This window comes from Nicotiana sylvestris, chromosome 6 (genome assembly GCF_000393655.2).
Source record: "Nicotiana sylvestris chromosome 6, ASM39365v2, whole genome shotgun sequence".
Classification (NCBI taxonomy): Eukaryota; Viridiplantae; Streptophyta; class Magnoliopsida; order Solanales; family Solanaceae; genus Nicotiana; species Nicotiana sylvestris.
Window position 1 is genome coordinate 50,424,177 of NC_091062.1, and position 72,089 is coordinate 50,496,265.

A 72,089-nucleotide genomic window follows, 5' to 3' on the forward strand; every position below is an offset into this window, starting at 1 on the left:
TCAAAGCTAAACCTTTAGGTTTCAGAAACTGATACCATTTTGATGTTGATTGCCTAGGATTCTGTTTAAAGAATTGTTTGTCACGTTTATAAGAATTCAGAACATTAGGGGGTAATAACAGGGGGTTTTTTGGGAGGTAATTTGGGAAATTGGATTAGGAAGTTTGTCAATAATTAAGATAGGGGGCTGCTAACCGGTGATAGGGTCTAGGAAATGCACTACTGAATTAATTAAAAGCACTAAGTTAGTGGAGTTAATTAAAAATGGGAAAGGGAACTTGGTAATGGTGAATGGACTAACTGATATGTCTATTTAAGGGCTGAAAATCAGAGGACAAAAAAAAAGACAGAGACATAGAGTCTAAGAGAGAAGAAAGATAGAGATAAAATAGAAAAAACAGGGAGACAGAACTAAATAGAGAGAATTCAGAGGACAGACAGCATTGATAGAGAGATACACAGAGACTGATATACATGGAGTCCAGGACAGAACAGAGATAGGGAGCTTAGAGATAGAAAATTCTAAAAAAAAAAAAAAAGCAAAAACCAAACGGCTAAAAATTTGAGAGATTTTATTGTTCCATTGGTGATGATCCTTGAGTTTTTCTATTTTTTTGTTCTCTCTGAAGTTATCCACGATTTCACTTGGGGTTAAAATGGCCTAATTTTGGTTTTTTTTTTTCAAAAAAATGACCCTGAGTTGAATTTGTGGTTGGAGTTTTATTTCAATTCGAGTTTGGGTCTTATAAATCGGATTCGAGCTTGTTTGAAAGTTTGGTTTAAAGATGCTTGGTTTCGGTTTACTGTTTTATCGGACTTAAGGCTGATTTCTGCTATCTCTCTACTGCTACTCGACCTCTGATTATTTTGCTTTGTTTCTTCTCATTTTCCAGGTACTTTTCTTTAGCCTATGAGTACAATATGACTGCTGGACATGTAATTCTAGCGAAATTCTGGTTGAATGAAAGCTGCATTTGAATTTGACCTCCCATGTTTCTCTTGCTGTTTCAATATTACGTAGTTAGACTTTGAACTACAAATGTCTGTTAGGTTTCTGAATTCGTGTGTGAAGAGTAGTCTGCAGTAGTAAAGTTTGCATTTGTATTGATGTATGAACTATGAACTCTATTTACTTAGTTTTCTTTTAACAAATCTAAGTGAGTGCTAGTTAAAGGATTTATTAAGGTTTTGTATAAAGGTTTAGTGTAATGCTTTGGGTTGTAGACCCTTGTTTAGCTTATACTGAAGACCAATGTTGTCTTACCTTGGGTAGCCATTTGATTTCAGTGAATTGCTAAATATTGGTTTGTATCGATTCACTCATATTCTGCCTTGTAAACATGCCCATTGGTGAAGTCAAAGTTCAGAGTCATGTTTAAAATTAGTAAAAGTTGAATCAAGCATGTTTACCAGATTGTTTAATGTTGAGTTGTATTATTCATGTCAGGATGGGATAATTAAAATTGGAAGGCTAAGTAGGTAGGAAATGGGATAATTTCCTTTTTCCTGATGGTATCAGTTAAAAGGCGTTCAGAACTGGTATCATAATTTGGGGCCTAGTTTCCAAGTTAAATATGTTTGGGCTCCGCAAGGATTCGACCTTGAGCCCCTGTTTTACAATTGCATCATGAATGGGGCTTTCTTTTGGGTCATTTTAATCCATCAATGGTTTCAGCAGCTTTTGGGTTCTGAAAAGTTATTAGGCTCGTTGGCTCAAGCTTGAAAGCAGTTGTGAATTAGATTTTTGAATTAAATATTTCCTTAATTCAATTTTTTTCTAATTAGTCAGTAGGTTCTCCAATTTTCTTTCTTTAGTTAATTAATTGGATTTCTTTTTAAAGTAGATTGGGGGTGAACCGTAGTAGATAATAAATAGTCCATGGCCCTCCAAATATAATTTGAAAACCCTTTTAAATTAGAATCAAGGTGCGCCATTCCAAACAAAAATGACAATTGCATGGCCCTTGTTTTAATTAGTTTTGTTTTATCCTTAGAACTCGAGGCGCGCCATTTAGCAAAATTACCACGGCCCTCGCAAAGCTGCAAACGCGTAGTTGCTTTAGGCGCGTTACTTTAATAATGTTACCTTCCTAAACTCGGGTGTGCATTTCATGTGACCCAAATCCAAATCTCAACAACGTTGAATAAAATGTGTTTCAGATTGCAGGTGTATTTCATGTAGCGCGATCCAAAGACATGTTTTAGACGACGTTAAATCTTCTTTAAAATGAATAAAAACGGTTAAAAGTTAAAATTTGCACATAAGTCTAAAATATTTTTAAATCAGATAATTATGCCAATAATAGCAGTTGAGCGACCGTGCTAGAACCATGGAACTCGGGAATGCCTAACACCTTCTCCCGGGTTAGCAGAATTCCTTACCCGAATTTCTAGTTCGCGGACTGTAATATAGAGTCAACCCTTTCCTCGATTCGGGATTTAAACCGGTGACTTGGGACACCATAAATCTCCCAAGTGGCGACTCTGAATCTTTTAATAAATAATCCCGTTTCGATTGTCCTTTAATTGGAAAAACTCCCTACCCCTTGTATACCCTTCCCGGGTGTAGGTAAAAATGAGGTGTGACATTGATGACAATCCTCGGTCCTGTGGTCGTGCGTGTTATGAAACTCGCATACTAAGTTGTAATTCCTTTGAAAAGGATCTGACTATATCGGTTTAGGCCATTTAGCATCTCTGATCTTGCTGATGGCAAACACGATGTCTAACACATCAACGTTGAAGTTGTATTCTGACAGGTGGGGTGCGCCTGTTGGTACTACATTTCGATCGATCCTGGCTATATTGATGAGCCTCGAGGGTCCTGTCCTTGATCTACCCTCCGATCATTGCGGGGTAGGTTGCGCCTCGGGGCGTTCCTCCTATCCTCGAGGTATGGTTCATATCTTTCTTTGTTTGGCTCTGGTTCCTTTGCCAGGAGCCTGTTTAGGTATACTGAGCCCGAAGGGGCTCCCAACTGCTCCTCCTCAGCTCTGAGTTTTGACTGGTACCGGTTGTGGAAGTCCAGGCCTTGGGTGAAAGCCTGTACTACCGAGTCATCGGAGACTGGCGGTAGCTCCATCTGTTCCATCTGAAAGCGGGATACGAATTCCCGCAGCATCTAGTTCTCTCTTTGTTTGATTTTGAAGATGTCAGACTTTCTTTTCGCTACCTTGGTGGCTCCGGCATGCGCCTTTATGAAGGAATCTGCTAGCATGGAGAATGAATATATGGAATTAGGAGCCAAGTTATGGTACCACATCATGGCTCCCTTCGAGAGCGTTTCCCCGATTTTTTTCAGTAGGACTGACTCGATCTCATCATTTTTTATGTCGTTGCCCTTCATCGCGCATGTGTAGGCGGTGACGTGCTCGTTGGGATCCGAGGTCCCGTTGTATTTTTGGGAGTTCTGGCATTCTGAACTTCTTCGGAATGGGTTTCGGAGTCGCTTCCTCTTGGAACGGCCGTTGCACGAACTTCCTCGAGTCTACGCCTTTCAGGACCGAGGGTGCACCCGGGATTTGGTCAACTCTGAAGTTATAGGTCTCGACCTTCTTATCGTTGGCTGCTATTATTTTCTCACTGGACTCGATCCTTTTGGTGAGGTCCTCGAGCATCTTTATTATGGCGGGGTTGGCTAGAAATCCGTTATTGCTTGATCCCTCGGGTACTTGTTCGGCGGGGGGAGTTGTTTCCGGTGCCTCTGTGCTGGAAGTCTTTAGATGGATTTGTAACTGAGCGATGGCCAACTGTTATGCCTGCTACATTTCAAAAATAACATGAAGACTAACTTCCTGTTTTTCCCGGGCTGGGGTTCTCTAGTCTTCCTGCCGGTCCCTATGTCGTACGCTCATGTCGGTGTGTGAGGTCTCGTCGACCTGTTGTGCGTCCTGTGAATCTGCGTCCACTGGAATTGGCCCGGGTGCTTTATTGGGGTTCTGTGGTTGCGTTTTGGCAGTCAGAATAGGCACGCCGTTTTCCCTGTGGTTTTCGAGGTTGTTATTCTCGATTCTATTTACCGAGCTAGACATTTTGACCTGAAATCAAAAGGTCTTGGACAAGAAAAAGTGTGAAAGATAACTTGTGTTTTCATGATGGAACCAGCAAAAAAATAATCACTATTATTTTTAGCCCCACGGTGGGCGCCAAACTGTTTACCGTGAAAATGGTAACAACAATTAAATTTGTAAATGGGATTCTAAAAATACGTGATCTATTTTTATGCTAGTTGTTAGAGCATATGATGCTAGGAATATGAAGTTTAACGATGAAATGCAAGCTAAAACGAGGCAATAATCAAATCGAGGGGCTTGCTGCCCGGGCTTCGGACTGGTCGATGGAGGACCTCGGGGTCGATACCTGGGCTCGATCTCGAGCTATCGGGGGTAGTCGGGAATGGGATAACAGTTAAGATATGATTGAATAAAGCTCTATATGGCCAATACCAAGCAATAAATGAAGAACAAGTGTGAGAGTAGTAAATGCTAAAGTGGCTTCGAGCTAATAAGAACGAGCGAGTTAGAGCGAGAGAGAGAGAGAGAGAGAGAGAGAGAGAGAGAGAGATTATTGATCTTGTGGAGAAATAGTTGGAGCAACATCAGCCCTTACAAAGTGGCATGGGTTCCCTTTATATAGGAGGGGAACCCGGCTATAGTACAACATGCATTAATTGTAAAGTATGGAGATGGGACGGCTAGACGCGACGCTTCGGCGTAGGCTCTGGATAGACCAGCTCTGTCAGACTTAGTCGTGCGCCTTGGGAGCTTCCCCTTTTGTTCTGGCCTCGACCTCCGTCTTCTATGAGTCGAGCCTCGACGAGCCCCGAGGGAGGGACTCGTTCATGGCTCCACGTCCTCGGGGTCTCAAGGCATTCTTCCGAAATGACTTGATAGCGAGAAATTAAGTCCTCTGATTTTGCCGCATACAATGCAGTTGAAAAAAAGTTTATCCGGAAGGAATATTGAGATTTTTATGTATTTTTCATGCATTTCACCCATTTATACATGTGCATTAACCCATGAACAGATGACGTTATATACGCATATATATGTAAATATATGTATATGGGATATGGGAAATGATTACGGCGTTATATACGTACCACCACCTGATCAGCTGGTATACATTGATGATTTTTCCCACAGTGGCCAAAATGATATGATGGGATGCCCTCAAAGGCTGATGATGTTATGAAACATGCACCTATGCACGACATGACATTCATACGCATATACATGACACTATAATTATTTCATGGTTCACAAAGTTATTCAGACTTATAGGTGGAGTCATTTACTATATATTTCCTCCATGTCTGTTATGTACTTATTTATATGCCTTACATACTCAGTACATTATTCGTACTAACGTCCCTTTTTGCCTGGGAACGCTGTGTTTCATGCTCGGAGGTCCCAATAGATAGGTCGAGAGCCCTCCAAGTAGGCTATCAGCTCGGCGGAAGATGTTGGTGTGCTCTATTTGCTTCGGAGTTGCTTGTTTGGTTAGTATGAGTTAGATATGTATTGTTTGGTATGGCGGGACTCTGTCCCGACCTTTATGAAAATTATGTATTCTTAGAGGCTTGTAGACAGATGTCATGTTCATAAAGGATTGTATGGTCTTGTCGGCCTATGTTCAGTGTTCAAGTGGTCATTTTGGTCTTAAATGCCCATATGTCTTATGTATAAGTTGACATTACCTATTGTATTATACCTATTTCTTGGCAGCCTCTCCGGCTCAGTTATTTATGATAGTATGACATAAAAAGATACGTTATGTTAGTACTCGGTTGAGTAAGGTATTGGGTGCCCGTCGCGGCCCATCGGTTTGGGTCGTGACAAATGAAAATTACAAAAATGCTTTTCTTTTATTTAGGTAATTGATATTTTATCTAGTTACTTTTAGTTTATCTACCTTACATAAAATTTAAAAATATAAAAAATAGTTCAACTTTGTTTTTAAGGATATTAGTGTTTTGGTAGTAGTATTATTTTAATTTTGCGATGATTTTAATCTAATCCTATCCTATTTTTAGTATAATCTTTGAAAAAAATATATAAAATAATTTTGTTTTAATTACATTTCAGTTAAAGTCAATTGTTAATTATATTTTATTATTTGTGATACTTTTATTTTATCCTTGGAAAAAAAGAATGAGTTTTGGGCCAATTTTGTGTCTTGATGGGTCCAATCTTAGGCCCATTTTCGGAATTTTCCCTTAGCCCATACCCCCCCACTTCCCTAAAATGACCTAATCCTTAACCTTTCTTCTTCAGACACTAAATAAAAAAAACTAATCCTCTTAACCAAATACACAGTCGCCGTCGCCACCTCCTAAAACCAGCAACAGCTGGCCGGCCGTCGGCCTCCCCCCGTCGTCACACCACCTTAACCACCCCAGAAGACCCTTCTCCTCCATCCCTAAAACACCAGCCAGCGCCCACCCACAAATGACCACCCCATCTCCACCTCTTTTCGCCGCCCAAACCTAACACACACAACACCAGCGACTGAACCTCTCCACCGCCAGACCCCAGCAGTTGCACCATCTTCTTCAGCCTTACTGTCTCCATCCATGCCACCAGATCTCGCCGCAAACCACCGTTGCTCAGCCCCAAAAATCAGCCGCGCTCCACCATTAACACCAAGAGGCAAAACTCGTTTTTACTACCATTTTTAGGTCAAGAGTTCAGAGAGCTCAAAGTTTCAGACATTCAAAACTGATTTTCAGTTCGATTTCTAGCCAAGGAAAGGTCCGTTTGAGGTTGTCGTTCAGGTTTTGGTCGAGGTTTTAAGCTGTCTCTTTAATCCTCATTTTGAGCCCGATTCCTATTTTTTGCATATGTATTATTTTCTCCATTTGACCTTTTGTTGGAAGATGTTGTATTAATCAAATTTGGAATGGAAAGTTGCTCATTATACGATAGATTTTGTGTTTCAAATGTTGCACATGAAGATTTGGTTATATAGCTTTGTGTTTGAGCTTTCACCAAATTAAACTCGCTGGTTCGATCTCTACCGTTAAGCTCGTATTGGATTGTTAAATCAGAGGGTGCTTGAGTTTGTTGGATCGTGTCAGTTTCGATTTAAGTTCGAGGAGCACGTTCAGCTTAGATCTAATTAACGTCGAAAGGGTCCTTGCTCTAACTGAGGTTCAATTCTTCAATCCCCTATTCATTTTATTCTAGCTTAATGTTAATTGTTTGTTTGGTGGTTTGATCTTGTGATTTGTTTAATCATTGTCTATGGTTTTGAATCTGTTCATTTGGTTACCTGCTCGTATGTTACTCGAATTGGGTTATAGTTGAACATGATTTTATCACAGTATATAAATTGGGTTGTTGGGCAAAAATTAAAAGAAAATTTAGGTTCAAGATAACAATTATTGTTCTTTTATTCTTGTTTTGGTTGCTTTTCGAGTAGGAGCATGCTTAGGCCGTCATCACCTGGGTAGGCAAACTTTAGGATTTTGTTGGTTTTGAGGTGAGAGGTCGTTCCTTTAGTTAAATTCATCCGGGGAATGCCCCGAAGGATTTGTATATAATTTATTTCGGGGAATGCCCCGTAGTATTTTGTAATTGGAGGCCAAAAGTAGAACTTGTAGTGTTTTATTCTTGTTTTATTTTTCTTTATTAGGTGGGGAGGACCTCGAGTCTCTTATGTGTTAATTTTTCCATTTCTGTGTTTATTACTTCAATTCAAATATTTTAAAAGCCGACTAGATCAAGTATGCAACCAACTAGTTATGGGACTTGGGGAGTATCTAACACCTTCTCCCCGAGTCAAAAGAACCCCCTTACCCCAATCTCTGGTGTAGACTTAGTTTTGGAGTCCAAAGTGTTTTAAAAGTAAAATTATTTTTTAAAAAAAATGGTGACCTGGCACACCGAAACCAATGTCAGGTGGCGACTCTAAAAAGTCCTTTTGAACACAAATATTTTGTCACTTTCAATTTTGAAAACCCTTTTAGCTTTACAAGCCTTTTATTATTTTAAGAGGGGTTAGTGAGGTGAAAAAAGGGGTGTGAAATTACTCTTGTCTTTCTTCTTGTAGAACTCTTTTCCTTTCTTAGAATTTGGTTTGTTTCTTTTCTTGGAGGATCCTTCTGTGGTCTCCTTACCCTTTCCATCATTTTTCCAGTTTCTCTTGCGTTTGAAGCTTGATTTTTTTGTACCACTTGATTCTTCCACAAAGGCATTAGGTACAGCTTTAACAACACCAAGCCGCTCGTCTTCAAGCTCCACATGACGGGCAACATTAGCAAAAGTTTTGATGCTATAATTATGGGTCAAGTTAACCTTCAAATGTTCCCAATTATTGGTAAAAGACCGAATCACTGCCTGAACCTGTTGCTCATTTGAGAGAACATGGCCAACACTTTTGAGTTGAGCAATCATATTTGGCATCACCCTTCGATGTTGCTTGGCCCCATGGTCATGACGCTTTTTGTACGTGTCAAACTTGACTGTCAGCTGTCGAAGGTGAGTCATAGTTGTACACCCATATGCCTCTCTTAAATGTGTCCACATGGCTTGAGCAGTAGGATATTGCTCACATTCATGGATGAGATTACAATAATTCCACGTGCAGTGGAATCTTTCTTTTTCCAAATATTGTAAGTTTCCAGATCCCTCATGTGTTGGGCAGTGTTACCCTCATCTGGATGACTCATAACATGGTTAATACTTTCAAGAGCATCTTGCTCTTCGAGTACATATCACATCTTACGACTCCAGAAGTCGTAATTTTCACTCTTCAGTTTGTCACCCTTGTTCAAGTCAACAATGATACTTTTCGATGCCATGTCTGTTATTAGAGACAATATTACAAGTTTAACTCATCAATATATACTTCATTCAATTTATGCATGTGATTACACACTCAAGTAAATTAATTATAATATTAATTCTACATTTAGTATAGAATCGAACCGGCACTACGTTTCTATTCATCATCTATATCCAAATATTTTTAATTAATATTAAAATCACTTCTTAGTGTGTACTTTATTTCAAGTCTCAATCCATTACAAAAAAATATGATAAACAATGTATGTAACTGGTGAGACAAATTAAATAATTTAATTTTTATTAAGATAAAACAATAATAACAATTTACATGTTTGCTAGGACATACATGTACCAACCGAACACTAACTCTTGCTCATATATGTTAAAAGGTGCACTAGGCCAAACATCATCATAAATCTCAGTTAAAATTTTATCCCAAGGCTCTCGAAGAGAGTCCGCTAAAATACCTAATGCTTCCCAATCAGTAATTTCTATCTAATTAGCCAATTCGGCTCTTTTAACCTAAAAAGGTGTACATGTTCAGGAATGGAAGTATCAGGGATCATTTTAAATTCCTTAAACTCCCTAAATTTCTTTTCTCCTTCTCATCGTTCAGCCCTTTGATCCCTTAACTCATTGTCTCGCCCTTGGGTCATTCCTTATGACTTCAGGCTCCGAGTCTGAATCATTATAGAAATAAGCCATGCGACGACATACCCTTCTACGTTATCCCCTTCCTTGACTTCAAGAACTCCCACTTGGAGTAATTCGAACTTGTCCCTGTTCAGCCATATTTGAAATAGGACCAAGGAAACAATAAGAATGACTACAACCATCCAATGTGACAATATATGTCACAATAACTTGTAGAAGTATATCAATGTAAGGAATTAATGTTGAATTAATTTTTTATATTAAGTAGATAAAAACTCACTTTTTCAGTTTTAACAAGTGAAAGCATATTATGAGAATAGAATGCTTATGAACCAGAAACACAAATTTCACATGCCTAATTCAAAGCGAGAAAAGTCCCACATAGCAGGTACTTCAACCAAGTAATTCAATGGTCACATATTCCTTATTTATTTTGCTTTGGCTTAATACTAAATACATGCAAAATCATCAAGATACAAATACATATGGCAGATGTTCATATGTATATTTGGAGAACACGAGAAATTCACACGAAAAAAGGATTATAAATACTATTTACGCAACAGAATGCGTCGTTTAATAGATTTACATTCGGGCAATAACTGTTCATCTTTCATTTCAGGATATTCTCGTGCAGAGTTTCTGATTTACAGCCGCTTCGTCATACTTTTCTTTTTGATAAAAAAATTGCTTTGGAACAAACAACAACAAATAATGATTGGAGGCGAACTTTTTAACAGAGTTTTATATTATTACATGTTTAAAGAAACAAGAAACAACATTGGCTTTGATACCAATGTTATAATAAACCGAGGGGCGAGAACAACAAGTTGTGTACCTTTTTGACGCAGCAGAGTTCGTTGAACTCACTATCAAAAGAATTGCCCCAAGTCGAACTTTGAATCTCTTGGAAACAAAGTTAGAATTTCACTAACTAAGTGTCTTTTATCCTTGTGTGGTTTTTTTGGAAGAAGAAGGAAGTTTCTGTTTTCTCTTTCTTATGTGAGAAGAAGGAAACTTACCTGATATATATAAAAGAGAAGTTAACCCACATTCAAAAACTGATTAACCCCATCACTATTTAACTGTGTATGATGTGTTTTTTTTTAGTAACTTTCTTTTACCTTATCTCTTTTAGATGGGTCGGGTCAGCCCACATGGAGCGACCTGAGATCCAAACTCAATATCCAACAACTCATATTGACGAGAGATAAATGCTAATTAATCTAATGACTTATAATTAATGGTATAAATTTCTTAATAAGTAATGTTAAAGCTCCATTTAAAAAAGACCGGAGAGCATAAGATTTAAGTGATCATGTCTAACTCTTCAACACAATTCTACCAACCAAAACGACTTCCGTTGAGTGGTTATGTCTAGAAACGATTAGCTAGGGGAAATTACAGTCCATTTTAGTATAGTCACGGCTCTAGCCACAAGTTAACAAATTCACGTGAAGCCGCTAAAGACAATTAAAGCTGGGGCCGCGTAATTAAACAAACGGCTTCATTCATTACAACTACTTTTGTTCATTAGCTAAGCATTATCGCTTCAATAATCTATATACTTACTAAATTTTGAAAAACAACGCCAGCTTGAAAAAACCAACAGCTATCGTAACCTTTCTTAAACTCTCTACGCCTGCTTAAACCTTCTTTTTATAAATTGTTAAATCTCTCTCCTCGTCCTGTCGAAGCCAAATTTAGTTCACATTTTCCAAGAAAATTAAAATTGTGTCAACAATATATGCGACAGTACTTCCTCCGGCTATCGTTGCCGGCGGCAATGTGGAATCTCCGGTCTCTCTCATGCTTATTGTTGCTCTGCTTTTCGGTCACGACAGTTGCTGCTCAAAGAACTAACAGTGAAACTACTAAATGGCTAACATTAAACGGTAACTTACTTTTCTACTTCTTCTCCTCTGTACTTAACTACTACGTTGCTTAGTAGCTCACTTTCCACAATTGGAATGGTTTCACTTCAGTTTTGAGTCTGTTGATCAATGAGCTGAATATTCTACTAGATTTACAATACATAGGAAATTTAAATTTTTCTACATTAACCCCCGAAGTTTGCTTTAGCGCTAGTGTAACCGAAAGAAATTCTGATAAAAATCTTAGGATGCTTTAGAGTTTTTTCACTTAAGATGTGTTTGGTACCAAGGAAAATACTGGAATATTTTCTGGTATTTAGTTAGTAAGCATAAAATATTGTTTCAAGAGCATTTATATATTTTTTGATAATCTATGCAAGCACTATGGGGGTGGGGTGAGGGCATGGGTGGTGTGGGTGTCGTGTGGGGTGGGGGTGAAGGGGGTTCGCAATTGGGGGGAGGGTGGCGGGGGGCAAGGGGTAGGGGTGGTTGGGGGGAGGCAAGGGGTAGGGGTGGGTGGGTCGGGGTGGTGGTGGGGTTAAGGGGGAGGTGAGGGGGTTCGCATTGGGGGGGGGAGGAGTGGCGGGGGCAAGAGGTAGACGCATGGGGTGGTATGGGGGTTGCGGGGCCAAAGGGGGTAGGGTGGGGTTTTGGGGGTGGGTGGGTCGAGGTGCCAGGGTTGGGGGGGATGAGGGGGTTTGCATGGGGAGTAGGTGGGTCAGGGTGGGAGGTGCAAGGGGGTGAGGGTCGAGTGGGGTGGGACGTTGGTGAGGTGGCATGAGGTGGAGATGGGGCTTTGGGGGTGGAGAGTAGACAATAAGTGTGGATGGACACTTATGCAACTTATTTTGCTGAAGAAAATATTTTCCAAAATACTTTAACCAATCAAACATGAGAAAATTAGAAAATATTATTTTTCCTCCATCTCAAACACACCCTTAGAGTTTAATTTCTATGGAAAGTGTAAAATATCATTAGATCACCTAAAAGGTAAAGGAAAATAACTCTATTTTAATACCATCGGTTAATAAGATAAGATAGAATAAATGGTAAGTAACCTACTATAACATGTTAAATTACACTAACGATGTAAAGAATCTATTGCACTGATAACGTATATACCTTAAATCTTTTTACTAAATAATTTATAATCGACTTAGTTGAGCTGAAGCTAAAAGCAGGATCAACCATGTTACTGGTACCTGTATAACTGATCCCTTGAGAATAGCAGTAATGTAAATGTACAAGAGGAGCTACTTGTGCCATAAAACTTTTGCCATTACTGGTTTTTGATATGATGCTAATGACTAAATATTGGTGATAGAGAAGCCTAATATTGGTTTCACTATAACCAAGAGCTCAAAAACCAAACCAATTTTTGCGAATTGACCTTCTGGTTCTGTTGCTTTGTCCTGGGATCTGTAGATTTTGGGGTTCGTTTCTATGATATCATTTCTTCAAACAACTGGAATGAGAGTTCTCCTTTCATTAGAAACTGAACGCAGCCTTTTGGCTCCCCCAAAGAAGAATTAAAAGAACGAGACCCCCGAGTATGAGGAAGGACACTAAACAGAGTGAAAAGATTAATCCATTAGCTTTCCACATATTGTTTACAATGTTTCACAATCATTATAGTGTTTTTGTCTCTGCTTTGCAGGAGATGCACCATTAGTTATAGCCCTTGGTGGATTTTCTGGATTATTTCCTGATTCAAGCTATGATGCCTATATGGTGGCAATGGAAACTAGCTTGGCCAATGTGATTGCTTGGTGTGATGTCCAACTAACCAAAGATGGGGTCGGCATCTGCTTACCTGATCTCAAGCTTGACAATGCTTCTGACATTGATGTGTACTTCAAAAACAAGGAGACTAAATACTCAGTGAATGGAGTTCCAATGCAAGGATGGTTTTCTATAGATTTCAACTTCAAGGATTTGGCGCCTGTCACCTGTAAGTTTTAACTTATGGGATTTGGTTGTGTCGTTCACCAGTATGTTCCACATATCATGGTGTGCAACTCCGCATGGCTTTATGTGCAAGATTCTGGAATTAATGTCCAAGAATAGCGATTATGCTGAAACATCCACTCCTATGTTTTGAATAATATAACAAATTAATTGTAGGCGCTTCAGATTCGTTATCTTAAAAGGTTACTCAGATTCTTCTTTCTTCCTTTTTTCTGCTCTAAATAATTTGGGTTTCTTAGAGGAAAGTGGAATCTGTAGTTAGCATCAAAACAGATCTATAGCTTTGCTAATTTTTGGTGCAACTGGGCTATTGCAAATGACATAGAATGCCACGGTTGATTTCTTGAGCTCATTACGCTTCTGTAATGTAGCTATCCCTTGTAAATATTTTACAGCACTTACTTGTTGCTGTATTTCAATGAATTACTTTTACCAATCAAAAAATAACAATAATTTGGAGTTCTGCCATGTTGGTTTTTCTTTTTCTTCCCCGAAATGGCATGTTGACTCCACATGATGTATTTCTTTGCTCATCACTGATAGAGGAACTCTTTGATGAATTGCAATAAAAAGAAGGTGTGGATGATTGTATCAAACATAACCTTTTCTAGGTTTATTAAGATTTAGTGTGGCCACATCTTTCTAAAGTGGACTCCTCGGTGAAATGTGAATTGGCATGATTGTAAGTTGCTTGAGATTATAATATGCTAGTAATTGTAGTAATTAATCCAGTTGCATACCTTTTACTCTTCACATGATTTTTATGTCTAAATCAAAGACATGAAAGCCAGTAATGGTGCCTGATAACCCGACTTTTTAGACAAAAACCTGCCGTAAATTTTAAAATTGGTATGGCATATTATGTTGGTTATATAATCTAGAGAGCATAGCCTAGTTAGAGATGTTAAGCCTATTGCTTTGTGCTTATACAAGTTACTTACGGTGACTGAAGTTTCTACACAAAATATTAATTACTTTGCTTTTCGGACAGTGAGACAAGGAGTTTTTTCGCGGACCCCTAAATTTGATGGCACACAGCAGAAAATTCTTACTGTCCTGGATGTGGTTAACAAAGTCAAACCTCCAGGATTATGGTTGAATATCCAGGTACTTGTGCAATTTTGAAACGTTTCTACATAGTGATTGTTGTCTGGTGTTAATTTATTTCAGTTTCTTTCCATCTAAACGGCTCAATTTATAGTTTGTGTTGTTACAACATATTGCTATATATCACTGCATCTTGTTAAATGGTGCCTTGAGCTTGTGTCGGTACTGCATTTAATGATCCCTTGTTTTACGAATCCTTTTTGCAGCATGACACTTTCTTCAGCCAGCACAATCTGAGTATGAGAAGCTTTATTATATCCCTGTCCAGAAGTGTTATTGTCAACTATATTTCATCACCTGAGGTGAATTTCCTCAAAAGTATTGTGTCACGATTCAATCCACTAGTTACAAAACTCGTTTTCCGGTTTCTCGGACAGGGTGACATTGAGCCTTCAACAAATCAAACATATGGTTCTTTATTGAAGAATCTCACATTTATCAAAACCTTTGCCTCTGGAATTCTTGTTCCCAAGACTTATATCTGGCCGGTGGACAACTCACTGTACTTACAGCCACATACATCACTTGTCTTAGATGCTCATAAAGAAGGTCTTCAGATTTTTGCATCGGAGTTCGTAAATGATGTACCTTTTGCTTACAATTACAGCTATGATCCTGCAACTGAGTATTTGTCCTTTATTGACAATGGAGACTTTTCTGTGGATGGAGTACTGTCTGACTTCCCAATAACTCCATCAGCTACAATAGGTAACCATGCTACAATTGATGAATAACAAAATCCATTAATGTAAGCTTGTATTGTTGCTTTCATAATTTTAGTTGCTCATTTTAGTTAATTATCTTGATTGTGAATAGTGATGACTTGTTGGGGATATCTTCAATTTACTGCAGAAGTTCATGCATTTTTCAACAATTATTTCCAGTTTGTAAATATCTTATTGTGCCCTGGTGCAAAGTAAATCTAGGTAACTCCAAACTTTCTGGAGGCTGAAATTGTACTGGTTTACAATGCGTGAATAGTTATTGGAACTGCAATTGGGGCGTTCTGGACTTTGGAAATGCATAGGCTAATCATAGAGGAACAGAAATAATATATCTTTTCCACACATATGTGAGATATGTGGAGTCAAATTCATAAGAGTGGTTGGCCAATAATATAAAGTGCAATAACTTGTTTTGCAGTGATAAGCTTTGTGCTATCCTTAATGTGAATATAGAAACAGACCTGAAAAGAAAAACAAGTAGCTTTCTTTAAGAGAAATTGATCATTGATATCAACGAGGAGATCTTGGACACACTTGATTTGTAAACGGTGTGAATTGTGATAAGTGAAGGTGATCGCAGAAGAACTCTTTTGCATTTCATATTCATGGACACTTTCAGTTGGCCTTGAAATTTTATGCTTTTTTACTTTCTACCATGATACTCATCATTATTCCCATTCTTTCTGTCCTTGCAGATTGCTTCACTCATTTGGGCAAGAATGATAAACCTCAAGGTAAGCTACTAATGTATGCTCTTATTTTTGTGAGCCTGGTATGTTGTTTTGCTCAGTAGATGGCTTTTATACCCAAAGTGTGAAAATGCAAACCATTATCTTGCAATACTTTTGAGCTAGTCCTGTACTCAAGGTTGAAATGGACTGGAAAAGGTTTCTTGAAATTTCGAATTATAGATCGGCTCTCTTGTCCAATTAAATGAGCTTATCTAGGTGGAGTTCGGTTTCAAATTACAAACCCAGCATAGAGACTCTTCTATGAAAGAATAAGCAAAGATTTTGAGAATTATATTGTCTTGGACATACTTTAGCTTTTCAAGAGAAAATATAACATGTGATGAGTCATGTGAAGCAAGCTAGCACTTTTAGAGCTTGGCGCAACGATGTGACCATTCTCATATCTCGAGGTGGATTCAGTTGTTCTGTGAATCTGACATAGTTTGACTTAAACAAAGATTCTCTTATTAATAGGCGGCTCTGCTGCTTTAGTTTTCCTACCGTGTATTTATTGTTTTCATTACAGTTTGTACAGGACAATATATCTCAATCTTTCCTCATTTCCTGTTGGCCTACAGCAAAGCTTCTGATTATCACATCTGAAGGAGCGAGTGGAGACTACCCAGGTTGTACTGATTTGGCATATACAAAAGCTGCTATGGATGGTGCAGATGTTCTTGACTGTCCTGTCCAAATGTCAAAGGATGGAATACCCTTTTGCCTGGGTTCTATTAATTTGATAGATAAGACTACAGTTGCTCAATCGCCATTCGGCAATATTGGTAGTGCTGTCCCAGAGCTTAACGTAACAAATGGAATATTCACCTTTAACCTTACCTGGGATGAGATTAAGAGCCTGAAACGTAAGTGGACCAACTTTCATTTTGTTTATTATTACTTTTTTTTGGATAATCGTGGTGTCCGGGCCGGCTTACGTGCACACCAGCCGGCTTGAGCTGCTACTTCCCACCAGCTCAAATACCGAGTAATTTTGTCCACCAAGGCTTGGACAGTTAGGAGGAAATGGAAATCACCTAGTGTTTTTTGCCTTTGCTGGGGATTTGAACCAACTTTCCTTTATAGTAATAGATGCTACAGCTTTTCAAACTAATATCTACTTGTTTACCTTAAAAATGGTAATTACAATTATATTTGATTTTGTGATTCTAAAAATACGTGATTTATTTTTATGCTAGTTGTTAGGCAGTAGATGCTAAGTGTGAGACTAGAAAATAAGATAAGACCTTGAAGACAGTGTGTCAAGTGAGCCGGATGGCTGAGAATCGGGGCCTCGAGCTGGCCTATACGGGGCTGCGAGGTCGAGCTAAGTGTTAGGCTATGCCCGGTAGATGAAGGACTAACAGTTTTGAGAGCTTTGGTAAGAGCTTTTTATGATCAATAATGAATAATAAATGAAGAACAATTAATGAAAGACAATAAATGTAAGTAATAGAAATAAGGGAGAATGTATTTAAGTTAGAGAGCAGAGAATGTTATTATATTGAATGTTGTATATGTGTATCGTATGCGCAAAAAATAACAAGGATCCCCTTTATATAGGAGGGGGAATCCCAACATAGTACATACGCATTTATTACAAAGACAAATGGCTGGTACAACCATTTAATACCACGGTACGGGCTTGTACTATTCTTATAGACTTGGTCAGCTTTAACCGCTTGCCTTGGGAATTTCCGGCTTCGGTCATCATAGCCGCCGATTTGCTCTGCCCCGAGGTCGATCATAAGGAACCCTCGGGGTTGGGCCTCGAATTGTGCCCCGGGCCTCCCGAAGTCGGGCTATGGGATGTCGCAATGAACATAAAACCGGGCTCTTCGATTTTAGCCGTACACAGATAGTCTCCGCGTTTCTTAGAGTAAAATGATGAGAAACGATTTTGACGTCGGTCTCCTCGAGCCTCTCACGATGACATCATGCTTATGACATAAGCTTTTGTGATAACTGAAACGTCCCATCGGTTCATCTTTCCAGAAGCATTCAATGTATCGCCGGTTTATTTTCCCAAAAGCGATAATATCGCCGCCGATCCGTTTCCCATAAAGCATTGATTGCGCCTGTCGATACGTTTCCCAAAGGCGCTGATTGCGCCGTCGGTTGCGATACTGCCTTTCTATAAATGGAAGGTTACTTGAACCAAAATTCCACCCAGCCATTCTTCAACAGCCTTCAACCCTTTTCTTCTGTTCATCCTCATCCAAACTCTAACTTCCATGGTTCAAGCCCGTGACCGTAAGGTCACACGACAGCGGTTTTGCAAATTATGCCATGGCTCCTTTTCAGAGCTTTTCTAATTGTTGTTTCGAAATAATGAGAGGGGGGCTTCGAATTAGCCCCGTACTAGAGGATATGTGGACCATGAACTATTGCTCATCCCCCTTAACTTCAATCTGGTGTGGCGCTTCACTCCTTTTGCTTTCCATGGAGTGAGGTGGTGCCATCTACTAACTTTTGCATCCCACACCGGTGCAATATCTCAAGAAGTGGCTTCTTAATAGTAGTGCTGGCAAGACCCATACTAGCCAAATTTTTTACCAAACCACAATTTTCCCTGCCTGTTAAGAGCTTTTGCTCTTTGATAGGCTACAACCTCTTCCTCATCTTTTTCTGCTTCGGAGAAGATTCTCGAAGGTGTCGTTTGGAAGATCGAAATGGGGTCCCCGAGGAAACGGTTCTCGCAGATGTCACTCCCGAGGATGTACCTTTGAAAGTAGATTAGGCTTTTAGACTGTTGTTTTCTGCTTCTTTGTTTTTGTGTAAGGACCCCTCGAGGGCTTTTGTAATCGTCTACTATCAATATAAAAGTTGCTTTGATTTGCCTTTGGCTTGTGTTGAATTTTTATTTTGCTTTTGATTAGCCCGAACACTGGGATCGGACATCGTAATCCCTCTGGTTCCCGATTAGTTACTATGATATTTCTTGGGATACTTCGTTACCCCTCGGACTAAGTCTCGATTGATCTGGTGCATACTTAGGCCGCCGGGACTTCTGAGTTTGAGTTGAGCGAGAGGAGGGTCCCGATTTTCTTTGAAATAGGGGTTAGCCCTTTTAGGCCTTGTCGCTAATCCGCGAGTGAGAGTTTGCTCGATCATATGAGAATAAAGTTAGCCTTTAGACTTTCACAGACAGTCCCCGAGTGAGAGTTTGCTTGAGCTCGGGCGGCCTCGAAAACTTGATTCGAACTTAAAGTGAAGATAGCCCTAAGGCGTTATAGATGGCCCCTGAGCGAGGAGGCACTCGAACTTGGATGGCCCCTGGGCTAAAGTAACCGAGAGAGCGTTTAAATTGATCTGAAGGCGAAGGTAGCCCTGAGGCTCTATCAATAATTCTCGAGTGAGAACTGGCTCGGGCTCAGGAAGCCCGAGGGCCAAAGAATCGGGTGAATGACCCGCACTTGTAATAGCAGAGATCATCGAGATAGGGTACCATCTCGAGGTTAGGTTTATATGAATAGCTCCTTATAGCTCATAGTTACGCTAATAGAGATCCTCGAGATCGGGCACCATCTCGAGGCTAGATTGATGTTGATAGCTCCTTAGAGCCCAATTTTATTTGATAGAGGTCCTCGAGATCGGGCACCATCTCGAGGCTAGGTTGACATTGATGGCTCCTTAGAGCTCACCGTTATGATAATAGAGATCCTCGAGATCGGAAACCATCTCGAGGCTAGATTGGCATGGGAATTTTTGACCCCTTGAACGTTGTATGATAGCGTCATTCGTATGGCTTGGTCACTAAGCGACCGGGATGGTCCCGCCGGTACACTTCCCCGAAAGTGATAATGGCCTAGTTAGAATTAATTGGCCTTTAGAGTAGGCGGACAGTCGCCGCTTGCTCTATGTATAAGTTTGTTTCCTTCCTTTTTGAGGATTCCGCTATTTTTTACAGCTATCCCTTTTCATAGAGTTCTTCTTCTTTGCTTCAGCTCTTTCACCTTTTTTAATTCAAAGCTTTCGCCTAAGTCGTTATTTCCTTTCTCTTGTTCCACCACAGTTATGGCTGCCATGCCCAAATTTGTTCGCCCAGAAAAGGAGAGTTCCGCCTCCCGCTCGGCTGGTGGTACGCTGCCGGCGTCCGGTGAGCTAACCCCGAGAGGCTTTATCTCGAAGATAGACTTTACGTTATAGAGGCCTCCCAATGTTCAGGGCCAGTGGGAGTATGCATCGAGATTCATTTCATCAATAGGAGAGGGACACCTCGAGGCAGTGATGAGAGATTGCGGATGGGGAGAAGAGGTGGTATTGCAGGTACCTTCCCTAGGAGAGAGCATCATGGCTCATGTAGAGGGGTTTCTGAACGTATACACGTACCCCTTTACGTTGGGCCCTCTTGATAGAGTTGTGCTCGACTTCTGTTGAGGATATCGGGCTACCCTGGCACAAGTTCACCCGTCGTTATGGAGGGTAGTATTGATGATGAGGTTTTTTGCGGGGGAAGCCGGGCTTGAGTTCACCCTTAGCCATCTCATTAGGCTGTATCGACCCTTTCATCACCGAGGCCTGATAACTTTGCGATGCCGATCCACCAGGCCCTTTGTTGTCGATGATGAAGAAGATGGGGACCGAGGGTGGATGAATCGATTCGTCCGAGTAAGGACTGTCGATATTATCCCCATGGAGTTCCTGCCATTTCCCGAGAAATGGAATGTCACACGTAAGTGGTACTCTTGTGTTTTTATCGTTTCTGCTCATGATGGAGATGGATTCTGTAAAGACGCTTTCCCTTTCTTTTTTGCAGCAGTCCCGTGGATGCCGTACGAGGTCCCCGACCTGACGGATTGGGCTTGGAAGCTGGCAGCCCGCTCGACCTATGATGAGCGTAAGTGACGAGATCTGTCCAAGGGTAGATGGGAGGCAAAACACCACGGTACATGCTGTGTGGTTTGCTTTCTTTGAAAGGTACTTTCTTTTATGTGTACTAACTCTGTCATCGCAGGCATTGGGGAATTTTCTGAGATGAGACTGTGCCCCCTCAGAGAGGAGGAAGGATCGTCGGTTTCGGGCCCGAGGAATAATAAACACACGGAAGGAACCCTTGCAGGGCGAAGGTGCTCATAGCGAGACAAGTCCTGCCCGGAGGCCTAGAGAAGATATTTCGGCTGAGCCTGCAGCACCCGAGGCTTCTGGCCTTAGAAAAATGGTTCCTCCTTTGCCTCCGTCTTCTCTTCCCATCGAAGGTACTTCGAGCGATAAGGATTTTCTACCGCCGTCTTCTTTTCCCGTCGAAAGTACTTCGAGGGGTGTTCGAGATCAGAGGCCGCCTTACTCAAGCGAGGTCTCGAACGATCACATTCCTATTAGGAACGGTTCTGCTGGGGCCGATGAGACCAGGTCGGTAGGTGTGCATTTGGCTTTTGAGGAGGCTCAGCGACTCTGTTCGGTGGTGAGCTTTGGCCGATTGTATTGGCTTTTCAGTTTTGCACTTTCATTTCCTTATTGAGCTCCTTTTTCGTAGGCCTTTGATAAGCTTAAGTCCGAGCTGCTTCGCCGTGAAGCCAGGTTGCGAAAAGCTTTGGATGGGGAGAAATCCCTTAGGCTTCTTTGTGACAAAAGGAGAGAGGAGTTGGTATACCTACGGTACGAGGCGAATCGAAGCCTGAACAACGAAAGCCACCTTGAGAAACAGGTAACCTTTGCTTCGAGGGAATGCATGCTTCGTCTTCTATCCTCAAAGATTAATATTTTGATACTTCAGTTGCAGAGCAAGACAGAGGATCTGGAACGCCTTTGGGGCGAGATTGGCCAGGCCAAGTATGAGTGTAACGGGCTAAGGGCTCAGATAGATGCCCATATTGCGGCCAAGAAGAATGCTTTGGCCAAGGTTTCTGCCCTCGAGGTACAGCTCCGGAACGCTCGTGAAAACATCTCGGTTCAGACGGGCAGGATTGCAAGGCTCGAGTCCGACCTTTTGAACTGAGCAATCGCCAGCTGTTGTGCCTGTAATATCTCAAAAGTAACGTGAAGGCTAACCTCTTGTTCCCCTCGCGCTGGGATTTCCTGAGCTTCCTGTTGGTTTTCTCGGCATATACTCCTGTCAGTGTGGGAGCTTACATCGACGTGTTGGGCGTAGGGGTGGGCATTCGGTCGGTTCAGTTCGGTTTGAAGAAATTCGGTTCGGTTATTCGGTTTTCGGTTTTGTAAAAGTAGTAACTGAAACCGAACTGAAATAAGTTCGGTTTTTCTAATTTCGATTCGGTTATTTCGGTTTGGTTTTCGGTTTGAATATTATCATATTGGACTCCTTCTATGTAATAATACGACCAGCGAATTTGTTGATTTTTCCCAAAACTTCGAAATTGTTGGAAATATTGTGTTTATAGAAAAAAAATAGATTAAACTTTGCACACTATTATGGATCATAAAATTCAAACATAGTGTAAATTACAACTCTGTGTGAAATTCTCCCGGTATCTATCACATATGCTATGGAAGTTTTAATAGACGGAAAATCTTTAAGATTGGAAAGTTGATGGACTTACTTAATTGGGTTGAGTCTTTGATAGATTGGACCTAATAGTATTAATTTATCACCTATGGGCTTAGCCTATATATAACTTAAAGAACATATATGCTAATAATTCGGTTTTTCGGTTAACCGAACTAAAAAATTTAATAATCGAAAACTGAACCGAAAAATCGAAATTTTAAACCGAAACCGACCGAACAAACCGAATAACCGAAACCGAAATAAAAAAAAATTCGGTTTGGTCGGTTTATTCGGTTCCGACCGAAATATGCCCACCCCTAGTTGGGCGTTGCGTGAGACCACATCCACGAGAATTGGTTCTGGTGCATCCTCAGGGTTTCGTGGTGGTACAACAATACCTGGAATAGCTACACCATTCTCTCCATGGTCCTCAAGACCGTTGTTTTCATGTGCGTTTACTGAGTTAAACATTTTGACCTGAAATCAAAGATTCTTGGACAAGAAAAAGTGTGAAAAATAACTTGTGTTATGTAGTAAACCAACAAGAAAACAATCACTATTATTTTTAGCCCCACGGTGGGCGCCAAACTGTTTACCTTGAAAATGGTAATTACAATTAGATTTGATTTTGTGGTTCTAAAAATACGTGATTTATTTTTATGCTAGTTGTTAGGCAGTAAATGCTAAGTGTGAGACTAGAAAATAAGATAAGAGCTTGAAGGCAGTGTGTCAAGCGAACCGGATGGCTGAGAATCGGCGCCTCGAGCTGGCCTATACGGGGCCTCGAGGTCGAGCTAAGCGTTAGGCTGTGCCCGGTAGATGAAGGACTAACAGTTTTGAGAGCTTTGGTAAGAGCTTTTTATGATCAATAATGAATAATAAATGAAGAACAATTAATGAAATACAATAAATGTAAGTAATAGAAATAAGGGAGAATGTATTTAAGTTAGAGAGCAGAGAATGTTATTATATTGAATGTTGTATATGTGTATCGTATGCGCAAAAAATAACAAGGATCCCCTTTATATAGGAGGGAGAATCCCAACATAGTACATACGCATTTATTACAAAGACAAATGGCTGGTACAACCATTTAATACCACGGTACGGGCTTGTACTATTCTTATAGACTTGGTCAGCTTTAACCGCTTGCCTTGGGAATTTCCGGCTTCGGTCATCATAGCCGCCGATTTGCTCTGCCCCGAGGTCGATCATAATGAACCCTCGGGGTTGGGCCTCGAACTGTGCCCCGGGCCTCCCGAAGGCTGGCTACGGGATGTCACAATGAATATAAAATCGGGCTCTCCGATTTTAGCCGTATACACTACTGCCTTAAGTTTTCGGGATGTAACATAGTATGTTTCAAGATAACAGTTGTTGATGCATATGCAAGTCAATGAGCTGAATTCAGAACTTATCAGAAGAAATCGGCTTGTGAATTGTCATTTTCTTTGCTCGCATGTGAATAGTATAGGTGTACATGTGTCCTCTTAACACTTACATGTTTAACTTCTAGTCTAACATGAATGTTAACTATCAAATTGCTCTATAGTTGTATCGTACTACAAGAACAACAATAATGTCTCAGTCCCAAATAAGTCGAGTCGGAAATATAAATCCTCACTGGTTGTGTATCTCCATTTAAATCCATCTCAGGCCAACATTATACATCTGTACCTTACTACTGAAGTATTAAATTATATTGATTTGCCTAAGAGTGAGTTTCTGGTGTCATTCCTAACTATAATTTTTTTTTTCCCTGTTGAAGACTTTCAGTCTTTTGATATATAGAAAAGACAACCAATGTATGAGGACCATTCAGCTTTTTCGTCTGTGGCTTGTTAAATTGTTAAACCAATGCATGCGGCTAACTCTCAGGGAACAAAGCAATTGTGCTTTCACGTTTTAAGTTGGTTTTTACCATTAACATTACAGCTACTATGTATTTTCTCGACTATCATCTTCTTTCTGAATGAGAGAAGATGTCACACATGATGGATTCTCTATTTCAGCTTTTAAGAACCTCTATGCACAGATATGTACCTGTTTTTGTCATACTATATTTTGCAAACTGCTTAGCATAGAACTTTCTAATCTCATACTTCATCATGCTGATTCTTTTCTGATGTTGTTCTTCTCCAAGACATTTGATATTTTGGAGGGTACATCACCGGAATCTCCCCCTCCCCCTTATCTGCAAAGGTTGCGGATAACAATTGTGATTTTTAGCTGCCAATGCTTCAATCCTGTACTTAACATGCCTTAATTTCTTGTAGCGGCAATATCAAACCCATGGTCAGAGTTTAGATTGTACCGAAATCCAAAAGCCAGAAATGACGGAAGCTTTGTGTCGTTAGTGGATTTCTTGACATATGCAAAAAATGCCACAACTGTATCTGGTGTGATGATCAGCATAGAGGTGAGTTTATTTCTGCTGGTTCTGTTGACATTGTTAATACCAATTACATTATGTATCAGCAAACATAAAGTTCATATTACACCTAAATGGGTATATCCGTTCTGCAGTAGTTTTATTTGACGTCACATAAATTATGAGATTTCGAAAAAGGGCTTTACAATTCCATGAAGGCAAAGAAAATACCAAGAGACTTTTGGAATATGAATGTAATAATTTTTAACTTCAGTTGTTGACATGATGGGTTTTTCCCTAAATAGAAGATATCTTTTTTGCTCTTGTGGTTTTTGTTTCACACTCAATCGGCACTGAGGGATGGGAAAAGAATGCCTTGAAGTGGAATATTCCAAAACGCAAACGGCAAAGAGTTTCTGATAATTTAAGAATAAAGTCTTCCCTTGAAGATCCATTATTCATCTATTTATTTCATATGATTACTCTTTATGTTTGGGGATGGCTTGTCGGTATGGGAGTTAATGCAACTTTCAGAGCGAAGCTAGAGGAGGGAAGGGAGACAATCTTGACCCAGTGTTGGTAATAATGAAAAGCAAAGATTTTATTTTTCCCTCTTAAGATGATGTTCACGTAAAAAGTTAATTCTTTCCTCTTAATATCAATGTTTTTTTTATAAGGTAAATTGTACTAATCAAAAGGAAGAAAAGATGGCTTGTCGGTATGGGAGTTAATGCAACTTTCAGAGCGAAGCTAGAGGAGGGAAGGGAGACAATCTTGACCCAGTGTTGGTAATAATGAAAAGCAAAGATTTTATTTTTCCCTCTTAAGATGATGTTCACGTAAAAAGTTAATTCTTTCCTCTTAATATCAATGTTTTTTTTATAAGGTAAATTGTACTAATCAAAAGGAAGAAAAAACTCTTGTATACAAGAAGTATACCAAAAAGTAGAGAATTTACATCAAAGCATGATTCTCTAAAAAAGACGTCCAATCTTCTATACAAGTAGGGGCTATATGAGTGCAGCAAAAAGCGATCGAAGATAAAAAACTATTCTTAAGATGTGAAAAAGGAGACCCAATCCCCTCAAAAGCTCTCCTATTTCTCTCTCCCCCAAACTATCCACATGAGAGCTAACGAGGCGAACTTCCACGCCTTTTGCTTTCTTCTTCTACGGAAACCGGCCCAGCTATATAACATTTCCTTTACAGTGCTTGGCATCACCCATTGAACACCAAAAATATTCAGGATCGCCCTCCACAAACCCGAGGACACAGTGCAATGCAACAAAAGATGATCAACTTCTTCCCCTGAGCTTTTACACATGTAGCACCAACTAACAAGTGTAATTCCTCTCTTTCGCAGATTTTCAGCAGTCAAGATCACTCCCCTCGCTGCTAGCCATGCAAAAAAGCACACATTCGTGGGCGCCTTAGGAATCCAAATCGAGGAATATGGAAAAGTGGCCTCCTCTCTCACCAACATACTCTGGTAAAAGGACTTTACGGTGAACAATCCATCGCCACGCAACCCCCATCTCCAAGAATCACAAGATGGCTGGGGCCTGTCTTGTCCATATAGCAGTGCCAACAAATCTTGGAGCTCCGCAATCTCCCAATCTTGCATGTTCCTTGTAAATGAGAGGTCCCATACTACCCCCTTCATGCTCCTTGTGAATCTGTTGGACCATCAATTCTTTCTGGTTTGAAACTCTGAAGACGCGGGGGAAAGAGACCCTCAGAGTATCCTCTCCACACCACCTGTGATTCCAAAAGCCGATTCTCCTTCCATCTCCCACCCTGTAAGTGATGTTGCCATTGAAGGCTTCCCAATTCTTCATGATGCTTCTCCACATGCCACACCTGAAAGGTGCTATGCTATGATTGTCTTGGTCCTCCAACCCCCTCCCGTGGAATCGTACTTTTCTACTATGACCTCTCTCCATAGAGCATGCTCTTCTACTCCGAATCTCTACAGCCACTTCCCCAACAAAGCTCTGCTGAATAACCTAAGTTCTTTTACTCTAAGTCCACCCCACTTCTTTGGGGAAGTGACTATTTGTCAATTCACTAGACGAAACTTTCTAGTTCCATCCGTCGCATCCCAAAGAAAATTCCTTTGAAGCCGCTCAAGTTTATTTCTGATGCTCACATGAGCTTGCAACAGGGACAAGTAATAGGTGGGCATACTCGATAAAGTCCTTTTTAATAAGCACTTCCTTACCGCCTTTTGACAAGTAGCGTTTCTGCCAACCTGCTAATCTTTTTTCAATCCTTTTGATCACTGGATTCCAAACTATAGTATCCTTATGCGAAACGCCTAATGGGAGACCCAGGTAAGTAGTTGAAAGAGAGCCCACCTTACATCTGAGAACACGAGACAAAGCATCCATGTTAGCAACCTCACACACCGGGAAATTTCACATATGCCGAGGTTGATTTTGAGTCCTGATACTATCTGAAACCACTGCAGGACCTGCTTCAGATAGGTCAACCGATCCATATCGGCATCATAGAAAACCAGGATGTCATCCATAAAAAGCAAATGAGAGACTCTTCGGGCATTGAGCACCCCGATCGGAGCTAAGAATCCTCTCAAGAAGCCTCCGCCCGCCGCACGATCCATTATTTTACTCAGAGCATCCATCACTAGAATGAATAGCATGGGGATAGGGAGTCACCTTGCCTGAGACCCCTGGAGCTGCCAAAGAAACCACACGGGCTACCATTAACCAGGACAGAGAATCTGACTGAGGAAATGCAGAACTTGATCCATCCCCTCCATCTTACCCCAAACCCCATCCGCATCATAATGAAATCCAGGAACTCCCAATTGACATGGTCGAAAGCCTTCTCAAGGTCCAACTTGCATAGTAAGCCGGATTCTCTATTTTTCCTTTTGGAGTCTACCAGTTCATTTGCCACCAAAACAACGTCCAGGATCTGCATACCTTTCATAAACGCATTCTGGGAGGACGAAACAGACACGTCAAGAACCTTCTTGAGTCTATTGGAGAGCACTTTAGAAATAATCTTGTAAATGCTCCCTACAAGACTAATAGGCTTGTAGTCTCTGATACAAGATGCACCTTCTTTCTTAGGCACAATAGTAATAAAAGAGACATTGATACTTCTCTCGAAAACACCATTCACGTGGAAGTATTCAATGGCTTCCATCAACACCTCCTTAATGGTGTCCCAACAGAGCTGGAAGAAGGCCAAGGAGAAACCATCAGGCCCGGGGGCCTTATCACCAACACAACTCGACACAGCCTCGTGCACCTCCTTCTCCTCGAAAGCCCTTTCTAGCCACTCACTATCTCACTGCCCTATGTGATTGAACTCTATTCCCCCCAAAGTAGGCCTCCAACTAACTTCCTCTTTGTATAAGTTCTCATAAAACCCCACTATCGCCCCTTTTACCTCCTCCTCTCCCTCAATCCTCACCCCATCCACAACTAAGGGCTCTATGAAATTTCTCCTTCGATTTGCAACCGCAACCCTGTGGAAAAACTTGGTATTTGAATCCCCCTCCTTTAACCAGAGCGCCCTCGATTTTTGCCGCCAACTAATCTTTTGAGCTATTGCTAACTCGATTATTTCCCTCTTAACCTCCCCCAATCTCGCTTTCTCAGATTCATCTAGCTCCCTCGCTCCTTCCCCTCTCTCTGATTCCCTCAATTCATGCATAAGCTCTCTCATTTTAACCTCTACCCTCCCAAAAACCTCCTTTCCACCTAATAATATCTCTCTTGAACAATTTAAGTTTCTTCGAAAGACGAAATGAAGGTGTCCCTAGTATCCCGTAGCTTGTCCACCATTCTTTCACTTTGTCACCAAATCCTGGCACTTTCAACCACATATTCTCGAATCGGAAAGGAGCACGCACCCCCCTCCCTCTGCATCCATCTAGCAAGATAGGCAAATGATCCGAAGTCAGCCTAGGTAAAGGAATCTGCAGCACTTGCGAAACCAGCTCATCCCAAAAGGGCGATATCATAAATCTATCAAGTCTAGACCTTGAGTTGGAATCCTCCACCCTGGCACAAGTAAACCTTTCCCCTGACAGAGGAAGATCAATGAGAAAGTGATCATTGGTGAAGTCAGAAAACTCCTCCATGGCCCTCGAAATCAGACTACACCCTAATCTCTCCTCCGGGAATCTAATAGTGTTAAAGTCTCCCCCTAGAACCCATGGAATGTCCCATTTCCCCATAAAGTCTCCCCTCCTAATATCAATGTTCACATTCCAAAAAGGAAATTATGGGCAATTACAAAAAGTAATCCTGTTGCTTGCTTAAGCAGTAAACATATCTGCCCTCTCACTAATTTTGTGCTTTAGAATTCCTATCATTTGCTGTTGTTGCTCAGTTTACCTATTAGAAGGAAATTATGAACATCTGTTTACTGTACGACGGTTAATAAGTATTAAAGATATGCTTTTTAAAAAATTTAAAAGTTGTCCATATAGCTGTATAGCTGACAGTCTTCAATTTCTTTTACGAAGAAGCAAACTTTAGTGCCAGGAGGAAGCAACAAAATCCATACCAATTCATTTTTTATTTGACAATGCTTGTGCAGAATGCAGTTTACCTGGCAAAGCATGGATATGGTGTAACTGCTGCTGTTCTTGAAGCCTTGAGCAACACTGCTTACAATAATCAGTCAGCCAAGAAAGTTATGATCCAATCAACAGACAGTTCGGTTCTAAAAGAATTTAGGAAAAGCCATTATGAACTTGTGTATAGGGTTGCTGATGATATCAGTGATATTGAGAGCTCAACTATATCTGAGATCAAGAGCTTTGCTAGTTCTGTAATTGTAACCAAAAAATCTGTTTTTCCAAGTGAGGAACAATTTCTCATTGGGCAAACAGATGTGGTGCAGAAGCTGCAGTCATCGAATCTCCCAGTGTACGCAAGACTCTTTAATAATGAATTTGTGTCTCAAGCATGGGACTTCTTCTCAGATTCATCTGTCGAGATAAACAACTATATCTCTGGAGCTGGTATTGATGGTGTTATAACAGAATTTCCCGGCACAGCTGCTAGATACAGAAGTAAGTAATTCCTATAGCTTGTTTTTACTCCCATTGCATTCCATCCCCAGCTTCTCTTCCTTTATTTCCTCCCTCCTCTCTGAAGTACAACTGCAATTTGCCATGTCTACTCGTATTTTCTGGAGATTTTGCTTGGTCTTTCTAATCTAAATTATAATAGGAAACGCTATACTAGTAGACATCAGAAGCTTATGAATCAAAGTAAAATTACAACTGCTTTGGACAAGTAGGAAGTATATTTGGAAATAACACTGATTTGGGCAGTATGGATTCTATTTTGGACTATGGTACTGATTTGTGGAACTTCTGGGTTATAGGGAACCGTTGTTTGGGTTATAAAGACCGACCACTGTATCTTAGCCCTGTTGAACCTGGAGGTCTCCTACAATTCATGGCTCCTCAGTTATTGCCAGCAGCTGAAGCTCCAAATCCAATACTTACTGATAGTGATGTGGTTGAGCCACCTCTACCTCCTGTTGCAAAGATCACTCCTGCTGGCAATGAGTCTATAGCTGCAACTCCCACCCCTCCAAGTGGTCAATCCTCAGTTGTGGCTGGCGTTTTCACAAGTTGCGTCGCCATTCTTCTTGCCAATCTTCTGATCTTTTGATCAAATCAGATCATTTGTGCCTCAGTGAGACCATACAGTGCACTTTGTATGTCCATTTTGCTGATCAACTTCATGTTATTGCAAAGCCATGCATGATCACGACAGTAGTCTATGTAAAGAGAATAGAAGAGGGAAAATAACGGGGATTGTTATATTGGTTGTATCACTGAGTAGAGAAAGAGTCTGTACAACAATTAAATCAACAAAGATTAAGTTGAAGAAGATAAGGACTATAAGAAAAGAGCCCAAATAGGAGGAGAAAGTTACAACAACGTCTTAAAGATTAGGAACTGCAAAAAATAAAGAAAAGTGATTTTCTTAGACAATTCCATTAGTTGAGTGACCGAGCAATCAACTCCATTTCATGTGCATAGCATATTTCTTGATATAGTTACACAGATAGGACTAAGGTCCCTTTTCGTTGTTTGATTAGGAAGTTCAGTTCCTCGTTGGACACCTAGAGGTTGCCAGCACCTATGCCAGAACCGGACAGTCACGGGGCAACACTTGTTCGGCCCATTAAATGCAAAGAGACGTGCGTCCTTTCAAGTGTCAGAAACCGTCCAAGAACTTTCTCCCCAAGAAAAGAGAGGTCTTATCTACTTCCTGATCACATCAAGCTGAGTCACCGGAAAGTAGGGGGACTATCTGTATTAAGTAATGAACCGCTTAGTTATGATGGCTTTATATTGAACTGCTTATAAACTTCCTCCCTTTCCTCCAATTTCATCTTTCACTTTTTCGCACTTCTTCATCGAGCCTTCTTAAAACTTTTTTGAAACTCTCTTTTCCTTAGCAAAACCTTAAAATTCGAATACCACATTTCTGCTATTTCTTTCCCTGGCAACTCCTCTTCTGCCACTAAACAACACAGCCTTAATTTGACTTCATCCCTACTGTCATCTACCGGTGCTGAGACTTGCATCAACGACAGACCATCCAAGAAAAATAAGTCCAACAAACTTGATTTTGGACCTCCCACAATAAATACAATCATCCCTTCTCAATGGTATTTTAAAAAGGATCTCCAGGTCCAAAATGAATCCTCTGATCCCGACAACGATAGAAACAAAGTCATCGGCAAATATCCTTTCTCTATTCACCTGACGAGTATTCTCGTTGTGAAGGAGGATTGCGACTGGAAGAATGTCGAGGTTTTAGTCCCCCTTGAAGTGGAGAGGGTAACTTTCAGCAAACCAGGGTATGTTTTTTTTAGACATACCCTTTCACTCTCACATTTGGCAAAGAAATAGATCTAGTTATCCTAGAACTTTCCCGGAACTACCAAGTCTGCTTGGCCCAAGTGGGACCGGCGATATGGCATATGGTATCTTGCCTCCGTCCCCTATATGCCTGAACATAGGAAAACCTCTCCCTTGCATATGTGATCCACCTTTATGCTCCCAAGATTTTATGAAGAGGCATGATCAAACTTAGCAAAAGTGGTAATAATGCCATCATCATCAGTGTGGATGATGACAATGACCGTGGCTGGATGGAGAGATTTGTTATTGTTTCTCCCAGAGATATTTTACCGGGATCAGCATCCCCTATCCCTGAAGTTTGGAATTACGCTCATAAGTTTTCTCAAGTATCTCTTATGTGTTATTTTGAAAGTGTTTTCAGTCTCTCCTATACTTTTTATTTTATTTTAGCCACTCTCTGGTTCCCCCGGTAGTAAAGGACCTAACGCAATGGGTTTCAATTTTTTTTGGATACTTCCACACTAGACTTCCGCATGTGAAAGGAAATTTCAATAAAGAAGAATTACAAAACCAGAGACTACAGTGAGAAAAACTCAATCTTTGCTTTCTTGGCATTTACCTCCATATTAAATAAATTGCTAACCTTTCATATTAATACTTCAGACCTTCTAAAGGGGTCTTTCGGTTTCCCAATCGTCGAGGTTTCATACGACCAAAGGTAGATCAAAAACGGCTTCAAGAGGTCCTTGACCGAAAAATGGCTTGTTTCCGGTGAAGGTGCGTCTTCCCTCAGTCCCCATCCCAAAGTAAGAAACCAAAAAGAAAATATCCCTTTAAGGCTAAAAAGAAGCCCCCCATCACGGAGAAGATCTGAGAAAGACTGCCCATAATGGTCCTTGATAAAGATGAAACCGAGGACGATACTGAATCGTTTTATCTTCAGAGAAGAAGAAGAAGAAAAACACCAGCAGCTCAATCAGAGGGCGTAGATGGACCCTTCAAGAGTAAGAATTGGCTAAAATGACTGATTCCCGTTTTCGGGATCCGATTGTCGCCCCTAGTCAGAAGGGTTCTGCTTCTGATTCTCCCCCAATTTCTACTCCATCACTATCTCCTTTTTCGCCACCGGTATCCATCGAACAAGAGCAAGGTGTTCGTTCCCCCCCCATCACCCGATCAAGGAAATATAGCGAATGCCTATTCGGCCTCTATCTGGGACCCTAATGGTAAACGCAGTGTTACTTACAGTTTTGGATGAGTGTCACTTACTCTCCAAACCGGTTGGGGTAGCCAACTACTTGAAACCTCTAGCTACGAACAAGTTTTGGAGAATGATGGATGCTCTTTCTGCTGAGTGTTTAATCCATAATAGCATACATCTTTCTGCTCACGTACCATTCATCTTGCTTTCCTCTTATTTACACTTATTTTTTAACATCTTTGAAAATTTTAAATAAAAATTTTCAGGCTAACCTTCTGGTCTCCGAGGGTTTTCAAAGCCGAGCGAAACCAACTTGCGGAGCGGCTTCCAATTTTAGAGGCCAAACTTGCTCAAATGGACAAACTCAAAGCCTGAATGGAGCAATCAGAGCAAGAAAAAATAGCGCATAGTGAAGAAGCCACTCATCTACATGCCGAGCTCGCTGAGTTAAAGATTAAGTGGGCAAAGTTGCAGGATGCTATTAATTCGGCGGCCAAGCGTGAGTTTGCTTTCATGGATAGAATCAACAACTTGGAGGCTAACTTACGTTCCAAGACCAAGGAAGCTGCTGCGGCTGAGGAGAAGATCTCAAAAATGGAGGACAAGTTTTGTAAGGTCATGGAACAAAACTGCGAACATGCTAAAACCAATACCGACCTTTCTAGGGCCTACAATATTTTGAAGGTCCATAACGAGAGGCTGCAGTTAAAAATCCAATAACTCAAAGCCAGACTCCGAGATCAAGAAGACTCTTTCTTACTTGAGAAAACTCATGTCGTTTATCATTTGAGGAGGAAGACTCTGGAGGATTCCAAAAATGGCATTTCAAATATAGACGACTGCATTGCCAAAGCTCTTGCTTTGGAAAAAATTGTCGTCGAGAATATTTCTGCCCAGCCCACTACTTCAAGTTCAGATACTTGCTCTGAGTCTTTGAAATATGAAGAGGAAGACAAAGGCAAATCAGAAGGAGTTGAGCCTGAAGATGAGCATCCTTCAAGCCCAAAAGATGCCGAAGAAGCTGCTCAACCCTCAGCCTTTGCTAATAAAGCAGATTGAAAGTTTTTTTTACAACTCTTTGCAACTGTAACTTTGGCCTCGCTTTTGGGCTCGGAATAAAATATCCTTCTTACTTAACCTCTCAGAGATTTTAGTTAGCAAAAGACATCTTTCTTATATATACTTATCCGCTGATAAAGTACGAAAATTTTCTCATCTGATTAACTTCATTACCAGGTATTCATATTTTCGGTTTTTAACCATTAATTAGAAAGGTTTCATAAGAGAGGACCTTTATATTTACGGTGCTCTTTTTTGAAGAAGACGCCTCCTGTTCATTCTAGCACTTGCATTTGAAGTTTAAGCAACATTCAAATAAAAGAAAAACCATGTCATCTGGACAAGAAATAAGATATATAAACAAAAGGACTTTCATTTACTCCTTCTATTCTCAAAAGTAAATTTACATACGCCAGAAAATTTGAACATTCGCTAAGTAAATGAAACTGCCAATATATGTATCTAATTCGTACTTCTTATTTCTACAGGGCTGGATATACAGTCCTCGGTCCTACGTCGATGTCTTTCGTAATGACTGAACTTTTAAGTTTAAGATATATTTCTCGATTTCAACAGTCCCTGTATCACTTCGTTTCTAGATTCTTCATTTGCATTTTGATGCTAGCACTGATACTTTTAGTGCTCTGATAGGAGTATCCCCCCTCCTCCCCCCCCCCCAAATGTTCGAATGCAAAGTATGAGAATTCGAACACTGGATTTATTTCACCATCAATAATTCTCATTTAGAGTACACTTTAATTGCTACCTCATCAAAAACCTCACCACAAAAATCTATTTGGGACAAAAACTGGGCGAAGGAAAAAGGAGTGCAGCGTGTACTTTCAGTATAATCAACGATCTTCAACAGTAGTACATTTTCATCCTCTGCTTTTGTGCCATCATTCTCACATAAGCCAGATTTCGATGTCCTTCAAGCAAATCCAGCTTAATCAACATGGCTTCCTCATTTTCCCGCTCATTTGCCTGGGAGAACCTCATAGTTGGTTCACCTATCTCCATCGAAATCAGAGCTTTTGCACCATACACAAGGGAGAAACGTGTTTCTCCGATGCTTGATTTTGCCGTGATTCGAAATGCCCATAATAATCCAGGTAACTCCTCCGGCCACCTACCTTTTGCAACTTCTAACTTCTTTTTGAAGTTTTAAATGATCACCTTGTTCGTTGACTCTGCTTGACCATTAACACTTGGATGATACGGAAATTACGTGATTGATACGCTTAAATTACACCTAAATAAATGGTGTAAGGCGGTCGATGTCAAATATAATAACCCAACTAGGTTGGGGTCGAATCTTACAGGAAATAGGTGAGAAAATGTTACTTGAATAGTGTGAAACTTGACTTAGGTCGTAATCCTACTCCGTTAGCTTAAAAAAGAGTGTTGTAATACAACTATTTTGTTATGAGAATGTAATTAATTTATTTAAGGAAACCAATGTTGTGTCCCCATCAATGGAATGTAATGCTATCAGTGTTAATATAATATATTTCTAATGGAAGGTCCTTTGATATGCAAATGGTTCCTAAATGACTATCCAATATTTCCCAATAGTTAGGTAGTATTTCCTCTTTATGATCTTTCCAAATATAAAAGAGTTACAATTGAGAACAACTAATTTATGCCAAATAAAACACACTTACTCCTAAGCAATTCTATTAAACAATGTTTAAAGCCTTGAGTTTTTGCTATTCAATTCTACCAAACCCTAACCCACTTTTTCAAGTAAATAGAGAGTGAAATATCATTAGTCAATGTTTGCAACTATCAACATTAAATGAAGCATGAGAAATGAATAAATACCAACCAACCATTATATATATATATTCAGTGGTAAACACCCATTAACATTACATCCATTTGTGATATGTGATATGAGTGAGTATGTGATATGACATGGACAACATGTTAAGAAGAAAAAGAAAAAAAATGAAAAACAAAGTTGTTTTTGCGACCAGTTTTGCGATCGCATAACAACTCTGCGAGCCGCAGAACCTTTCGCATAATACAATCCTCAGAAACAAAGCAAGTTTTGCGGTCCACAGAAGTGGCCGCTAGCAACTTATGCGACCGCATATCAGTTGCATTTTGTTCTTTAGAATTTAGCATTTTGTCTGCCTCTGTCTGCGACCATTTTGCGGTCCGCAAAACGTTTCTATGGTCGTAATTCAACCGCACATGGGCATATAGAAAAACAACCTAGCATGCAAAATGTGATGACTTTGCGGACCGCAAACCAGTTAGGCAGACCGTAAGGATCATCATTCAAAGAGGTAGTGTCAGGTCAGTCTCACTCAGTCCCAAATACATAAGCTTCCCAATTTCTACACTCAGTCATTACATACTAATTAGGATGAAATGTAAGCAAAATGCTACAACTTTCCAACCCCTGTTTTTGTTACTCCTACTCTCTAATTGAAATCCCCAAATATCGATTTACCCACAGTGACCCCCCAACATCAATTTTTAGTAAAATTTCTCAGAATTGAGTACCCATAGCATGGAGTTGGGAGAAAAAGAAGAGGGCAATGAGAGCACATGGAATTCTTCAATTTCATTAAGCAAGAGAAAGGGTGGAAGTGTACGTACCAGATAGCAGAGTATGGGCGATATCGATCTGAAGCACGAGCAAGTTACTTTTTAATTTTGTGTTGTTGTTTCAATGTTTAAGGGTGGAACTTCTTCTTTTGATAAGCTTCCAATCCGTCGGGGATAAGGTCACTAATCAAGAAGTTGGCGATGTCGGCATACCAATGAGTGAAAGTGCCAGATAATGCCAATATGTGTTCATCTGGGAATGCATCATTAATTTCAAGATCTTCTTTTGATCTCCCTGCCTCTTCAAGCCTAGATAAGTGATCCACAACTTGATTCTCTGTTCCTTTCCTATCTTTGACTTCAAAGTCAAACTCTTGTAACAAAAGAACCCACCTAATCAATCTTGGTTTAGCATCCTTCTTTGCCATAAGGTAGTAGAGAGCAACATGATCGGTGTAGACTGTCACTTTGGAACCCAAACAAATAGGCTCAGAATTTTTCAAAAGCATAGACAATAGCAAACAGTTCTTGCTTCGTCACAGTGTAATTCATTTGTGCACCATTAAGTGTCTTGCTTGCATAGTAGACATGATGAAGAATCATGTTATGCCGTTGACTGAGTACCGCCCCAATAGCTACGTCACTGGTGTCACACATGAGTTCAAATGGAAGAGACCAATCAGGTGTAAGAATAATAGGTGCCATTGTGAGTCTCGCTTTCAATTCTTCAAAAGCTTTGAGGCACTTCTCATCAAAATCAAACTTTGAATCTTTTTCAAGGAGCTTGCACATGGGGCTTTCAATTTTTGAGAAGTCTTTGATAAATCGTCTATAAAAATCGGCATGCCCCAAAAAGCTTCGAACTCCTTTTACCGAAATGGGAGGAGGAAGTTTGGAAATGACCTCGATCTTTGCCCGATCAACCTCTATACTTTGGTTGGAAATTTTGTGGCCCAGAACAATACCCTCGTCCACCCTGAAGTGCATTTTTCCCAATTTAGCACAAGGTTTGTTTCCTCACATATTTTGAGCATTTGCCTAAGGTTGTCAAGGCAATGCTCAAAGGAATCACCAACTACAGTAAAGTCATCCATGAACAACTCTAAGAAATCCTCTACTATGTCCGAGAAGATTGACATCATGCATCGTCGAAAAGTAGTCAGAGCATTGCATAGCCCAAAGGGCATCTGGCTAAAAGCAAAAGTTCCATACGGGCATGTGAATGTTGTCTTCTCTTGATCTTCTAAGGCGATGTTGATTTGGTTATAGCCAGAATAACCATCCAAGAAACAATAAAATGACCTTCCCGCTAGCCGATCAAGAATTTTATCAATAAAAGGAATTGGGAAATGGTCCTTGCAAGTAGCACTATTGAGCTTCCGGTAGTCCATGCAAACTCTCCATCCGGTCACTGTCCTCGTTGGGATGAGCTCATTTTTGTCGTTTTGAATCACGGTCATGCCTCCTTTCTTTGGTACACATTGCACCGGATTCACCCAAGGACTATCGGCAATGGGGTAGACAACCCCGTCATCCAACCATTTAATGATTTCTTTCTGCACCACCTCTTGCATGGAAGGGTTTAACCTTCTTTGATGCTCCACGCTAGGTTTGCTCTCTGCTCCAATTGTATCCAGTGCTCACAAATTCCAGCGGGAATCCCTCGGATGTCCGCTCTGCCTATGCTCCCTCAAGGTATTCAACTACTGTTCAACATGCACATCATTCAACAAAGAAGAAACGATTCAGGTAGAGTGTCATTAGAGCCAAGAAATTTATACCTTAAGTGCGTAAAAGTGGCTTGAGCTCAAGTGGTGGCAGCTCTATAATTGAAGGCGTAGCGGGAGGAGTGACTCTATTCTATAAGTCAAGAGAAAGTTTCTTTGGTGCATAAGTGTAGGATCCAAGCCCTTCCAATGCATTCACCGGTTCCATGTATCCTTCCATGTCTTCACCATCAAAATTTACCAAAATAACCGCCAATGCCTCACCAAGGCATTCTTCTTCCATCTTCACCTTGACTACCTCCTCTACCTCATCAACAATATCAATGACTGAGATACTTTCGTATGCAAGTGGCAATTTCATACCCTTACTCGCTTGAAAGATAACCTCTTCGTCACTAACTCAGAACTTGATCTCATTTTGTTCCGCATCTATCAGTGCTCTTCCGGTAGCAAGGAATGGTCTCCCCAAAATAATAGAGATTTCTTTATCAACAACATAGTCGAGGATAACAAAGTCGGCAGGGAGGAGGAACTTCCCCACTTTCACAAGAACATCATCAACAATTCCCACCGGTCTCTTTATTGAACGGTCGGCCATTTGCAACCTCACACTTGTAGGCCTAGGCATACCTAACCCTGCTTGCTTGTGAATAGAAAGAGCCATTAAGTTGATGCTAGCCCCATTATCACAAAGGGCTCGTGCAAAATCGCGCAACCCAATCGTGCATGGAATAGTAAAGGCTGCCGAATCCTCTTTCTTTTGGACGGTGGTTGTCGCAATGATAGAACTAACCCGGTGAGTCAGATTCACCACTTCATTCTTGGTGGTTCTCTTTTTAGTGATCAAGACTTTCAAGTACTTAGCAAAACCCGACATCTCTTGAAATGCTTCCACAAGTGGAATGTTCACTGATAATTGCTTAAGAATGTCATAGAACTTCTCGAGTTTGCTATCATCAACCTTCCTAGCAAGTCTTTAAGGGAAAGGAGGAGGAGGCCTAGGAATTGGTGCTAGAGTTTTTGGTGTCTCTTTCACCTTTTCCTTAATCTCTTCACGGTTCACATCTTGAATTTTCACCTCCTTTGAGAGTCTTTCAGCTTCAACAACAATTGGCATCTCAACTTGTGCATCAACTTCTTGTTCAGAATCTTCCACTACGACCACTTGTTCATTCTCTCCTTGAAGTAGTTTCCCACTTCGAGTTGTGATTGCCATACAATGAGAAGTCGGACCACTCCCACTACCTTTTGGGTTCACTATTGTGTCACTTGGGAGCATGCCCTTCTGCTTCGGATTTTGCTCTCTTGATGGATCTCTCATTTGCAATTCTAACTTTTGTATGGATGTGGTGTGAGAACCCACAAGCTTGATCATATTCTTCATTGAAGTGTCAGATCTTTCTTGATTTTGCAATACTCGTTCAAGCATGTTTTCCAACTTGGACTCACTTGAAGAACTTTCCTTCCAATGCGGAGAGTTGGAATATTGCCCCCTTGGTGGAACATAGGGGTTTGAACTCCGATTTGAAAAGTTGTTGTTGTTGTTGTTACTCCAACTCCCTTGATTTGAACTACCTTGGTCGTTTCGCCACTGTTGGTTGCCTTGCCCTGGCAGGTTAGACCTCCATTGGTTTTGTTGTCCTGAACCTTGATAGGGTTGTCTTTGATAACCTCCTTGAGAGTTGTTGACATAATTTGCTTCTTCGTAATCCTCATTTGACATGGGTTGCACATTTTCCACCACGTTCACCTTTTTTGTTTGGCTTTCAGTGAACATCTTCGTCAACACATTGACATTGGTGGCTAGCCCGGAAATTACTTGGTCTCTTTCTTAGTTCTCGTTAATCATGTTGGTAAAGGAAGGAGTACCATATGCAATTCCACCCGTGGTGTCCTCTGAGTGCCAAGCTTGGTTATGTTCTGCCATTTCGTCAAGGATTTGTGTGAACCTTGCAAATGTTTTATCCATAAAAGATCCATCAGCTGCATTTTTTACTATGGATTGATTCATAGGATCCAAGCCCATGTAAAATTTCTCCAACAAGATAGTATCCAGAAAATCATGATTCGGCGGCCTTACTAAATATAGCTTGAATCGATCACATGCCTCATGTAGATGCTCTCCCGGTAATTGCTTGAAAAAGAAAATTTTATCCCGAAGCTTAGACTTCTGCTCTGCGGAAACCACTTTGCTAGGAAAGCTCAGACAAGTTCGGACCAAGTATGAATGGAATTAGGCGGTAGATTTTGGATCCATTGTCTTGCCTCTCCAGTTAGAGAGTACTTGAACACCCTCAATCTTAGGATATCATCTGAAACGTGATTCTGCTTGTGCATCGCACACACACCCAAGAAAATTTTGAGATGCTGTGTCGGATCATCATCTGTGGAATTTTGGAAAAACTCCTCTGCCTTGAGCATTAGGATTAGATTGTGTTCCATCTTGAAGGTGGCATCATCAACTCTTGGTGGGGCAATAGCATTTGTATCCTCAATATACTCATCTATATCCACAAAAATATTTTCTTCTTCTGGTTCGCCCATGTACCTAGTGACACCAAGCAAAGCAAGCAAAGTGTGATGGAATAGAAGAAGACGTAAAGTAAAGCACACACTAATTAGTAATTTCAACACCGTATTCCCCGGCAACGACGCCAAAATTTGATACACTCAAATTATACCTAAATAAATGGTGTAAGGCGGTCGATGTTAAATATAATAACCCAACTAGGTTGGGGTCGAATCCCACAGGGAATAGGTGAGAAAAGGTTACTTGAATAGTGTGAAACTTGACTTAAGTCGTAATCCTACTCCGTTAGCTTAAAAGAGAGTGTTGTAATTTTGACTTATCAAGAAAACTGTTTTGTTATGAGAATGTAATTAATTTAATTAAGGAAACCAAAGTTGTGTCCCCATCAATGGAATGTAATGCTATCGGTGTTAATATAATATATTTCTAATGGAAGGTCCTTTGATATGCAAACGATTTCTAAATGGCTATCCAATATTTCTCAATAGTTAGGTTGTATTTCCTCTTTATGATTTTCCCAAATAAAAGAGTTACAATTAAGAACAACCAATTTATGCCAAATAGAACCCACTTATTCCTAAGCGATTCTATTAAACAAGGTTTAAAGCCTTGAGTTTTTGCTATTCAATTCTACCAAACCCTAACCCACTTTTCCAAGTAAAGAGAGAATGAAATGACATTAGTCAATGTTTGCAACTATCAACATTAAATGAAGCATGAGAAATGAATAAATACCAACCAACCATTATATATATATATTCAGTGGTAAACACCCATTATATATATATATTCAATGGTAAACACCCATTAACATTACATCCATTTGTCGCGCCCCCTTTTTCTCGCGAAATCGGGCTTGTGACATTTAGGAGGACAACTCGTTCCCTTTTGGGAATTGGGTTTTGGAACTTGAAGAGTCGCCACTAATGATTAAGTGCATTAGGACACTAAGAAGGGTTTGAGTTTGAAGAACCAGAGTTTGGGTAAGGGCTAGAAATTATCTCGAGGGAAAGGTGTTAGGCACCCTCAAGATCCACTAGTGTGGTTCCCGGCCATGTTATAATTGTGACTTCACATAATCAAGTAAGCAAGTAAAAGCCTCAAATAGAAGGGGATTTTCACATATTATTGCAAGCAAATTGAAAGTTTGAAGAGAATAAAGAAAGCAGGAATTTTTCGGACAATAAAACAAGTTAAAAGAAAGGGGGGTCCTAGGTTTACAAACAATATGGATCACATCAATGCAATACCCGACAATCGCTCCTCAGAAAAGGGGTTGCACGTGGTATTAGCGCACCGATCATCATATCCATATCTACCCCTCCCACCCCGTTAAGGTAGTAAAGCGCAGAATGGTGTCGTTACTTATTGCATGCTAGTACCCACCCCAATCCTATCAGTCCCGGAGGCATTTGGGACTACTAGTCCTAAAGGGAAGGGAGATTTGGTTTTCAGAGTTTTTAAAGGACAAAATTCTAGGGCGACAATCAAAACATATAAGGCAGGTATGGGGAGAACACATAACAGTTTAAAGGGCTCAATCAGGCCTCCTCATTTAAAGAGACAAATTGGCTAGCATGACTTACAAGTACTGGTTGTGGTCTGAAATCAAATTAAAGCGTAGGATAGGCTGATTCATCACATATTTCTCAGATGAGGAGTCCGAATTAGCCTTCCCTGGTTGTAATTTATCAAAGACTGATGCAGTTAATTAATTACCTAATGGTTTGCCTAAGTGAGACCTATAGGCATGATATCTAACAATGCTTACTCCGATTTTAAAGAAGGCTTACTGATTGTGGAAAATACATAAGTTCTGCGGATGTTAAACGACATTACTACTTATTTTAGACTTGTAGATGAAATAAACGAATCAGATTCAGCTGGTTACTCCTATAGGCATGACTTCTAGGCGTTGTTGATTTTAAGACGATTATGAAAGTGCAAGAGTCCTATAGACATGGTATCTAGAATGAAACTTATTATTACTTAACCTATAACTATTTGCCTAATGATAGATGTAAAATGCAAAAGTGCCGAAGCTATAGACAGGATTTCTATATGACGTGCATGAATGCAGAAAACTATAGGCAGGATTTCTATATGACGTGCATGAATGCAAAAAACCTATAGGCATGATTTTTAATGCGGAAGTGCAGAAACTATAGGCAGGATTTCTAATGAAATGCGGAAGTGCAGAAATTGTAAATGATAATACCTATGAGCATGCTGTCTACCCTTTGCATACATAAGTGACCCTCCCCTTTCACTAGAACCCCATAAATTATTACAACATATTACAGACTAGAATGAATTAAGAAAAGTAAAATTACATCAGAAATTAAGCTACAACCAAGGAGCCTAATTCAGACTCAATGTCCAACAATATGAGGTGAACCAACTTCCAAGATCAGGTTTCCAAAGCCTTCTCTTATTTGGAATGTGTCAAAGTTCCTCAAGAGCCTCAAATGGACTCCGGGCAATGCTTACAACCCAAATATATTGCAGAATTAAGAGCATAGTGCAGTGTGGGAACGCCATCCCTCAGATGTCCAAGTTCAGAGGGAACTCAAGGTCCCAAAGCAAGGCTCGTAAGAGGGGGGCAGAACTTAGAATCTAAGAGTAAGTGTAAGTGCATAGAGGGGGAATTAAGGAGAGCCATGACAGGCTGGTGGTCATGCCCAACAATCAGGAGTGCTGGCACACCCCTGACTAGCCTATTAGCCACATTTGAGAGTTTGGATCCATTGAGGATCAGGTTCAGACCTAAGCAGCAATTTGGATGCTATCAGGCCATGAACCTTAACTCAAGCCATAGAAGGGAGTGGGGGTATAGGGAGTTCATAACAAACAGCAGATGCAAAGAGAGAGTAACATACTCAATGCAGAACATGAACAACAAAGTAGACAAGAGTGTAGCAACTGTAAAATAAACACATAGGGATGGTGCTGAAATCGGAATTAAGGCATACCAGTTTCAGGGAAACAAATAAGTGAAAGCTGAAGTCTTGAAAACCAAATTGCAAGCAAACAGTACAAAAGATCTCAGAAGAGAGTAGAGTATTGAAAGAGTATTGTAATTGAGAGTTGTGCGTGTAAAGTGTTGAATTCGAAGCTGAAGGTTCAAGGTGTCTAAGCGCAGAAGGGTCGTACCCCTTTTATAGTGCAGAAAACAAGTAAGAAAAGGTAAGGGAACAGTTTGCAATCAATCACACAGAATCTCCCTTAAGTTAAGGGATTCTGATTTCAAACGGGTAGAAGACAATTAAGGAAATAATTGGATTAAAATATTTTCCAAAGTAGTACAAGAAGGGCAAATACATAGAAACTATTTAAGGAAAGAGTTTGATAGCAACACGGTTTGTGCAAATAAGGAAAGACAATCAATCATCAGCCAGTAAAAATCAGAAATTGAGTTTTGGTATGAATGAATCCAATCAGAAAAGGTGAAGAAAAGTTTAATTAAAGAAAATCAGTAATAATCAATCGAACCTTATTAAAAGGAATTCGGAATCAATCAATAGTTGGCAAAAACCCGTTTGAAAGAAGAATTTCTCATATGTAAAGCACACAAGTATGTGAATCAAGAAGGAACTGTCATATTACTTAGAAAAGAGTCTAACATAGAAAGGTTCAGAATCATAAGCAAAGGGATACATGTCTAGTTTGTAGACTCATAATGAGTCTGAGAGTCCAGGGTCCCAAAGTAGAACCCTAACCCGAACACAAAATCAAACTTGCCAAAGAAAACCCCAAATCCTAGGGCTTCCACTTGAATCAGACACAAGGTGAGAAGGCAAGCCATTGAAACAGACTCAGAGGTCTCTTTCAGAGACTCATGAGAACCAACATACATGATAGCAGGTTTGAAACAACAGAGTGAAAAAAGTTGACTTAAAGAGCATAAAGAACATGTTTAAGAAAAGTCGGAACGTAAGCAAGTTCAGGAGAGGAGAAGGGTGATATAAGCTTAAGAAACTGTAGTAATACAGGCTTGGAACCCCAACAAGAGTCCAGTAAAACAAACAAAGTTAAAGAACTCAGCAAAAAACACATACAGTAAGAGAATACTGGAAAGTATAGCAAAGAACATGTAGGAAAACATAACAAATATTAACATGCGAGCCTACTCTAGAGGCACAATAGAGTACAAAGGTACAGAAGAGTCATGTATAGCAGAAAGAAAGGTAGAAAAACAATACATGCGTGGTGAAACATAGTATAAGCAAACACACATAAAGAAAAGAAAAAGGAAGAATCAGAAAGACGTTTTGAAATCCTTTCGAAAACCCTAAATCAAAGACAAACGATTTTGAAAAGAACATTTGGGGAAAACCCTTTAAAAATCAAGTACAACACAGATACAACATAGATCTAAGAAAATACATAGAGAAAAACCTCGAATATCTTAGGGTTTTGGCGAAACCCTAGAAATGAGAAAGGCTTGGAAGAAGGTCCGATCTTGAGTCGGATGAGTTAGAATCAGGCTCCTAATGCTTGATTATGCCGGAACATGGCCGGAGAAGCCATAGAACTGTAGATCTGAGAGGATCTGAAGGAGAACCATCGAGGTCAGGCCTCGGAGCTTCGAACAACCATGCTTCCGGTGAAAGGCGGTTGAAAGGGGTAGGAGGAGGCTAGGGTTCCGAAGAGTTTTGAGAGAGTTTGAGAGTTCAGAGGCGGCTGAGAGGTGGAAATGAAGGATTAGGGTAGGTCATTGAGTTTAATTATGGAAGGGTGAATTATGGCTGTTGATATGTATGATCAACGACCTAGATCTAAGAGGGTAGGTGGGAACCGGGTAGGGCCGTTTGGATTGGGTTATGGGTTGGGTCAAATAGAAAAATGGGCCGGTCCGGTTGGGGTTAGGATTGGGTCAATTTAAGGGCCTAAAATTGAAATGAAATGGGGCTGTAATTGAAATGAAATGGGGCTAAATGTTAAATAGCCAGTTTTTCCTTTTATTTTATAAAAAATAGTAAAAATAATTTTAAAAGCAAATTAAAAGTACTGAGCCAATTAATAATATATAAATATCAATTTTAAAATACTGGAACCAATTTTTGCAATTATAAAATGCTATTAATCTTAAAGTAGGCTAGAATTGCAATTATATGCAATTTAGTCTTTTAAATACCAAATAAATTTGTAAAAATGTACAAAATTTATCTTAACTATATTTTGGTATAAATATGGGAATAAAATAAATTATTCACCAAAATTGATGATTTTGGGAATAATTATGGAATTTGTACTGCTAAAATAGATAGTAAATTGATTTTTAAAAACTCTTCAAAAGATTGGAAAAATATTGAAACACTTGGGTATGCTTATATATGCATATATATATATGCTATTTTGAAAGTATTTTGTATATAAAAATACATAGGAAAAAATTGGGTATCAACACCATTTAGGGTCCACAACCTTAGTATTTAAAACTAGCTAATCATACTAGATTTCAAGAACAAAGCAATAAATAAAGCCATAAAGCTTACAAAGATGAGAAGACTCTCTCTTCAAAAGCTTCCAAAACAATTGTGTATTCAATGCTTTAAGTGTAGCCTCTTTTTCAGACAAGATGCCCTATAAAAACCCTAGTTATTCTATTTATAATAGGCTAAAAGTCAGGGTCAAAATATGACAATAATACCCCTGCAGTTCACATCTGCGACTGCAGAACGAGCCGTAAAACACTTTTGCGGCCTGCATAAATACAATTTCATCGCATAATTGAATGTCTAGTTGCCCAGTTTTCCATCACAGATCCATTATGCGATCCGCACATTGATTTCGCGATCTCATTTGATGTCGCAGAATTGTTCTCGCGGAAACTCTCTTTGCACTTCTGCGGTCATTATGCGGTCCGCACAAACGTTATGCGACTGCAAAATTGACCACAAAATTGATTCTAAAAACTGGATTTATCTGCTTCACTCTGCGGTTGGTTTGCGGGCACATCACTTTTGCGGTCGCAAACCTACCAGATTTCTGCCATTCTATGGGTTTTTGTCATCTTTTCCTTGTTCTTGGTTCTTCAAGTCTAGTTTGCTGCAAAACACCAAAGCTACATAAGAATTGACTTAAAATGCTTTAAAAGACGAGCTATAACCTAAGTTATTAGTATCAAAAGTGTCGCTATTCTACAACACATCAGTGATCCTTTTAATCTTCAATCACTCTAATCTTTCAACTTTAGAGCTTATGAATATCTAAAAGGGCAGCCCGGTGTACAAAATATCCCATATTTATGCAGGGTCCGGGAAAGGGCCGCACCGTAAAGGGTGTTATATAGACATCCTACCCTAATACAAGCGTTAGTGACTGCTTCCGCGGCTCGAACCCTTGGCCAATAGGTCACAATCACAGTTCCATCTATTTAAACATATTGATCACACTGTACAAAGACAACAAATGGCTACAAGTGAGATAAAGAGATTTTTAGATTCAGAAAAATCAATTCAAACTACATCGTAGATAGTTGATACACCAAATCCTGTCGTAGAAGAACGATTCCACAACCCTGTTTCTTGACAGAAGAACGATTCCACAACTCTGTTTCATTCAAGCAGGATTGAATGAACCCGAGAGTGGACTAAAGTTATACTTGGAATTGAAGATTTTGTAGAGTCAAGTTCCAATATCATTTCTTAAATTCCGTTGAATTGTACTGAATCCATTTTCGATTATAAAGCAAAATATTACCTTCCCTCATGGACACTACTTAAATTCTACTTTAGTTAAGAGCCTAAAGTAACAGTACATTAAATAGACATCACAACTGCTTGTTTCCCCGGAAGAACCTCATAGTTCGTTTGCCTATCTCCACCGAAATTAGAGCTTCTGCACCGTACACAAGGGAGAAAGTGTTTCTCCGGTGCTTGATTTTGACATGATTCGATACTCCCATAATACTCCAGGTAACTCGTCCGGCCACCTACCTTTTGCAACCTCTAACTTCTTTTTGAAGTTTTAAATGATTACCTTGTTCGTCGACTCTACTTGACCATTAACACTTGGATGATACAAAGATGACGTGATCCTTTTAGTCTTTAATCGCTCTAAGAATCAAGAATATCTTCTATGGTTTTGATCTTTTCAGGATTTACTTCAATTCCTCTTTGTGAAACTAGGAAGCCAAGAAATTTCTCAGATCCAACTCCAAAGGCACGTTTCTTCGGGTTTGGCTTCATGTTGAACTTCCTTAAGATGTCAAATGTTTCTTGAAGATGAGTCAAATGTTTCTTGAAGATGAGTCAAATGGTCCCCTGCACTAAGAGACTTAACCAATATGTCATCAATATAAACTTTTATTGTTTTCCTTATTTGACGTTCAAACATCTTATTAACGAGCCTCTAATAGGCGGCTCCAGTATTTTTAGCCCAAAAGGCATCACATTGTAACAGTACATACCAAAATTTGTAATAAGTGATATTTTTTCTTGATCCTCTAGGTGCATCCTAATTTGATTATACCCGGCATATGCATAAAAAAACTCATCAACTCATTCCCAACCATGGCATCGATCATTTTATCGATGTTCGGCAACGGGAAAGAGTCCTTAGTGCAAGTCTTATTCAAATCCTTAAACTCAATACACATTTTGAATTTATTATTCTTTTTTGGTCCTACTAATGTTAGCTAATCAATCAAGATATTCAACTTCATATATTGAACCTATATTAAGCAACCTGCATACCTCCTTTGTCACAAACTTGTTTCTGACCTCGTCTATCGGCCGTTTTTTCTGCTTTATCAGAGGAAAATTAGGGTCCAAACTTAGGTTGTGAGCAACCACTTCAAGTGGGATACCTGTCATATCTAAGTAAGACCATGAAAAATAGTCAATGTTAGCCTTAATAAATTTACTAAACTCAAGCCTGAGTTGGGGGCTCAACCCCGTTCCCAAGTAAACCTTTCTTTCCGCAAACTCCATGAACAAAGTGACTTGTTCAAGTTCTTTTGCGATCAATTTTGTTGCATTCATTTCTTTTGGTACCTGTAAAGACCTGGATATCTGGTAAATATATGGTGTCTTCTCCTCACTATCGTCTTCTTTCGGTACTTTCATCGGGGCTGAAATGAAAGTTGACAGCGCTTCCTATAATTTCTATTTATTGATTCCTTCCGCCTTACTACTAGACAAATAACGACATTCATTTCTCTTATTGCAGGTTGATCACCTCTAATCTGCATAATCACATCCGATGTTGGGAACTTTAGCAATTGTTGATATGTTGATGCAACAACCTTTATTTCATGGATCCATGGTCTATCAACAACAACAACAACGACCCAGTATAATCCCGCTAGTGGGGTCTGGGGAGGGTAATATGTACGCAGACCTTACCCCTACCCCGAAGGGTAGAGAGACTGTTTCCAGGAGACCCTCGGCTAAAAAAAAAGGCAATAGGAGATGATATATTAGTACCATAAAAATGCATAATAAAAATAACAACAATATATAAGAGATATGAAATACAGAAATACGAAATACGAAAATACGAAATAGATGGCTGGTATAAGTATAACTAGAAGGTAAAGCCCTGCATCAATAGACGACCGATGACATTCCTAGTCTAACTCCTAACTGGATAGTCTCACTCTATTGTGCTGTAGAAATATTCACACTCTCCCCTAACCTACAACCTTAATGCTCGACCTCCATAATTCTCTATCAAGGGCCATGTCCTCAGTAATCCTAAGTCGCGCCATGTCCTGTCAGATCACCTCTCCCCAATACTTCTTAGGTCGTCCTCTACCTCTCCGCGTGCCCACTACAGCCAGTCGCTCACACCTCCTCACCGGTGCATCAGTGCTCCTCCTCTGAATGTGCCCGAACCATCTGAGTCTTACTTCCCGCATCTTGTCCTCCATGGGGGCCACACCCACCTTCTCTCGAATATCTTCATTCCTAATCTTATCCATCCTTGTATGCCCGCACATCCACCTCAACATCCTCATCTCTGCTACTTTCATCTTCTGGATGTGTGAGTTCTTTACCGGCCAACATTCAGTTCCATATAACATGGCAGGCCTAACCACTGCTCTATAAAACTTACCTTTTAGTAACGGTGACACTTTCTTGTCACACAAGACTCCCGACGCTAACCTCCACTTCATCCACCCCACCCCTATACGGTGTGTGACATCCTCGTCAATCTTCCCGATCCCCTGAATAACCGATCCAAGGTACTTGAAACTACCTCTCTTGGGAATGACTTGAGAGTCAAGCCTCACTTCAAATAATGTAGATTTCGTCAACCCTTCGGTGTACATAGGCAATACGATTTCTCCTCGGGTCGTCACAACTTTTAAGTTGAACCCAACCAAAAACTTTGTCGTCGGAACTATGTTTCCAGTCAGCTTTGCTTGTTCTAGGACTCTAAATTGAATAATATAGGCTTAACTACCTGAATCAACCAACATACGCTTAATTTTAAAATCTAAATCATTTAAAGATATTACCAGAGCATTATTGTGTTGTAAAATAAGGCCATCATCATCTTCCTCCAAGAAGGTGATTTCATCATCTTCTAGTGCTTCCCCGATCCTCTTGCCATGAGTGACTGATATCTTCGTCTTCTTTGAAGTCGAAAATGTCACCCCATTCACTTCAACCCCTCCAAATTCATATTTATTGTAAGACAGGGAGACCCTATTGGCTTTGCCAATTCCGTTGTATCACGACCCCTACCGTAATTACTCTTAGCTCGGTCACTTAAGAACTCTCTAAGATGATCATTTTTCAACAACATCGCTACCTCTTTACGAAGATGTCAGCAGTCCCCAGTCTTATGACCATGTGTACCATGAAATTCACACCACAAAGTAGGATCCCTCTGACTGGGGTCCGATCGAATTAGTTTTGGGAAACTTGCTTCCTTTACGTTCCTCATGGCTGAAACCAACTCCACCAAGCTAATATTGAAATTGTAATCCGATAACCGGGGATATCCTGAATCTCGGGACCTCGTGGCTCTTTATCTTGCAAACTCTACTACTTCGCCCATGATTAGTCCTCATGACTGGTTCGTGTCTTTCCAACTATTGAAATCCTCTAACTCTATGCTCTTGACCTGACTGAGTATCATACCTTTCGTTTGACATATACGGTTGAAAATGACTCCTGGATGTAGGGCTGGCATAATTTGGTAAATACCGAATTACTGTACCGAAACTGAAAATTTTGGTATTTGGTATACGATATTTTGGTATTTGGTTTAAGTTTTAAAAAAAATTGGTATTAGGTATGGTATTTGATATTTTAAGATAAAATACCGAAATACCGATACCGTACCGAAATATATATTATATTACACAAAACACATATTATCAATTATAACATAAATTAAAAAATCTAAAATTTTACTTTCCTTTATTCTCAAAGTTCATCAATTAACTCTAAACAAGTAACAAGATATTTCTAACGATAAAATATTCTTTTATGTACAATTTTCTCTATTTGGGTCGATATTTGCTAGTTTTGGACAAAATATTTGTCAACAAACATTTTTAATTTTATATTTTTGAGTACTTTAATTAAGAATATTAGAGTGTATGGCTTTATGTATTAGTTAGTATTCAAACCGAATAAACCGAAGTTACCGAACCGAATAAACCGAAAGAAGAAAAAACGAACCATACCGAATTTAGTTAGGTACGGTATTGGTATAGGATTTTAAGAAACCGAATATCGAAAATACCGAACCGAAATGTCTAAATACCGTACCATACCGACCGACGAACACCCCTACCTGGATGATCTCCAGTCCGCATCGAGATCACTCTTGAACTTTTCTAGATTCTGATCATGATTTCAACCCTTGAATGACACTGAAGAACCCAACTGATCATCTTCAATCCTAGTTTTAGATTCATAGCAATTATGGACATCAGCCCATGTAGTTGCTAGAAATTCCGATAAACTCTTCTTCAACTTCCTTGAGGCATCATAGCTTAAGGGATTGAGACACTTGGCAAACGTTTCCACTTCCCATTCATCCGGTACTGCTGCCAATAACATTTTCTCCTTTTGAAATAGAATCACGAACTTTCGCAACAACTCTAAGTCTCCTTGAGCAATTCTAAATATATTTGCTTTCATAGCTTGGAATTTTCTTGCCCAACATGAGCTTTGATGAAAGAATCTGAAAGGATTTCAAAGAATTAGTTGTGCGTTCATGTAAAAGTGAATACCATATCAAAGACCCTTTTGTTAGGATTTCGCAATATTTCTTTAGCAAAACTGATTTGATCTCATGCGGAGCCAAATCGTTTTCCTTCACAACTGTGGTGTAGGTTGTGATGTGTTCTTGCGGATCCGATGTTAGTATTTTAGAATATACGGCATCTTGAATCTCTTTGGGATCAACTCCGGAGCTGCACTAGGTTTGATAGAAACTGAATATACTTCTTTGAATCCGGGCCCTTCAGGACCAGAGGTGCCCCCGGGATTTGATCCATTCGGGCGTGAAATTCCTTAGCGTTTTGATACATCTGAGCATTCATTTCCCTCATGGGCCTCATCAAATCGATCTTGAAAGGATCATTGGTGTTGTTTTCATTTTCAGATATGTTGCTTGCATCGCCTCTTTGGTTGTTATTCGATCTGAACTCCTCATTTGAAGCGACGTTACAGTTCTTGGAACTATCTGATTTATAAGCAAGCTAGGAGGGGCTCGAATTCCACCATTGGAATTATTTGAAGCATCGATAGCGCTTGTTGGATCTCTGTCATTAGCCCGTCCTTTCTTGAGAGATTATTCATGATTTTTCTTTGATGTGCTCTCAAAACTTTTACAGTATCGACAATGGATTCATTATCCATATCATCAAGGGGGACTCCTCGCACGCTTAGTATTTCTTTCTACCCGATTCCGGGTTGACTCATTCCCGTCGATACAGTTTTCACTAGTCAATCATCTTGTTGATTTCCGTCATGAAAATTTTCCACAGGCTCGTTGTTGTTGTTTGTCCTAACATTGAGCGAGTTGTTGACATCATTGGGTGCCATAACTGTTTTATGCTTACAACAGAAAAAATTCAAAGTACGTTAGTAAAATATGAGCAGATCAAAATAATACCACGATTGTCTAAGCCCTACGGTGGGCGCCAAACTGTTTACGTGCAAATAGGTATAATTAAATTTGTAATGTGGTTTATAGACACGTAGATTAAATTGATCTGAAAATAAAATAAACAGTACAAAGAGAATAAAATCAGGATAAAAAAGAAAAAATAAGCCTGGGCTTCGGATTGATCCCACCGGAACTAAGAATAATTTGCAAATCTTATAACAGTAATATAAAGCCTTTTTTAAGAATGAGAGAAGAATATCAGCCTTTTTCATATTTTGTGTCCTTTAATGAGTATAAATTTCTCTATTTATAGTTAAATTTGAGGAGACAAGATCCTCAAATACCTCCTTAATGATAAATAAAAACTCCTCTTGATGGTTGCATAACGTTTGAGAATAAATGCTATGATTTTTTATAACGGTTGATCCTTTTATGCTTGCCTTTTCCAACCGGTACCTAACTTTTAAATTTTCTTCCCCGATCTTGATGCCTTCTAAATTTATGCAATACGAACATATGACTATGCCCGGTATCAACCATATGCTGACTTGCCCCCTATCTGTCTTCACTGCCACTTATCTACTTGAGAGACGTACACCTGTAATCTATATGTTTTACCCGATACAAACCTATTTGTTAGTCTTCCTCCTAAAAATCCTAGTACTAGCCTATATAAACACCATTATATGCGTTGAAATGAACATGCTTTTCATCATAAAAGAACAACTAGGGTTTTACATAATTAATATTCAATCTCTGCATCTAGAAGTTGTGAAAAAATAGGAGTACTTCATCCGCCTTGTGATTTCCAACTACCATGACACAAATTGTGGTTGCTGTGAATCCGCTTGCGCTAAGGAGACCAACAACAAAGACATACTCAGTGTAATTCCATAAGTGAAGTCCGAGGAGGGTAGTGTGTATGCAGACCTTACTCATAACTTGTGCAGGTAGAGAAAATATTTCAGATAGACTTTCGGCTTAGACAAGCATAAGCACAACAATTTAGAACAAGGAGAAAACCGTAAATTTTCTAAACTAGTATTTACGGGTTAAATGCTTCATTAGCAATTTCATTCTCAGAACACAAATACGAGACCATTATTAAGGAAGGATCGTCGTTTGACAATCAAATGCTTAATGTTAGATAGCACCAACAGGGATAGGTAAATCATTGTGAACGCTCTTTTATATTGCAGCTTAACAATAATGATATGTCTTTTATTAATCTTATATTTGAATAATAGAAGTGACACGCTTGTAAAGTTCACATTTATCAAAACAAATAAAGAACAGAAACGGCCATTCTTTTTTCTTATTCATGACCCCAAGAATTCAGTTGAGTTCTTCAGCATTTAAGAATAATTAATTAACTTAATGCTCCATCATTTTTAAAGATAAAAAAGAGAACAACATGATGAATCCATTGTACAGTGGGGAACATGCCAAAATGAGCCCTTATCATTTCCTATGAAAATGGGGTGCTTTGGTGATATGGAGAACAGATGTTCCCTCTTATGTCAAAACAAATGGACTACGAAAGCTACACAACAAAATAGGAAGAATAACAAAAGAATCAATAACGATTGATGTCAGCAGGGCGGAGCTAGAGGAGCGGAAGGGATTCATTTAAACCTCCTTCGCTATATACAAGATTAAATTTGTTTATGTTTATATAATAAATGTCGAACCCCTTTGGTGAAAATCCTGACTCCGCCGCTACATATAACTACTTGCAGCACTAATAGTCAAGCCCAATTCTGGCTTCAGATCTCCAATGCTTGGCTTTTTCAAAACCATTGGCATAATTCTCAAAATCTTCAACAGTTTGGTCAATTTCTTGTTGAGTATTCATGACAAAAGGCCCCAATTGTGCTACTGGTTCACCTAATGGTTCACCACCCACTAATATAAACCTTAGTGGCTTTGTGGATTTGTTGCATGCCTCAAGTCCATCACCAGAGGCACTTAGAAGAAGTAAATGATGTGCTGATGTGGGTGATGTTCTTGAGTCAAAAATGCCCTCTCCTTCTAATACATACACAAATGAATTGTATGATTTAGGAATTGGTTGCTGCAAATGCGCTCCTGGCTTTAGAGTGAAATCCAAATACATTGTTGGAGTCCTTGTGTATATGGGTGATATTTTTCCTAGTGCCTCCCCTGCTATAATTCTCACCTTTATCCCATCTTTTGTTGCTTCTGCTATGTTCTCGCTTGATATCTCTTGATACCTTGGCTGTATCCTGTTATACACAAGTATGGTTTATAACGACGAATTCAGAATTAAAATTTTGATGAGTTCAGCCTTTAATAATAGATTCCATATTTTATTTTTACTGACATTTTAGTATTTTTCACATAAATATATATATGTTCTGTGTCAAAATATTGAATTTCGTTAAATTCGTCTCTACACTATAGTTAGCATTAAGTTCAACCTATAGTACAATCTCGATCGAGAGAAAAAAAATAAACATGTTTCACTTGATGTGACCATATATTCATCCCACTTGCACTCATAGCAAGGTGCCCTTGGACAATGGACATTAATGTACACATACTAAAAATTGTTGTAGCATGTAATCTTAACGATTGCAGTTATCTAATTTGATAGTGTAAAAATTCTTTAATATCATTAGTGTACAGAAGTTTAACTATTTTAACAATTAAATAGAAGGATTTGCTTACATTTTATTTTTGGAGGAGAGATTAATCCACAACTGTAAACCCTTTTGAGTACCCTCAGCAGCAGGCATTTCAGAATGAAGAATTCCTCTTCCAGCAGTCATCCACTGTAAATCACCAGCTTCAATGGTACCTTTATGTCCTTCAAAATCTTCATGCGTCACAGCTCCCTGCTCTCAACAACAACAGAACATTAATTAATTGCTTTTCAACTATATTATGATTAACTAACATAGTACTAAACTTGTGTAGATCCTATTAAGATTTAAGTAACCAATTTTCTATATTAATTATTAGCATAAAATCTTCTAGAAGAAGCATGACTATCAGCCATCATCGTATACTTTTTGCGCCATTGCTCCACCACAAAAGTTGATGATGACCCCCATAGAATTTGAATGAATTTCAAGAAATACTTGCACTACTAAATGCATCACCTTTTTTATTTGTGCCATTTCAAATATAGTATAGTAAACAAATAGTCCTTGCATTTCCTTCTATATTGCGCGGTGTTTGTCTAAAAACGGAAGAAAAAAAATATTCTGGCACATACTAAAAGTACGCTCAAAACTTGTTTATAAAATGTCATAATACTTCAATTGCTATAAAAGCATGTCACTAAATATAAATTTTAAAGTTTAAAATTAAAGAGTTATGATGATACACAAAACTGTCATTCCTTTTAGAACATATTAAAAAAAGCAAGAGTGTCTTGTAAAATAAAACGAGTTGAGTAATATATACGGCATGAAACTTCCAGCTATTTAGTCTTGATATTTACCTTCAATGAATATACTTATTTTGTACGATCAACATGCATTAGCAGCTAGCACTAAACCAGATATTTTGTTTTTTTAATTATCGTAAACAAGTAGTAGCATATGTTGCTTTCATAGAAGTTAGACAATCACATCTGCTCAACTACTGCCATCAAATTAATATAGTAATTATCATTAGTTTAGCCTTTGACAATCCACACAAACAATATATGAATACAACTACAAATGGAATATCTAAGATTACGTCTGTATTGGGTTTTTGAATAAAGGGAGAAACAGAGTGACTATTATATACCTGCAACATGTAGGTGACCGTTTCAAAGCCTGTAAAATTCAGAATAAGAGCACATTAATGATGAAGAAATTGCTAAATTAGCATAAAACTGATCAGAATGGATCGACTTTGACCGAAAAAAAGCACAAAATACCGAAAAAGAATCATTAGAATGTGACCTCTATGTGGATGATCAGGAAATCCAGCAGGAGCAGAAACTGCAATTTTCACATATTTTAAGGTAACGTTAGGGGAAAAATTCCATCCAATGCAATATAAGCTAGCATTTGAACATAGATTTGGTTAAACTTTGAAAAAAGAATTGAAATTATATTTGAACAAAAGTTGAAGTTTTGTGAGTGAGGAACTAGAAATATTTTAAAAAAATTGATCATATTTCATGATGAAACAATGTTTTCAAAAACATTTTGAGAAAAAGTAGCCAAAATCTATGACTAAACAGGAGCTAAGTATCCAAACCAAAGAAAAAAATAGTTACCTGAGAATTCATCCAGAACTAGGAAAGGGTCAAAGTACCTCAACTCAAACCTGAGAAAGGATTTAATAAAAGAGAAATTAATCGTCATGGTAAGCTCAAAAAAACTTTTAAAAGTAGCAACTATAGAAAATGTGCATTGTTGGCAGAGACAGGATTTCACAAAGGAACTTCATCATTATATATATAAAGAAAAATTGACTTTATATGGAAGTGTAATTATCCGGCGAAACAATCTTTCGGGCCCTGAATGTTTGTAGAAGAGAAAAATAAAATAAAGTACCTCCCAATGCTTCTTCTAACAACAGCACCAAGTCCTTCATGTTGAGGCCGTGCGAGAAATTTCCTGACAACAGAACGCGGCGCCATTTCTACTGATATTATTATGTCTGTTTTGTGCAAAGTTTCCAACACTTTGAAACTTGTCTGTTATTTGTAATTTGTAGTTGAGAACAAAATGTACCAATTTATAGTACGAAGAATGGGGGATTCGTTGGTTGAAATTAGCAAGTCAAATGAGGAGAAAATGGGGTCCACTGGAACATTTTCTTCTGACGTCAGCCTGGCGTTTTCATGATGTCTCTGCCAATCTACTTCCCAATCCCCATTCAATTCACACTGCCCCAGCGTTTACCTGTTCTCTCATTCATTTAATTTGTTTCAACTTTTGTTTTTTTATTCAACTATTGCAACGTAATTTCTTTTCCATTATAGCATTTACCTTTTTAAAAAAAAAATATCAGAAGCTTATACTATCGAATTATAACATATAATCAGAACTGGGTGCAGTCTCTTTTCATGGGTGCAGTCTCTCTTTAGGGCTTTAGGGAAGTGTTTATGGTTAGATTTAGATATATTGATTTTTTTCTAAAAAGAAATCAAACCAATTAAGATATTTTTTTAAATATTAGAATCAAACCAAACTAATTAACTCGATTTTTTATAGTTCAATTAACTATATCGATTTTAGTCAGTTTTACGGTTATTTCAAATTTTTATTAATTTTTTTCTTACATATGAGACGTTTACCAAGCACATATTCTGCCGACTATATTCTCTCTATGTGTGTGTAATAAAGTTTTAAATAAGAAATTCTATAGTTAGTTTGATTCGATTTTTTTTGGTTATTTTTGCTTAAAACCAAAACTAAATCAAATTTAGCCGATTTTAAAATTAATCAAACCAAAATATTATCGTTTTTTGTATCGATTTGATTCGGTTTTCAATTTGATATGATTTGCAGTTTGGCTCAATTTTTCATGAACACCCTAGGTTCAGGGTATTCAAGATTAACTCCTGGATCCATCTCTATTTGTAATAATAGGTTAGTTCTCAATTTATTAGGTTATTAATTATTAATATTTTATTATAAATATTTATTTATAATTACATTATAAATGATTGAATAGTGTCTATTCTAAAACTGAGACTCATTATTTAATGCGTCACTTTCTTTGGAATAAACTATCAGAATTATAACGAACATTTAATGGTTTAATCTCTAATTACCTTTTACAAAGTAACACGAGCATGACTCAGTAATATGAGAATGTATGAATGCCATGATAATTCGGTTGAAATTGGGAAAGAAAAATATGAATGGAGTTACATCGTTTCTAAACTGCTTGAAAATATGTCTTGTCAATATTTAAATTTGCGTTTACGGAGCTCTTCTGGAATTAAAGGATAAGAACAAGTCATAAGTTTGATTTACGTACATGTTTATCCTAACGTTTTAGTCAGACATTTACTTACCTGATTTGAATAATTTAAAAGTTCAGCAACTAGGAAATAGAAACGGGGGAAAATAGTTAATGTTCTAGGTAATGATAGCGTTAAATATTTTTACACTATGGTTTCAAGTTGACGTATAACAATATATAACTCTTCATATTAAACTTGAGATCGATAACTTACTATAATCGATTAAATTGCATTAATAATATTTAAAAAATTCAAATGATAAGCATATATAACATATTCATTTGCCAGGACATAGAGACTTGGATTGTGAAAAATATAAGTGGAGGAGAAATCTAATCTTATTTACTACATGGCGTATTTGCGTTCCTCCTTGTGTGGTGTACTTGACATTCCCTAACCCATCAAATTCACATGAAAAAAAGATAGGGAAAGGGAATGCATGGTGGAGAAACATATGGTGGATTCTATCGTACCGTCAATCAAACTCCTAAATTACCTATTTCCTCTTCCAACACGCCATTCATCTAGTTATACTCCCTCCCAGTGTCCTCTACTGCTACGTCCCCTCTTATTGTTTCATTGTTTGCCATTATTATCATTTAATAAGTTATACTCCCTCCCTTTAAATTTATGTGAACCCATTTGACTGGGCATGACGTTTAAAAAAAGAGAGAAGTTTTTTGAATTTGTGGTGTAAAATGAGATACATATATTTTGTATGACTAAAAATCATTATATAAAAGTAAATTGTTTCCAAATAAGGAAAGGGATCATTCTTTTGACACGGACTAAAAAGAAAATATGTTCGCATAAATTGAAACGGAGAGAGTATTATTTTACTTTTCCTATCATTTAAAAAAAAAAAGAGTATGGTTGGCACCATGGAAGAATTATCGTCGTGTGATTAGTAGGTTAGGGGCTCTAATTATGAAAATAATCTCTTGAGTCAATGTTATTTGGAGTGTGTGGCGAGAGCGGGTTTGGAGTGGTTGACTGGGTTGTCCAATATTATTTTTAAGGCGAAGAGGATGCCGGATGAATGGAGGTGGAGTACGGTGGTTCCATTGTATAAGAACAAAGGTGATATCCAGAGTTGTAACAATTATAGTGGTATCGAATTACTGAGTCATACCATGAAAGTGTGAGAGCGGGTGGTTGAAGCGAGGGTGAGGATGTCGGTGTCGGTATCCGACAACCAGTTTGGGTTCATACCGGGTCGTTCTGCTACAGAAGCTATACACCTTGTTAGGCGGTTGGTGGAACGGTACAGAGATAGGAAGAAGGACATGCACATGATGTTTATTGACCTAGAGAAAGTGTGTGGCAAGGTTCGTAGAGAAGTTCTCTGAGATGCTTGGAGGCAAAAGGTGTGTCGGTTCCCTAAATTATGGCGATTAAGGACATTTATGATGGGGCTAAGACTCGGGCAAGAACAGTAGGAGGCGACACTGAACATTTTCCGATTGTTATGGGGTTACAGCAAGGCTTTGCACTCAGTCCGTTCTTATTCGCCCTGGTGATGGACGAGTTAACACACCATATTCACGGGAGGTTCCATGGTGCATGCTATTCACCAATGACATAGTGCTGATTGATGAGTCACGAGCCGGTGTTAACGAGAGGCTGGAGGTTTGGAGACAGGCTCTTAAGTCTAAAAGTTTCAAGCTAAGCAGGGCGAAGACGGAATACCTGGAGTGTAAGTTTAGCACTGAGCCGGGGGAAGTGGGCGTGAATGTGAGGCTTGGCTCACAAGTCATTCCAAGTAAAGGAAGCTTCAAGTACCTTGGGTCCGTTATCCAGGGTGTATGGGAGATCGACGAGGATGTCACACACCGTATTGTGGTAGGATGGATGAAGTGGAGGTTAGCATCTAGAGTCTTGTGTGACAAGAGAGTGCCACCGATACTCAAAGGTAAGTTCTATAAAGCGGTGGTTAGACCAGCCATGATGTACGGGGCTGAGTGTTGGCATGTTAAGAACTCACATATCCAGAAGATGAAAGTAGCAAAAATGAGGATGTTGAGGTGGATGTGCGGACACACTAGGATGGATAAGATTAGGAATGATGATATTCGGGAGAAGGTGCGCGTCGCTCCCATTGATGAAAAGATCCGGGAAACGAGGCTCAGATGGTTTCAGCATGTATAGAGGAGGAGCCCAGATGCCCCGCTAAGGAGGTGCGAGCGGCTGCTTTTGAAGGGCATGAGAAAAGGTAGAGGCAGGCCGAAGAAATATTGGGGAGAGGTGATCAGGCAGGACATGGAGAGACTCCAGATTTCTGAGGGCATGACACTTGATAGGAAGATGTGGAGGTCGAGTATTAGGGTTGTAAGTTAGGAGGTAGTTGATTCTTGCCTTACTTCGTACCGTTGTGAGACTAGTTTGGTAGGATTTTTGTCTAAGATAGCTTGTGGCGATGTCGTGTCTTACTATTTCGCTTTTCAGTATCGGACCTATTTACTAGCTATCGCTTTTGCTTGCATCTTTCTTCTGGATTTCATGATGTTCCTATTTTTCCTATGATTTCTGCGGTGATACTGATATTGTCACCTTTTGTCTTTTTGTCCTCTTGAGCCGAGTCTTTCGAAAACAGCCTTTCTACTCCTTCGGTATAGGGGTAAAGTCTACGTACACACTGCCCTCCCCAGACCCACTAGTGGAATTTCACTGGATCGTTGTTGTTGTTGTTCTTGTTGTTGTATAGCAATAGGTTGGGTCAATTTCTTGGATGGTCATTCAACTTATGGAAATAACCGACACTGTAGTTACTTTTATTTTGTTGGGACAACAAAATTACTCAACTATTAAAAAGCACCAATTTGGCATGCCATGTTCATATTAAATCTTATAACTTTTTAATAATAAAACTCATTGAACTTATATTCGTAATTATATTCATTTAACTCAACCGATACGAAGATCTCTGTTTAACCAAAAATGTGAGTCTTTAGTCAAAGCTAGAAATAAAGAGAAATTCGGGTTACTGATAATCTGGAGACGAAAATAATAGAAGACTTTTGAGAATAATAAAGTAATAAGTAGTTTTTTATTCCAATGTAATCTCAATAATATTTTGTGTGTCTACAGATGTTGAGTCCTTTTCCTTTTATAGTTGATTCTAGGAGAAGATGTAATGCCTTTGTCTTAATGAGGCAATTATGAGCAATAAATGACATTAAAAGAAACGTTACACAATCATTTCTATTTAATTCAAATTTTCTAACGTATTTGATATTTAATGCTGTATTTAGACTCTTTTACGTCATCAGATTCATATCTTCAACTTCTTCCAATCTTCGGTCTTTAAATGACTCGAATAGGTACGAGACTCGTACCTATTTGAGTAACGGTCCACACCTATGTTATTTTCTTCCCCCTATCTGTTGTCTCCCGTGCCTCTTGGCTATTTATTGAGTTTTGACCTTTTGACCAGTCCACGTGTCATGACACGTCATCTTCAATATTCAGACTCAGTTTTTTCCCAATAAAGATAGTCCCTCCCACTTTCCATTTATTTATCAATTAAATATTTGGGAAGTGGATCTTCACAAAAGAGGAATTTTTGCTGTAATCAATGCTATGTTAGTACTGACGCTTCAGTTGTCTTTTCTATTTAATGCTCTACACACGTGTCACCTTCTGATTGGCTCTGTAATGCTGCAGCCTTTTTTCAAGGCTTCTTCATCCCCTCTATTCACGAAGTGATAGTTGCTTTTATTATAGGCTTTCCATCATTACACTTCTTTGTTTGACGATTGCTATTATATACATATTTAACCTTTTTTCCTTTAGTTCATCCTTTCTCTGCAATGGCGTCCCCAAATCCTAACCCTAAGAGAATCCCAATTCTTGATAGCTTCCCCAACGCCCCTGTAAGGCATAGAAGGGGTAGAGGTGGCAGACTTCGTAGCCTAGGATCCGTTCGTGGTGGTTCATCTGGTTCCATCACTCCTTCTTCTAGTTTTGGCACTATTTCTAGAGGTTCTATCACTAAGAAATCCTCTTCTAAAGGTAAAGAACTTTCTGAGCCTCTTCAAGATCCTTTAGTTTAGGAAATAGTACCCAATGACTTATCCTTTGAGAATGATAGAAAATCTCTTCATGAACAAGTTGTTAATTTAGAGAAAGCTGACACTTTTCCTTCTCTAATCACTGAACCTTTGATTTCTATTGTTCGAAAAGATTGCAACTGGAGAAGTGATCTTCGTATAGTGATCCCTAATCCAAACCAAAGAATATCTTCTTTTAGGATTGGATTTTCTTTTGTTTATACTTACCCCTTCACTTTGGGATTTATTCCTGCTATTGACCCAGTTATACTTGATTTCTGTCGCTTTCTCAAAATTTGTTTGGGACAAATTGGCCCCCTTGTATGGAGAGCAGTGGCTTGTTTGAGGTATTTGTCTGCAAAAGCCAATGTTAGCTTTACTTTTCCCCACCTTATTCATCTTTACCACCCCAAATTATTCCGCCATGGGGTTTTTACTTTAACTGCAAGAAGTAAAAGGGTCTTGGTGAGCCGTGAAGATGACAAGGATCGTAGGTGGTACACTCATTATGTTGCTGTACGCACAGTTGATTTGGTGGGTGAAATAAATATCCTCTTCCCTGAGAAGTGGAACTTTGCACGTAAGTTTTTTTTACTTACCGTACCTATCTTTAAGAATGTCAATTTCTTTTCTAATTTCGTCTCTTCTTGCTTTTCTGTAGCAACTATGGGAGATGTGGAACCCGTTCCTAATTTCCGTGGTTGGGTAGATTCAATCTTGAAAGTCGTGCCTATGGAGACAAGAACTTGGAAATCCATTTCCAATTTACATGGTTGGAAAGTGAAAACTCACGGTATGCATCTCTTTATGCTTTTTCGTATGTTAAGTTCTTTCTTGTTTCTAACTTTTTTCATCCTTCTTTTTGTCAGGATTTGCTATTCGAGGAATGACAACTGAAGTAGCTATTGCCCTTCGAGCCTCTTCTGGTACTTCACTCTCTTTGGAGAGAACTCAAGCTACGCTATCAAAGAGGAAAGTTGTAGAAGAGGATTCTGAGAATGATGAAGATGAAGACACCTCTTTAATAGCTAGACCAAGAGTTAGGAGACGCATCATTTTCGAGGATGAAGCTGAAGTTACCCCTGTCCGTGCCTCTCTTACCGAACCTGTTCAAATTCCTTCTGATGCTGAAACCACTCCGATGGACACCAATGAGTCTATTCAACGTCTCTTTGTTGGTGGTTTTGAAAGTGGAGAACTAGGTCCAGTTTTAGATGAAGTTCCTTTTTCTTCCTCTGTTCCCATTCCTTCTATTCCTCCATTGGTTTCAAGTGCTTCCTTGCCCATTCTATCTATTCCTGCTCCCTTATCTATTTCTGCTCCCTTGCCTGTCTCTGCTCCCTTACCTGCTTCGAGTCCTTTGACTCCTGTTATTTTCACTTCTTCTACCGCTCCTCCTTCTATAGCTCCCCCTCCCTCTGTTCAACATGCAGAGGAGGGTTCCAGTAGCAGAAGCTTGGCTATGAGGAGCGTTACACTTGAAGTTCCTGCTAATAACAGTCTTTTAAAGAAGTCTGGTGGAACAGATGCCTGGCTTAGGCCTTTGATTGGAGATATTGAGAAGAAGATGATGAGCAGTCACAGTTGCTTAACTCTGATGAATGACATAGTTCATTCTACTTTGAAGGTATTTTTTTCTCTACTTACTAACAAGTTTTTTTATCTCTAAATTCTTATTTCTATGAGTTGTCACCGTAGGCTAACCTCATTGGTACATAATTGATGGGAAGAATTTCCCTTCTGGAAAAGAAAACTCGTGAGTCTGAAAAGTCTATCCACGAGGCTAAGGAAATAGCCAAGGGAGCCCAGCTAGAAGCAGATAATTGGAAAGAGCAGTTTGAGAATGCTCAGGGAACTATAGAAGAATTGCAAGAGAGTAGAAATCACCTGGAGCAGCAAAAGCGAAGTCTGACTTCTGAGTTAGCAGTTGCCAAAGCTTCTTCAAGTCAATTTGAGAAAGACAAGGAGCACCTTGAATGTTGCTTTTCAGAATAGTTATCAAAGTCAAGTGAAGAAATTAGAGAACTTAAGGCATGCAGGAGAATTAGTGCAGAACTTAACTCAAGTTCCAGCTGATTTAAAGATCTCCTCTGACAAAGTACATGCCTTAGAAAGTTCCCATGCCTCCCTTGAAGCTTCCCTTGATTCTCATATAGCTGAACATCAAGTGTTAAAGAATGATCTTGCTATGTGGGAAAGAGAGTATGGACTTCTTGAGGAGAAGTTTGATTTAGAGGTGAGTTGGGCTTTCTTAAACTCTCGTCGTGATGCTTTAATGGAGGCCAGTCAAGAAAACTTTGACTTAGACTCAGAGTTGGCCAAAGTTTTAGAAACCATTGAAAGAACCCAACAATCATTTGACTTTCCTTCTCCGGCAATTGAAGCTCCCGTGGCTAAGGAACCTGTAAGTGACGAAGTCGTTGCTATGGCAGTTGAAGTTGAAGATGTTGCAATTCCAGCTCCCGAGGGTGAAATTTCTACAACTCAGTCTATGGAAGCTGAAACTTCCGTGACTCTTGCTCCCCTCGTTGAACCTAACACTTCAAGTCCAGCTGAAACCGCTCCTGTTGCTGCTTCTTCAGAAGTTGTCACCGTGCCTGTGGCTGTTTCTGAAAGTGAAATTAATATTGCAACTTCTGATGTGCCAACCCCTTCAGTGACCAGTTAAATTTTCAGACTTTATTTTTACTTTCTTTGTTGAATGATGGTTTTATCCCTTAGTTATTTTTTTTAAGGGATTTTTTGGTGAAAGTCCCAGTTATCATAATGGGGCACTTGTATAAACTTTTTGTTGACTAAGTTTCTACTTAGTCTTTTTAATTATATCAAGAAGTTTGTTAGTACTTCAATGTGCTCTATTCTTGCCTTTTCCTTATCTACTTAGGACTTATAGAATAGTTTAGCATTTTTATCTTTTGAAAATGCTTTATGATTCTTCTCATGACTTATTAACATGAGGTTTATAAAAGAGGGCCCTTTTATATATCGACACTTAATGAAGAAGACGTCTCAACTTCATAATGGTGTTATAATACGATGAAAGAAATATGAACACACATGTTTTGTTTGAAACAACTTTGACAAGTTTTTATTCATGAACTTGGACAAGCTTTTGAATATTACATGGATTGAGATACATCTATAACTTTCTCGTAACTGTTTTTCTTGTAACAGATTTTTATAAAGTAAATACTATTCAACAAGGTTTTTCCTTATAACCTGTTTCAATACATAATCATGACCCTATCTTAATGTATTAGGAAGGGTTTGAGAGGTGATTCCGTTGTTCTCATAGGAAAGAACACTATGATGAATGTTTTGCATCTTCCTTTGTTTTGATAGGAAAGAACACAATGATGAATGCTGAGGTTCCGTAACTTCTGCTCGACACTAGTTTCGATTTACGTCTCCGTCTTACCGCACGTATTTGTGTACAATATGCAGTCCCCCAAGTATTTGAGTGCTAAAGTATGAAGCCTCGAGCACTTGTTTGTTTCTCACAATTTGGTCCCTTTTTCCTGAAAACAGAAAAACATACGGGACTCGGAGGTGTGATTAAAGATGAAGACTGCCTAACCCGTGTGTATTTCCATCAGATTAATTTGTAACCCTGGGCTGGGAATTTTAGAATATTCCATTTTGCCGTGCAGGTCGTGACTCATCATTTGGCACGAGTTAGGGTTTTTGTCTAGCATCTAAAATCGTTAGTAAAATTTTAACAATTCAAAGAAAAATTCTAATATAGCGATACCTGATCGTAGGTGCTTTCTCAGAAATAATATCTCTTTAGGTGGACAGCATTCCAATGCGAGGGTAGAACCTTACCATCCATTGTCTCCAACTCGTATGCTCCTTTTCCCGCAATGTCACGAACTCTGTAGGGTCCTTCCCATGTTGGACTTAGCTTTCCTGAATTAGCAGCTTTTGTAGATTGGAATACCTTTTTAAGCACGAAGTCCCCAATTTTAAAGAATCTGAGGCGTGCTTTCCTGTTATAATACCGTTCAATTACTTGCTTTTGTGATGCCATCCTTATTAATGCAGCTTCTCTACTTCCTTCGAGCAAATCAAGGTTCACCCGCATCTCTTCATCATTTGATTCCTCCGTTGCTTGAACGTACCGTGTTCTCGGTTCTCCTATTTCAACTGGAATTAAGGCCTCCGCACCATAAACCATTGAAAATGGTGTTTCTCCCGTGCTTGTTTTTGTCGTTGTACGATAAGCCCATAATACTCCAGGTAATACCTCAGGCCAATTACCTTTTGAATCATGTAACTTTTTCTTCAAGTTGTTGATAATGACCTTGCTTGTGGATTCCGCTTGTCCATTACCCACTGGATGGTATGGTGTAGATGTTATCTTTTTAATTTGCCAACTTTGAAAAAATTCAGTGATTTGAGCTCCTATGAATTGCGGACCGTTGTCACACACGATTTCCTTTGGTGCTCTAAAACGGCATATTATATTTCTCCAAATGAAGTCTTTAACTTCCTTCTCTCGTACCTATTTAAATGCTCCTGCTTCTACCCATTTAGTGAAATAATCTGTAAGTACAAGTAGAAATTTCACCTGACCTTTTGCTTGTGGCAATGGACCTACGATATCCATACCCCATTTCATAAAAGGCCACGGGGCTATAACAGGGTGCAATAACTCAGCTGGTCTATGCATATTATTGCCATATCTTTGACATTTATCACACTTGGACACGGAACCGTTTGCTTCTTCTTCCATTTTAGGCCAATAATACCCTGCTCGAATCAGCGTTTTTACCAGCGACCTTCCTCCTGCGTGATTTTCACAATGTCCTTCATGTACTTCCCTCATCACATATTCTGTTTGGGAAGGTCCGAGACACCTTGCTAATAGCCCACCGAACATCTTTCGATAAAGATTTCCTTGATGTAAACAGTAACAAGCAGCTTTTTTGCGAAGTGCATAAGCTTTTCTTTTGTCAGCAGGCACGGTTCTGTGCTGTAAAAAAGCAATAATTTCGTTTCTCCAATCCCATGTTAAATGATTAAAATTTACCTCGTTCTTATCAGGTTCGAGAACGGAATGAAATAAATGTACGACTGAAGCATTTGCGTCGTTTGCTACGTCTGCTGCAGATGCGAGATTAGCTAAAACATCTGCCTCCACATTCTCATCTCTTGGGATCTGCATTACCTTCCAAGTTTGGAATTGCTTTATTAGTTCCAGTACCTTTTCGAGATATTCTTGCATCCGTGTCTCCCTGGCCATATAAGTCCCCAGCATTTGATTGACCACGAGTTGAGAATCACTCTTGATTATAATCTGTGTTATGCCGAGTTCTCGTGCCAATTCTATACCTGCAATTACAGCCTCATACTCTGCTTTATTGTTAGTTATAGAATGACATTTTATAGCATGTCTAATAGTCTCACCCGTAGGTGGTATGAGAACTATCCCTAGGCCTGCTCCTTTTACATTAGACGAACCATCAGTGAATAAAATCCAAGTCCCCGGGTTTGCACCATTAAAAACTTGTAATTCTTTTTCTGCTTCTAAATGCATCCCCTGGCTAAAATCAGCTACGAAATCGGCTAATACTTGAGATTTTATAGCAGTCTTGATAAATAATTTCGTATTCACTTAATTTTATAGCCCATTTTGCTAACCTCCCTGACAATTCATGTTTATGCAAAATGTTTCGTAATGGAAAATCAGTAACTACAACAATGGGATGACATTGAAAATAAGGTCTTAATTTTCAAGATGCCATGATCAAAGCTAATGCTAGTTTTTCTAGTTGTGGATATCGTGTTTCAACATCTAATAAAGACTTTCTTACATAATAGATAGGAGATTGTTTACCTTGGTCCTCACGGACTAAAACAACACTTACTGCAACTTCTGACACGGCCAAATAGATGAGTAGCTTTTCTCCTTCTTTTGGTTTTGCCAATAGTGGTGGATTTGACAAGTAAGCTTTTAAATTTCTAAGGGCTTTTTGACAATCTTCGTTCCATTCAAAATGATCTTGCTTTTTGAGTGTGGAGAAAAATTTAAAACATTTATCTGAAGATTTGGGAATAAATCTCCCCAAAGCTGTAATTCTTCCCGTTAGCCTTTGGACTTCTTTTTTACTCGTAAGGATATCAGGGATCTCCTCTATTGCTTTGATCTGAGAAGGATTTACCTCAATACTACGTTTAGAAACGAGAAAACCCAAAAATTTGCCTCAGGCAACCCCAAATGCACATTTTTCTGGATTGAGTTTCATATTAAATTTTCGTAAAATTTCAAATGTAATAGATAAATAAGAAATATGATCATGAGAATGCTTGGTTTTGACGAGCATATCGTCTATATATACCTCCATGGTTTTTCCTAAATGTTCTTGGAACATTTTGGTGACCAACCTTTGATAGGTTGCTCCAGCATTTTTGAGACCAAAGGGCATTACTTTATAACAGTAAGTCCCCCTGTCTGTGATGAAAGAAGTTTTTTCTTCATCACTGGGGTCCATTTTAATTTGGTTGTACCTCGAATATGCATCTAAAAAACTCAAAAGTTCATGCCCGGCAGTTGCATCAATTAACTGATCTATATGCGGTAAAGGGAAAGAATCTTTTGGGCAAGCTTTGTTAAGATCTGTATAATCCACGCAAACCCTCCACTTACCATTTTTCTTAGGTACAACAACTGTGTTTGCTAACCAATTAGGATACTTTACCTCGCGGATTGACCCAATTTTCAATAGCTTTTGGACCTCATCTTGAATCACCTGATTTTTGAGAGCTCCTTGCTTTTTTTACTTTTGCTTTACTGGTGTGAAGGATGAGTCTTCATTTAGTTTGTGAGTCATCACATCTGGTGGTATCTCTGTCATATCAGCATGGGACCAAGCAAAACAGTCCACGTTAGCTTTTAAAAATTCAATCAACATACCTCGCATGTCTGAGCTTTGATTGGCTCCAACATAAACCTTCCATTCAGGCCATTGCTCAAATAATATCACAGCCTCGAGCTCTTCAATTGTTGTTTTGATATTTTCATTCTCTTCAGGTTCTTGAATTGTATCAGGTCTCGAGTCTAAATCTGTCTTTTCTTGTTCAGTTGAGGTTTGATCCTTGATACCTTCAACTGTTTCATGTAATTGCTATTTTTCTTTATTCATGGTGCTCGTATCTATTACAATGTTGATACTCCTGGCTGTCTGCTGATCCCCATGAATTTGGCAAATTCCCCACGGTAATGGGAATTTAATAACTTGGTGTAGAGTTTATGGGACAACATTCATATCATGGATCCAAGGTCTCCCCATGATCATATTGTAAGCCATTTCCATATCTACTACCTGAAATTTAGTTTCTTTAACAACACCTGCAGCAAAAGTTGTTAGAATTACCTCTCATTTTGTTACCACACTTGAATTGTCAAACCCGGACAAGGTATGCGCCTTAGGTATCATTTTGTCTTCAGCTTACATTTCACGTAATACCCTTAATAGTATAATATTTACGGAACTTCATGGATCAATCAAAACTCATTTTACCTTAGTATCATGTACAAGTAAAGATATTACCAGTGCGTCGTTATGTGGGGTCATTACTCCTTCGGTATCTGCATCATCGAAAGAAATACTTTTGTTTTCTAAAACCTGTCGTACCCGTTTCCCGTGTGTTATCGTTACTTTAGAAACTTTGTTGGAAGCCGTATATGTTACACCGTGAATATCTTCTCTCCCACTTATAACGTTCACGGTTCTCTTGGGTGAAGGGGGCTTTAGTGGCTCTTGCCTATTTTTCATATAGGCTTACTTACCTTTCTCACTAAATAACTCAGTGATATACCCTTGTTTCAATAGATGATCCACTTCAATTTGTAAGAATCTACATTCTGAAGTTTTATGCCCGTGATCATTGTGGAATTCGCACCAATAGTCTGGATTGCGCCTATTTGGATTTGACCGCATCTCTTTTGGCCATCGTACTTATCTCCCATGCTCCTCAAAACAGCTACGAGCTCAGAGGTAGTGACATTAAAGTTATATCCACCGAAGCTTGCCTTTAAACTTCTATCATCATCTCGTGACTCTTGTTTGTTTCAGTCATTTCTGAACCTTGATGAAGAACTAGATTCCCTGTTCCTTGATTTTTGATCATATCGTTGACTATCCTGCTTTGACCGTGAGTCTTTCCCCACAGGTCCCATGTATGGATCGTACCTATTTTTACCTGATCTTTTTTATGTTTCTGATCTCCTGGATTTGCTCCTTTCTTCATGATGAAACTGAGGTACAATATCTTCCTCAATTCGCAACTTCGTACTATACCTGTTATAAACGTCATTCCACGTGGTTGCAGGGAACTCTCGAAGGCTTTCTCTAAGTCTTCTCGTGGCTTCTAAACTTTTGTCATTTAAGTTGCTTGTAAAAGCTATTGTAACCCAGTTATCAGGTACACGAGGCAAAGTCATCCTCTTACGTTGGAATCTATCAACAAAATCTCTAAGCAACTATGAGTCCCCTTGTTTAATTTTGAAAATGTCTTCCATTCTTTTTTCAACCTTTTGAGCTCCTGAGTGTGCTTTAATAAAAGAATCTGCAAGCTCAGCAAAAGAGTTTATAGAATTTTCAGGTAAAAGAGAATACCAGGTTAATGTACCCTTGGTGAGTGTTTATCCAAATTTGTTGACCAACACTGATTCAATTTCTTGCTTGGTTCAGTCGTTGCCTTTTACACCTGTAGTAAATGCAGTTACGTGATCACGCGGGTCTGTTGTGCCATCATATTTCGAGATGTTAGGCATTTTGAACTTTTTAGGGATTGGAAGGGGATCAGCACTTGGTTTCCAAGGTTGCTGTGAGTATTTATCCACATCCACTCCTTTGATTACAGGGGGAACTCTAGGGATTTGCTCGATGCGCTCATTCTGTTCCTTAAGCTGTTTCTGCAAAGTTAGTACTAAATTTTGCAAATGAGAATTATTTGAATTACCTGGTTCTCCTTCCTGTGGTTCACTGGGGGTTCCTCCATTTCCAGAATTAACAAAGCCAGAACGAGGATTCTCCAATGTATTATTATTAGGTGTAGGTGTGGGTGGTGCAACAGGTAATCGACTAACTAGAGCCTGAAGAGCTTTGCTAACCCGTGCATCAATTACTTTTTGTAAAGCTTCATCTGCCCCTTCAAAATGTTCAGATTGCTCTTGTTGATCAGCACGAGATTCAGGAGCAGGAGTGCCTTCGCGAGATTGACGTGGTGAATTTTGAGGGGAGGGAACCACGTCAATATTCTGTAAATCCCCTTGATTTTGATGGATTTGATTTTCATTGTTTCCCAAGGTGTTTTCACTGTTATTGTTGTTGTTGTTATTGTTGTTTGACATGATGATAACAACGGATAGAACGTAGCTTAAAAGAAAAGATTATCAGATTT

General features: G+C 39.2%; 2 protein-coding genes across 7 annotated transcripts; one reads left to right on the forward strand and one right to left on the reverse strand.

The window, feature by feature from the left end:
• Positions 1 to 11,029: 11,029 nt before the first annotated feature.
• On the forward strand, positions 11,030 to 50,873 carry LOC104244436 (glycerophosphodiester phosphodiesterase GDPDL3-like). 6 transcript variants are annotated; one of them, XM_070150084.1, is made up of 10 exons: positions 11,031 to 11,337; positions 12,974 to 13,267; positions 14,276 to 14,391; positions 14,598 to 15,099; positions 15,812 to 15,850; positions 16,426 to 16,710; positions 24,569 to 24,711; positions 29,242 to 29,719; positions 30,037 to 30,375; positions 30,763 to 31,075. In XM_070150084.1, exons 1-9 carry the CDS (start codon positions 11,190 to 11,192, stop codon positions 30,327 to 30,329), a joined length of 2,298 nt encoding a protein of 765 aa, XP_070006185.1. In that variant the 5' UTR covers positions 11,031 to 11,189; the 3' UTR covers positions 30,330 to 30,375; positions 30,763 to 31,075. The 6 variants fall into 6 exon arrangements, with proteins under 6 accessions (XP_070006187.1, XP_070006188.1, XP_070006186.1 ...); XM_070150086.1 differs by lacking the exons at positions 30,037 to 30,375; positions 30,763 to 31,075 and adding an exon at positions 47,713 to 48,060 and having other exon boundaries at positions 11,030 to 11,337; XM_070150087.1 differs by lacking the exons at positions 30,037 to 30,375; positions 30,763 to 31,075 and adding an exon at positions 47,744 to 48,060 and having other exon boundaries at positions 11,030 to 11,337.
• A 3,263-nt stretch (positions 50,874 to 54,136) lies between these two features.
• Positions 54,137 to 57,364, reverse strand: LOC104241097 (pirin-like protein At1g50590). Its single transcript, XM_009796015.2, has 6 exons — positions 57,212 to 57,364; positions 56,932 to 56,981; positions 56,612 to 56,650; positions 56,454 to 56,482; positions 55,383 to 55,549; positions 54,137 to 54,937 (listed from the first exon to the last, which is right to left on the reverse strand). Exons 1-6 carry the CDS (start codon positions 57,295 to 57,297, stop codon positions 54,433 to 54,435), a joined length of 876 nt encoding a protein of 291 aa, XP_009794317.1. The 5' UTR covers positions 57,298 to 57,364; the 3' UTR covers positions 54,137 to 54,432.
• Between the last annotated feature and the right edge of the window lie 14,725 nt (positions 57,365 to 72,089).

Bases quoted from the DNA above. Each gene is read 5' to 3' on its own strand.
- LOC104244436 (XM_070150084.1), top strand. From the start codon at position 11,190: ATGCGACAGTACTTCCTCCGGCTATCGTTGCCGGCGGCAATGTGGAAT. The intron at 14,392-14,597 runs GTACTTGTGCAA...TCCTTTTTGCAG, and splicing joins GATTATGGTTGAATATCCAG to CATGACACTTTCTTCAGCCA. The intron at 16,711-24,568 runs GTAAGTGGACCA...AATTTCTTGTAG, and splicing joins TGAGATTAAGAGCCTGAAAC to CGGCAATATCAAACCCATGG.
- LOC104241097 (XM_009796015.2), bottom strand. From the start codon at position 57,297: ATGGCGCCGCGTTCTGTTGTCAGGAAATTTCTCGCACGGCCTCAACAT. The intron at 56,982-57,211 runs GTACTTTATTTT...ATCCTTTCTCAG, and splicing joins GTTAGAAGAAGCATTGGGAG to GTTTGAGTTGAGGTACTTTG. The intron at 56,651-56,931 runs GTAACTATTTTT...TGAAAATTGCAG, and splicing joins AGTTCTGGATGAATTCTCAG to TTTCTGCTCCTGCTGGATTT.